At 38.0% G+C, this 69,491-nt stretch overlaps 1 protein-coding gene across 2 annotated transcripts; it reads right to left on the bottom strand.

The window, feature by feature from the left end:
- Window positions 1-30,752: 30,752 nt before the first annotated feature.
- On the bottom strand, window positions 30,753-60,585 carry mapk6 (mitogen-activated protein kinase 6). 2 transcript variants are annotated; one of them, XM_067389812.1, is made up of 6 exons: window positions 60,361-60,585; window positions 46,836-48,016; window positions 34,909-35,053; window positions 34,080-34,244; window positions 33,617-33,818; window positions 30,753-33,326 (listed from the first exon to the last, which is right to left on the bottom strand). In XM_067389812.1, the coding sequence occupies exons 2-6, from the start codon at window positions 47,388-47,390 to the stop codon at window positions 32,207-32,209; spliced, it is 2,187 nt and encodes a 728-aa protein (XP_067245913.1). In that variant the 5' UTR covers window positions 47,391-48,016; window positions 60,361-60,585; the 3' UTR covers window positions 30,753-32,206. The 2 variants fall into 2 exon arrangements, with proteins under 2 accessions (XP_067245913.1, XP_067245914.1); XM_067389813.1 differs by lacking the exon at window positions 60,361-60,585 and adding an exon at window positions 49,506-49,627.
- Between the last annotated feature and the right edge of the window lie 8,906 nt (window positions 60,586-69,491).

Below are 69,491 nucleotides of genomic sequence, written 5' to 3'. Positions count from 1 at the left end.
AACTATAGGGCTGGACCACGGACTTCGAGATTCCTCAGTTACCCCCAAAAGAAGCATCCGTTGCACCTCCTCCTCTATAGCCCGTCAGTGAGCTTCTTGTACCTGGTAGGACCACTGCCTAATGATGGTTCCAGGTGGAGTGCAAATCTCATGGCATAGAATGTGGGTCTGGCCCAGGGTCTCTGAAAACACGTCTTAATAGCATCACTTTGTCTATCCTCTCCTTCATCTCCTGTACATGCTCAATCAGAGTTCGATGTGGGGATGCTTAGACCATCTATGGCTTCTTACTGGCCAACCCAATGCATTACAAGTCTCTGAGAAAAGTGGTGGTAGTCAAGCTGCTTCGATCTCTTCCCCAAGTACACCGGAAGGCTGTGGGGATGCCAAATCAGTGAGTTGGTGCAAGCGGTAGAATTAGCGGAGGTGGCTCAAGCATGGGACATCAAAAAGAGAGCAAGAGGATTTCCCCAGAGGGTCCCGAGTGACCAACGACCGCTAGAGGGCACCTCTAGGCCAGTAGGCAAACCATTCATGACAGGGCAAACCTGGAGAGTTGGGCCGTCTGTAACCGGGGCACAAGGGTCATATGCCTACTCGAAGAAAGGTTGTCAAGCACACACAGGTGAAAGCAATAGTCACACTGCACTTCCCCAGTTAGAAAGGGCGCAATAATGCCAGCCCACTTCGTCTCGTCTCATCCCTCCTGCTCAGCCATGACTTCAAATGTGTGAAGGCCTTTACATCATCAAGATCTGTCAATCTGGTGAGCAGTTGGCTAGCTGTGGCTCGGGTACTGGGGAGTGGAGCTCGCATGGCGGCTTCTAGGCAGAGCTGTTCAAACGCATTCTCCGACCTTTCCTGACGTGCAGCTAACTCCTCTGAAAACCTCTGCTGGCGGAGTGAGACATTGACCAGTCGGCGCAAGCTGACCTCCATGTCAGAGAGAGAGCTGAATATGTAGGACGATGAGAGAGAGCAGAAAGAGAGAGAAAGATAAAAAAAGTTTGGGTCAGAATCTGTCCTCGATTGCCCGCATACTCCACCAGTTGTGGTGGGAGAAAAGAGAGCCAGATTCAATGTGTGGTGAAATTACCCTGGAGGGGCCTTTATTGAGTGATAAAGAGTGATAAAGTGCAGGTGTTTCCAGGTGCAGGAAAGCTGGTGCTTCAGGGGCGAAGTGAATGTGGGGCAACATACACTATTGCTATTGCTCATGCTTTAGTGTGACTTGTTGAGGAATGGTGTGCTATTACTTTTTAAAGTAATAAGATTTGCTATTTTCCCCTGGTGGATAAAATGAAACATAAAAATATCTCAGAGATTTACATTATAGAACCATCATAGGGGATCAGTTGCACAAGCAGGTACCAATCACATTTTTCCTCATTTAATGTACAATTGAAGACTTCAGATGCAAAAGCCTCTAAGTGTCATCTGAAATTTTCTTCTAAAATGAGCATTTTTATCAAGGTTTTATGTTTATGTTCAGTTATTTCACTTTAATGCCAATTAATAGGTCCTTTTCATTGCCATTAAAGTGAATTTACTGAACCTAAAAATACAAGCTTGATAAAAATGCTCATTTTTGAAGAAAATTTCAGATGGCACTTAGAGGCTTTTGCATCTGAAGTCTTCATTCTAGTCTGCCTTCTTGTAGTTCAACAGTAAACAAGAAATATACATGCAATAGTTGAAATACATCACATAATGTAAGACTGATTATGCTAGATTGAATAAAATTCAGCATAAATCTTGTGTAAGACTGCAGAGCTTACAGCTACAGAACATCTACTGAATGTTGTGTGATATGCGGAGAGCAAGAGCGCTTTTTCCTGTTACAATTCTAAGAATTTCTACCAATTAAAGTGCTGAGCTGTATCCTGTTCCTGTGCTGCTTCTGACATCACAGACATGTCCTGTCTCACCCTTTCCTCAAAGATAAGTACTAACACTTATAGACACTAACAAAAAGTATACACTGTCAGATCATGACCTTTGAAATGAGATGTTTTAAAACATAATTAATAATTGTTTTGTTAGCTTTTCCTATGTCATTTCCAGTTCGTTAGGTTACTAGTGGTAAGGCAGCATGTAGCAGCGTGTATATGTGGCTCTCCTCTATTTAAAGGGTGTTTAATTATAGGACTTCAGGAAAGAACCAGAAGGACTGAAAATGAGCTGGAACAATATGAACTCGGCCCGTCCCTGAGATCTTAGGACTTTATCATCCAGACAGGCTGGTGGTCTTATCAGCTCATTTTATGAAACGCTGGGTGGGCCCTTATCCTGACCGACATTCCTGTTGTATTTCTGCGAGAAGAACAATCTTAAAGATCTCCAGTTTGGACTTGTGGGGTCAAGAAGCTGGAGACTTAAGAGAGAACAGAAGTCATGTGGGCATAGAGGCAGCGTGGGAATATGTTCTTAGTGGTCAAACTGTAAAAGCTTGAGGACATAGTAGGACATTTTCTGAGTAGACTTTGCAGTATTCTTGTGAATGTGTAGTAAGACATCATTGGGTCATTCTACAAAAAGTGCAAACTAATTTTGAGCAATTCTGTATTTCTTAAAATAAAATGAGACAGGCAACCTACTGTATGCAGAAACTTATATGTGTATACATTTATTTGTCTCTTTTAGAAATGTATGAGGCTGTGCTATAGGTATAAATTATTATTAAAATATTGACATAGATGTATTTGATTATTTATTTAAGATTAAGCTGTTGGGAAAAAAATATTTTATAAAATATTTAAATAAATAACAGTTATATAAAACTGTTCTGAAGCCATAAAATCATTTAAATATCACCTTTTTCTGACCAAAACAAACAAATGAATACTGCAGGTATTCTCATTATCTTGAATAATTATAAATACTTTTAAATATCATCTGATGATTTAATGCCTGCTAATTGTATAAAGGTGGTGGTAACACTTTGTTTTAAAGTGTCCTTGTTAAATGTACTTACAGTAGTAATAACAGTAAAGTATTCACAATTACATGCAACTAACCCTAAACCAAACCCAATTCTTAAACCTATGGTAAATACATGTTGTTAATTAATATTACTCAGAACTTAAATGTATAATTAAAAAATAACAAGGACAAGGACCTATTATGCCCCTTTTCACAAGATGTAATATAGTCTCTGGTGTCCCCAGAATGTGTCTGTGAAGTTTCAGCTCAAAATAACCCACAGATCGTTTGTTATAGCGTGCCAAATTTGCACTATTTGGGTGTGAGCAAAAACACAGCATTTTTGTATCTGTCCCTTTAAATGCAAATGAGCTGCTGCTCCCGGCCCCCTTTTCCAGAAGAGGGCAGAGCTTTAACAGCTCCTGCTTCAGTTGCTCAATAACATCAAAGCTGGAGAATCTCACACAGCCAAAACAAAGATTGTCAGTAACAGTGTTCAACCTTGCATTGTTCAAACTGGAGTCGGACACTGATGGAGAGACTCAGGAAGTTTTGGAATGCAACTGGAAGTTTCTGAATGGTTAGTGGATAAATTGATATAGTTGCTGTGGAGTTGATTCATCTCATGAACTAGCATGTGTCAGCGTTAAATTGACCCTCGTTTGTGAAGCAGTCCGGTGTAAAATTACCACGTGGCAACAACACTAAACTACAACAACTCTTCATCTTCTCTAAAGCAGCCCAACATGGCCTCACCTCCTTTGTTGCGTGTTCCCGGGGGCAGAGTTTATGAAAAAACGTTTGGGTTTGTGATGTCACCAACCTGGGAAAAAGCTCGTTGTTGTCCCTACCAGCCATTTTTTGTAGTCCTTAAAAAGCAATTTCTGTAAAAGAAAATATCTCCCTTTGCGTTGAACTTTGAGCGTCATAACTTTGCAGATGTTTTTTATGCTCATCACACACTGACTAAAGTTAAAAAAGTGAAATCATAATCAAGGACCTCATTAATCAAGGTTTTTCAGATAATTTTTCAGGTGGTTTGTCAAAGTTTAAAATCATTCCATTATTGGGCGGAACGAGTGATTTTGGTGAACATTGTTCTTGCTCAAATTCATGATCTTCTCCAAGTAAATTGAGTTTTGGTTATAACTTTAACCATTCTTTTAACAATTTTAGATATCATGTTTTGATCAGAAACATCTTTGAATGACAGCTCATCTGGATGGCATCTGCTAGGTTATCACTAGTTCATCCACAGAACTGTGAAAAGCAGTGTCACTCCTAGCACGGCAAATTTCTGTCAACTGTTACTTAAAAATTAAACAGTATTAAGAGTGGCGATCTGTACATTGTACCTGTCTGGGACACTCTGTCCGTCTCATTAAAGGTGCTTCAAGCTACAGTGTCATGTTGCCTTTTCCTAGCCTCTATTGATCTCTGCGTCAATCATTTACTGTCCAAAGGCCGGAGGCTGTAACGATGATAGCGACACAGCATGTTCTATCCTCTGATCTTTATCACGCATTGAAATGATAGCCAGATATGAGGATCTGATAAGTATTTGCTTCTTGTACTCATTCTGCAGGAAAACTGTGTTGTGCAGGTGTTTAATCAGCCTAGGTGAGATGTCACATGCACACATGGCTTTTTGTGGCCCTTAGTTGAGCCTTTTGGCTACCAAAGTGCCCCTGTGTGATTAAGTGTTTTAGCGAACACACAACATGAATAAAAATAATAACAACAAAAAATTACTCATTAAAATTTGACATTAGCATGCTGTTAAGCTGTAATAAGCATAAATTACTTAGCACACAAAACATTTATCAACATTTCTTGTAATTCATCTAACATTTTAGATGGATGTTTTTCACCAAGCTTGTCACCAAGCATTCTGGGATCACTTTCTTCACAAAACAAACATGATGTCGCATTGAATGTGGCCAAAATAAGGAACCTTTGATAGCAAACTAATCTTTTGGTGTGAAAATGCTGTCTGTGATTTGGATTAGAGTCATTGCGTTTATTTCATAGTTGAGTGATTCATTGGGGGATGGTCAAACATTCATTGACCTCATTCACGTTATTAAAAACAACAGATGCTACATTATGAAAGAAGCGGGGGGATGCTGAACTTTCCTTGTTTTTGTAGGTTGAGCTATGAAGGATGCTGATCCTGAGCTTATCAGTGGTGTTGCTAAGGTTGCTAGAGTTATAAGCTGCTCAAATGACCAATACTCTTTTAACTCCAACATGTAATGTCATGTAGCTTCTTAAAATAAACAAGAAAACAGAAATATTACAAAACAAGACAAAAAAAAAAAGAAAAAAGTGTAATTTAACTATATCAAATAAAAATGTAAATATATTATCACCCAAAAATATGCCCACGTACATACAGTACACTCACGTAAAATAATACATACAAAAAAAAATACTGTCACTGTATAAGCTTCCCGTGGGCAGCGCAATACACTTGAATTTGTCGACTAAGCTGAAGGAACCAATGAATACAGAAGCTGCATTTGGAAACAATGTCCACCAGCCAGGTAAAATAGCCCGCGTTTCACTAGATCATAACGTGCTAGCTATCAAGACCGGCAACAATACCTTATCTCTCAGCTACCTTATGGTTATAAATTGTGAACCAGTAGTGCGCCAATGAACAACCTGAACACAGCCTAATAACAAATAAGCTAGTACAGGACAGTAAGAAAAAATTAACATATAAGCCATACAAATCCAGTAGCAGGAAGGCTAGGTCTCCATCCATTTTGCAACACTTTGCCTCTTTCAGCTCGCGTCACTGATTGTAAGCCCATCCGATATTGATTACTGTTCAGGCTCATGTCCGATTACTCTCTCTCTTCCTTTTTTTCGCTTCCTCTGACAAACCCGCTTTGGTTTCTTTGCTGGCTCTGCCATGGCGTTGGTTTTGAGACTTGCATATTAGGTTGTTTCGTCTTATAGTTAGCTTTTGGCTAACTCCACCCAGGCTACGAGTAAAATTTGTGACATATGCTGTAAAGCAGGTAGCATTTTTATGCCTGCAGGGGATGGGCAGGGCTGTGTACCGACCCGAACACGAAACTTGCAGAGTATGGTTGTAGCCGCTAAGAGGCTGCTCAGGTAGCAGCGGCAGTACAATTTGCCTGGTTAAGAGTTGTTCTACCACTAAAATAATTTTATTTCGAAAATCTATATAAGGTAGAAAATCTATATAGTGTTGCTTTAAACCAACCCGATCTTACGGCAATTTGTACGTATTTTCTGAGGTGGCTAATAGGGCTGGGCGATATATCGAATGCTTTTGTCACGCGCATTTCGTCAGTAAATCCGGTTCCCTGATTGCCGCTAAATCGCCATCACCTGCTTTCAAATGGAGCGGCATTTAATAGACAGAGCCGTAGTTCACTGATAAGCCACGCAATATCGCGTTCAATATCGATATGAATCGCCGTCGATATCGATTTAGCGGTAATCAGGGAACCGGCTTTACTGACGAAATTCGCGTGACAAAAGCATTCGATATATCGCCCAGCCCTAGTGGCTAATTCGTACCTAATTCGTAGATCGTAAATATGCACGATTTAGCAGTCATGAGTCATGAGTCATACAAATTAGTACATTTTTTGCTAAATCGTACATATTTTTTATATAAATTCGTATGAATTTGCGCAAATTAACTACCCCTAACACCTCCCTAAACCTACCCGTCACTGGGGTTTAGACAAATTGTATGAATTCATACAAGTGAGGTCGTACAAATTTGTACGAATTAGCCACCTCGTAAAATAAGTACGAATTGGTCATGAGATGGCATTGATTAAACTATATTATCACACAGCTCAATCTGTTAAATATGTAAGCTTGTTTCCACCACAGAATAAAAATCAAAAAAGTATATTGCAGTATTCTGACTAATTTTATCACAACTGCAAATTTATCTCACAATTCTGAGAAATATTTAAGACTTGTGAATTATAAATTCACAATTGTGAGAAATAAAGTCAGAATTGCAATATATAATATTGCAGTTGCAAGTTATAAAGTCCCAATTGTGAGATATAAACTCGCAATTGTGAAAAAAAGTCAGAAATGTGAGATAAAAAGTTACCTTTTTACCTATCTCACAATTTTGATGTATTCTTTCTTGCAATCCCAAGTTTATATTTCACAATTCTGAGAGAAAAAAAGTTACAATTGTGTTTTTATTTTTTTTATTCAGTGGCCGAAACAAGCTTGCGTAGCTAAATGTGACTGTTAGGCATAAATATATTAAGATAAAATAAAAATTAACATGATTTTCTGTAAAGCTACTTTGAAACAATGTGTGAAATGCATTATACATATTAAAGTTGACTTGATCTAGAATCAGCATTAAAGTCTTAAGTTTGACAGCTAAGGGCAAGACATATTAATTCCTAACATATTAAGTCATGTTGAGTTCCAGACCCAATAAGGAGAGGCGCACAATGTGTTTCTAACTCATTGTGTGTGTGAAGGGCTGTTCTAACAAAACAATTCTGAAACAAAGGCACTAAGTGTCGTTAATTCTACAAGAATCCATAAGGGACACCAGTGACCTCATTTCCTGTTGGAGTAATCATGAATAGAGTATTGTTGATAATGACATTGTTGACACTGAGTGTTGTGGCTAAGAAAATTAAGGACATCAGCCTTCGTTTAGCCCAATAACGTCACAATGTGTTCCTGTTTATGTCTATTTCATGAAGATATACATCTAAACATCTGGCCTTCATAATTTGTAGTCCTGTTTATGAAGTTGTTTGTGTTTGGGATTACAGAGATTATTAAAATGTGGAAATTCCCAAATTTCTGTAAAGCCTTGCTTCACAACATCAGTGCAAGGCTGGAGGTTAAAATCTAGACTATCAGCAATTCCACCAGTAGCGGAAAACCAAAAGCATGTTTTTAAGAGACATTTAGTCAGCTGTCTTACAGGTAAGTGGGGTTACTGGGAGGGAGTTGTTTTAGTGCTGGGAAAGGGAGGATCCATTCCAGTCAGACAACGAACCCTGATATTACAACAAGTCCTGGCAGGACGATCCTTTATGACATCACTCATGTTCCGCCCAATGAGCTCACTGGGCCAGCTGATCATGTTTTCCAGCTGTGAACAATATAAGAACCGCAGAAACTGCCTGACAACCTCAGTGACATAAAAAAGACTGATTCTCAGAAAGTGTTATTAATGAAACAACCCTCCCCCCACAATAATATGAAATGTGATGAAAGTCTGGTAATGTAAATAGCTCACCAAAAGCAAAAGCTCATTCTCTTTTTTTTTTTTTTTTTTTTTTTTTTTTTTTCAAACCTGTAACTTCTGTTGAAAACAAAAAGAGAAACTTTGAAAAATGTCCATGTTTCTCTTCTCTATTCAAAAAAAGCATGCAAACCACAAAAACAGACAAACACACAAACTGTCACAGATATTAGTTGTTTTTGTCTCAGTTTCATTGTCATGGACATTTGGTTTATTTCTATTCAGTATCCTTTTTCCGTTGTTCTAGTTCCGCCAGTCTTTAGTTAATATGGTTACTGAGTTGATTGTGTTCATTCTGTTAAGGTGTGCTCTGTTAACCTTATTTGCTCTCTGTATTTAAAGGTGCAATATGTAAGAATTTTGCAGTAAAATATCCAAACACCACTAGGCCAGTGTTATATATTTTGTTCACTTGAGTACTTACAATATCCCAAATGTTTGCAACTAGTAGTAAATCATTAGAAAACTGCAGTTTTAACCAAGGCTCCGGTACATGTGAGGAGTCGCCTGTCAATTACGTCATACCCACGTTACCCTCGGTTTCCGGTTTTATTTTGTAGAAACCATGGAAACACCAAAGACGCTTTAATATATTACATGTTTTAATAGACAAGGGAACAACTGTTTTGATATATTTATAGACAGAAAACTAATTATTGTTATATAGCTCAGCACGTTCAGTCTTATTGTTTAAATCTAGTTTTCTTGATTTTTTGCGAGTACCATGCTTTACCATGCCTCAGAGAAAAACACTATTTTGTCAAGTAGCTAACATAGCACAATCAGATGCAGCTTTATTTTTAGTAACAATAATACAGCATTTTCTCCATCATACAATACGTTTTAAAATTAATTGCATGCTATTTATTAACACAAGCCATCCAGCATTTATTAATATGATATTCTAATATCGATCTATCTTAAAACCGCAATGTACAACAGTGTCTCACAGCAGCCGCAGAGCGAATTCACAGAGTAACGTTATAACATCATTTTCAACACTCTCAAATGTATCTAATATGATAAACAGAGCTGCATTACCTCATTTGCTTGACCGGAAAAGCGGAAGTGGCGCTGGCGACTGTGGCATAATAAAAGTTCCGCTGCTTGTGAGGCGTGTGTTGCGCAATACAGCGGCCTTGTTCAGCTCCCACAACACTCGCTCCTGCTCTGCTTCATACTACAGTAACGTTAATAATCGCATCCATGAACATTATTTCTTCCCGAGTCCTATCTCAATTCTTTTCCACCAGCTGTTGAGGTGAAGACCACATGTTCCAAGATTCCATGCTCAAACTTGGCGTCATCAAGCTACGCCTTTGTTTTGCGACCTCTAGTGGACAGAAAATATTACATAGTGCACCTTTAAGGTTATGTCTATATTATTCTGGATACATTTGGAAATGGTGTTTCCGTTTCAAAACACTAGCGTTTTCCAAAAGTTTTTTTTTTTTTTTTTATCAACACTGAAACATCAGAAACGCTAGATTAACCATACTGCACATGCATAAAAACTCATAAAAGCCCACTGAGCTTCATTTTATTTAGCAAAATATCTCACCATTCACTGATGCGTCTAGGTCCCAATATATGTTTGGTCTAAATTGCAACTGCCCTCATATTTTGACACAGGACAGCAATTGCAAGTACATTTTCTTTGTAGGACTGCGATATGATAAGCGTACAAAGCAAGTGAATAGCACATAACAAGCACAATAGTGGTAGGATGGAAGGCCAAAATGGAGAGAAAAACTTATTTTTAAATGAAAACGTATTAATGTGGACAAGGCCTAAGTTCCCCTTGTTTCAGTTCAGTTTGTCTGGTCTCGTCAGTACATACTTGGATGTTACCCTCTTTAAAATACAGTATCCTAAAAAAGGTTTTCAAAGGCATGGAGATGATGAAGGTTCACAAGGCTTCACAATCCAAACAGCCTGATTTTTGTATTAAAGCCTTGTGAACCTTCATCATCTCCATGTCTTTGAGAACCTTTTTCAGCATACTGTATTTTAAAGATAATTTTGCAAAATCCAAATAAGCTTTACAGATATGTATTGGGTTTAAATAAAAAAGGGTTAAAACAATGTTTTTCATGCTTGTTCAATGAACCATACACAATTATTGCACATGTAGATCAGTTCTTAAGACACTAACAGTATTTAGTCGGTAGACAATTACAGGGTCAGTTCACCTGAAAATGAAAATTCTCTCATTAATTACTCACCCTCATGTCGTTTTATTCATCTTTGGGACACAAATGAAGATCTTTTTGATGAAATCTGACAGCATTCTGTCCCTCCATAGACAAATAGAACTTTGACTATTCAAAAAGTTCATAAAGAGATTGTAAAACTAATCCATATGAATTGAGTGGTTTAATCCAAATTTTCTGAAGAGACTCAATCACTTTATATGATGAACAGATTTAATTTAAGCTTTTATTCACATATAAACATTGATCAGCAAATATAAACAAAAGCTCAATCGAACCTGAATGACGCACAGGAACAAATCTCTTCCGGAAGCTCAAACCTGCTGTGTAACACACGAGAATGAACCTCATTGGATACACAGCACATTTGAGCCTCCAGAAGAGGTTTGTTCAATTCATATGGATTAGTTTTACGATCTCTTTATGAACTTTTTGAAGCGTCAAAAATCTAGTTGTGAAGACTGTCTATGGAGGGACAGAAGGCTGTCAGATTTCATCAAAAAGATCTTAATTTGTGTGTTCATGAAAGTCTTACAGGTTTGGAACAACATGAGAGTGAGTAATTAATGACAAAAATATAATTTTTGGGTGAACTATCTCTTTAAGGTCACAGTTCCAGGACACTAAAGAGACCTTTCTACTGACTTTGAAAAATACCAGGAAAAAGATGCCCAGAGTCCCTGATCACCTACGTGAACATGCCATAGTTCTGCAGCAGCGAGGCATGAGGACTGCAGATGTGGCCAGAGCGATAAACTGTGCTACAGGGAGACAGGGAGGACAGCTGATCGTCCTGCCTTGCCAAACCACGTGTAACCATGTATTCCCCTCAGACTTGCAAGTGCCTTGGTGGAAGAGTGGAGTATGAACTCACAGCAAGGACTGACAAATCTGTTGCAGGATGAACTGCACTACAAGCAGCCGCAGGCCACCGCAGATATGCTGCTTTTGATATTGACTACTCCACAGTAACAATGTGAACAGATCGGAATGTTCAAAGACACACCTAAAACATCCACACCCTTAGAAAACACAATGTTATGACCTTCATTATTTTTTTATTTAAAAAAAAAAAACGCCAATAGGTGTGTAATGCTACTAGAATCTGGAATGAGATTGTCAAGTTTGAGAGTGTTTGAAGACAGGTGTTTTCCTATCTGAGGGTTATTTCCATGACAGTCCATTATGTTAAGAGGCGAGCCGGTAGGAGGAGATGAAAGTCATTGGATGAACTTCTCTGTGACTGATGGGCGCTTCAGACAGAGAGATCTGATCTGTCTGATCCTCACAATACAGATGGTATGTAGGCCAACCACGCTTCAACACGCTCCATTTCCCTGTGATACCTTTGTTCCTTTTTGTCTTACTTTTTTCTTCTCCACTCTTTCTTGTTTTTCTTCTTCAAAATCATCACATTTGTCCCAGCTGAAAAATCCAGCATTGCTGGTTACCAGCATAAGTTATGTTTTGCATGCTGGGACTAGCATGTGATGCTGGTTGCTGATTTGCTGGTCCCCAGCATGGAAAATGAGAGTGCTGGTGGTCCAGCTACACCAGAACAACATGACCAGAGTTCATGTTGGTTTATGCTGGATCTTTTAGCAGGGTAGATACTATATATATGTATTACTATATATATGTATATACGTTCTACACTATGCCATAACGTGTTTGTCTGAAAGGAGATATATATACAGCTAGGATGGCTTGAGGGTGAGTACATTTTTGGTTGAACTATCCCTTTAATTAATATTACTCAGTACTTATTTGTATAATAGAGTACCTCAGAGATGACGTGGTTTTTGTAGGCCAACCCTGAAGTTAGCGGCGCACGGGTTCCCTCGATCGAAAGCCTATGCATTTTTCCCATAGACTTTTGGAAAATCACAAAAAAATAAGCTCTGTGTTTAACAAAGGGTTATGACACTTACACGTTTTGTTTACAAGTTAACACAACATGTATACATGTATTTTGAAGCCTAATGTCGTCAGATATAAAAAGCTAACAGCTATAAACGGACTACAGCACACCATGGTCGCGGTTCAACGTCACCACCACCAAGCTTCCTCAAAATTTATTTAAAAAACAACTTTATTTAAAAACATGCTCGCTGATTATGATCAATGCTGTGTGTGAATACTTATCCACTTGTTCATGAGAAATGCTGTCCAAATGTCCCGTTTTTAATGATGACGTCTAAAGTCCCCACCAAAGGAAGTAGTCTCTTTTAGCAACTTTAAGACACAATAATGGTTTAAAAAATCACAAGCGGGTTATAACTGGTGTGTTTTATGTCATAGATCAAAACATGGAAATATTTAGAGGCTTTGTTAACGACAGACCTTATTTCAGGCGATTTAGCAAAAACCCATTCAAAAAACTCGATGGAACTGGACGTCCTAAAATGCTAACTCACTTCTGGGTTTTGCATACAAAAACATGTCATATCTGAGGTACTCTGTTACGCTGTAACAAGGGCACCTTAAAGTGTAACCTTTCATTTAAAATGTAACAAACATCTTTTTAATTTAAAAAGTGTGCTTGTGCTATCTTATAAATAATTCAACTTTTAGGGGACACTAAATATTCAAAATTGCAAAAAAAAAAAAAAAAAAAAAAAAGGAAATTAGCAATTTAACTGAATCTTTTCAAATGTATGTAAATGCCCTTTTAATTTCTTTTATTTTTGTGTTTATGCCAATATTTAATCCTTCTTAACCTCTGTGTTAGGTGAATAGGAGATTTTAACAACAGTATAAAAGTATAATCATTTACATCCTGATGTGTTCATAATTTTTATTAAAGACACATTAGACTAGAGGAATGAAACTGGATTTCTAATGTTTGTTACATCCCAGGGCACTTTATACCAGGCAGTTCCTATTGGCTGAAAGAAGCTACAGTCATGCTCTGGGATTCTCACTAGAGGGCACAAAAGCTTAATTTATAACAAGACTACTACACCAATGTGAAACTTATTTTGGTTTCAGCTGTCTGTGTATGCAGTGATGAAATAATGTAGTCTTCTCAGTGTGTGAATGTGCTAAACGGCATGTGGTATTTAGCACATATAGAAACTGTGTGTGCGTGTGTGGTTAATTATACTCTATGTCAGGGGTGTCCAAACTCGGTCCTGGAGGGCCACTGTCCTGCAAAGTTTAGCCCCAACTTGCCTGACAGGGGTTCCCAAACACATTCCTGGAGCCTCTCCAGCACTGCACATTTTGCATGTCTCCTTTGTCTGACACACCCATTTCAGGTCTTGGAGTCTCAACCAATGAGCTGATGACCTGAATCAGGTGTGTTTGAAAAAGGAGACATGGAAAACATGCAGTGTTGGGGAGCCTCCAGGAATGTGTTTGGGAACCCCTAACCTAGTAGACCTTGATTAGCTTGTTCAGTGTTTAATTGGGATTGGAGCTAAACTCTGCAGGACAGTGACCCTCCCGGAGCAGGACTGGACACCCCTACTCTATGTTATATGGTTTTGGTCCCCATGAAAACACTTATGAATCATACTGAATGATGTTTTTTGAAAATGTAAAAATGCAGAAAATTTTCTGTGATTGGTATTTTTAGGAGTAGGGTTAGGGTTAAAGGACAGAATATGCAGTCTATACAGTGTAAATTCATTATGTCTATGGAATGTCCCCATAAAACATAAAAACGCGCGTGTGTGTGTGTGTGTGTGCGAGAGATGCGTGATGTGTGTGAGGGTCTCTGTCACAGCCTGTCTATTAATGAAAGCTGAGATGCTCTGTTTTAGACACGTTTAACACTCATTCACTCTGTGGAAGAGCTGTTCCCATGTGTTTGAAAATGCTGATGGACTAAAAATAGTCCCTGCCCTTACATGTTAAGGAAAGTGAGATGATTTACTCGTGCCGGTAACTGATAGTGAATGACTGAGAGCATGACACATGTCTATCTGCCAGCTCATGCTGATATTAATATCCACACATGGATTAGCACTGTGGGAGCTTTTTTTCTGATTAAAATTGAACAAAGAATAATCATGATTAATACCAGAAATTTGAAGTTGTTTACGCTTTTAAGGTATAATGCCCAAAAAAGATGTGATCAGGTGACAGACTGATTGTTCATTATTCTGCTTATTACATGACTAATCACCAAATAATAAATATATGGAGTAGAAATAGAAAGATATGAAGAAGAAGATGAAACTAGCTATGTAGAAAATCCATCAGCAGTCAATTACAGTTCGGTGGTCATTTATATCTGACTGCAGAATGCCACTATTTACCAAGTATTTCAGATATTTGTGTGATAATAGTATATGTAATATTTTAAAACCAAACGCTAATTGATCAAAGTTTAAACAAGGAAGGAACATGTCTAAAATATGACTTGGGTAAAGTTAGTATAATGTTAGCTGTGAGTAGGCCTGCACGATAAATCGTTATAAAATCGCGATCTCGATTCACCCTGTTCACGATTTAATTTTTAAATGACTTCGATTTAAAAAAAAAAAAAAAAAAAAAATCAGCCATCAGACGCGAATTCGCCTCATTCGCGCGTCAGCCAGAGATTTATGACACAAGTTCATACTTCAGACAGGAATAAAAAGGACCTCGCTTGGAAGAGTGTCGGTGAGGAGATTGGGCTACCTGGTAAGTTGTAAATACACATTTCACTTTCGAGTCACGTACACGTTTATCGACCCGCAGCCTTCCCGCGACGCTGACCCCTACGCCGCTGTTCTGCTCTCCAGAGCAAATACAAAGCGGTATCTCTCTCGATGAACGCACGATCAACATCAGCCATCTTGCAAACAGACAACCGCCTAGCACTTGCACCTCCCACAAGAAGCGGATTTCGCCTCGGACGCGTGTCAATTTCGCTTCAAACGCTTGTTTTTACGCGCGTCTATTTCGCTCTAGACGCGCGAATGCATTCAAAATGTTCAAGCGGCAAACTAGACGCGGTAGACGCGAATTTGACGCTCTATTCGCGTTTGGTGTGAACGCTAGTCTCGTGTTTCACTCGTCGAGCGAGCGCGGTAGTTCTATTCATTGAAGCCTCTATGTTTACAGGCTTGTGGTGATGTGCAATGTTCTATAGGTGCCAAAACAAATATTTTTGGTACTTCCAATTTGTTTTGTTTTGTCATGGTTCATGTGTGCAATAAAAATTACATTTCATGAGAAAAAAAAATCGTTGTAGAGAATCGTGATATCAATTCTAAGCTAAAAAATCGTGATTCATATTTTTCCCAGAATCGTGCAGGCCTAGCTGTGAGGTGACTTTTCACAGCAGCTGAGCTGGAAGGAATGTAAGTTTATCACCTCTCCATGTATTCATATTGACCACACACACATATTTCTTCTCTGGCTATGTTCAGAATAGCATGTTCCATACTAGTCTTACTATTCTACTATGTATATATACACTATGCACGTCCTGATTTTGCTGAGTTAGATGCATTCCATATTTTGTTGATCCTGGAACAACATTCCAGTCTGAAAATTTACTCTTAACCCTATTCCTACCCCTAAACCTAACCCTACCCATAAGTTATCCCAAAAATCAGATGGAAATGATAGATGAATAACACTGATGTAGAAGCACCAATTCATGATTTTAAGCCTTAACTTGACAATCTGTAAACATTTCCCTCAAATCTGATTGGTTGATTTGAATGTTGTTCCTGGATCAACAAAAATGTTGACCCAGGAACATGTTGAACTCAGCAAAATCAGGTTATGCTATACACTATATTGCCAAAAGTATTGGGACACCCCTCCAAATCATTGAATTCAGGTGTTCCAAACACTTCCATGGCCACAGGTGTGTAAAATCAAGCACCTATGCATGCAGACTGCATACAAACATTTTTGAAAGAATGGGTCGCTCTCAGGAGCTCAGTGAATTCAAGCATGGTACCACGATAGGTTGCCACCTGTGCAATAAGTCCATTCATGAAATATCCTCACTACTTAATATTCCACGGTCAACTGTTAGTGGTATCATAACAAACTGGAAGCAGTTGGGAACAACAGCAACTCAGCCTAGGACAACTAAGCCGCGTAAAATCACAGAGCGGGGTGAGTGCATGCAGCGCTGAAGTCGATAATTTTCTGCAGAGTCAATAGCTACAGACCTCCAAACTTTGTTTGGCCTTCAGATTAGCTCAAGAACAGTGCATAGAGAGCTTCATGGAATGGGTTTCCATGGCCGAGTAGCTGCATCCAAGCCTTACATCAAGTGCAATGCAAAGCGTTGGATGCTTTGGTGTAAAGCACAACGTCACTGGACTCTAGAGCAGTGGAGACGTGTTCTCTGGAGTGACGAATCACACTTCTCTGTCTGGCAATCCGATGGATGAGTCTGGGTTTGGCGGTTGCCAGGAGAACGGTACTTGTCTGACTGCATTGTGCCAAGTGTAAAGTTTGGTGGAGGGGGATTATGGTGTGGGGTTGTTTTCAGGGGTTGGGCTTTGACCCTTAGTTCCAGTGAAAGGAACTCTTAATGCTTCAGCATACCAAGACATTTTGGACAATTTCATGCTCCCAACTTTGTGGGAACAGTTTGGGGATGGCCCCTTCCTGTTCCAACACGACTGTGCACCAGTGCACAAAGAAAGGTCCATAAAGACATGGATGAGCAAGTTTGGTGTGGAGGAACTTGACTGGCCTGCACAGAGTCTTGATCTCAACCCGACAGAACACCTTTGGGATGAATTCGAGTCAGGCCTTCTTGCTAACATCAGTGCCTGACCTCACAAATGCGCTTCTAGAAGAATGGTCAAAAATTCCTAAACCTTGTGGAAAGCCTTCCTAGAAGAGTTGAGGCTGTTATTGCTGCAAAGGGTTGGCAAACTCCATATTATATTCTATGAATTAAGAATGAGATGTCATTAAATATAGTATATATATATATATATATATATATATATATACACACATACACACACACACACACACACACACACACCTTCAGTGTGTTATGTTTGGAATGGTTAGTACTGTACTATATAAACTGTGCACTGCCTACTTAAAAACAGTGACATGGGAGGCATTATTCCATAATAAATGTTTCAAACAGTGGAATGCTGCATTGTGTCCCATGTTCTCATTATGTATATTGTAACACAATGTATTTAAGGTAATATATGTTATTTTGTGCTTTTTATTACACAATAAACTTGATTCATCGTGGAGTAACACTTTATTTTACAGTGTCCTTTTTACTTACTATAGTGATAACAGTAAATTATGCATAATTACAAGCAACTAACCCTAACCCAAAACCAAACACTATAAGTACATGTTGTTAATTACTGTTTCCCAGTAGCCAACTTAATTGTATAATTACACTGTAACAAGGACAACTTAAAGTTGGCATGAACTGGAAGTTGTGATCATATTTTCTTTCTTATTGTGACGTATATCTGAGTGAAACATCTTCTCGAACAAGAAAATTTGGTATTGATGGATCATTGTCATTTGCTATTGCTATGATCCTCATGTGAGTGACAGTTTGCCCTGCCACTCACACCATCAGAGAAGAGAAAAGAAGTCTCTGCAAGAGTTTGGGGTTAGAAATGTTCCTTTATTCCAAATAGATCCACAAATAAATGTAAAGAGATTCACTAAATATGTTTTTATGCACAAACGCCTGGCATTTATTTGTGAATCACTTCCTGTACATTTGAGCAGTGAGCTCTGTTGTTGTTGCACATTGAAGACCCAATTAATACCATGACAAATTAATATTATAAATGTGTAAAATATTTAGTTTTAGTTCTGAGATTTTAAATGATGGAGGTCATTTGCTCAGTAAAATTATTTATTTTTAAATTAATGTTTAGTGTCTGTGTAGAAGTCTAGTATTCATCTCATAGATTAATAATAACATTAATAGATTTAATGTTTAGGCTTTTTCATTGCTGAGTGCATATTAAATACTCTCATGCTATGTCAAAGTGAGAAGTGAGTTGTGTAGTGGAATATTCTTGCCTGGGTCACGTGGCTGATGTCAACTACCTCTATAATATCTACAGTTGCACTGTCTCACCAACAGAGGGCACCGTTACCAGAATTCTGTGGAGAAGCTTTATTTTTATCTGGTATCTGTTGAATTTCTTGTTGAATTCTCACTAATCTAATGCTCTTCCTGAAGTACTGCTAGCACCTACTGCTGAATCTCTGAATGTTTAATCTGTTGTCGTCTTTACTGGGCTTGGTTTGTATTATTTATTATGTTTGGTTTCATATATGATTTTCATTCTCTACAAACTTTATATTATGTCTCCTAATCCTTAAAAGTAATTTACAGAAAATATTCATATGAATTATATTTTGAGCCAGATTTTATTTGAGTATGTAGTCATTGACATAGTCATTTAGCATTCTTGCCTTCTAAAACTTCCTCTGAGGATTTCCTGTGCTGAAGAAAAGTCTCACAGCATGATATCACAACCAATTACTTTTGAATTCTGGCTAAACAGCGCAATCCTCAGACCACAAACTTGTCCCACATTTTAAGTGGGTCACTACTGTGCTTTTAGGCAAACTCCATGTTTGGGATCAGATGGTTCTGTTTAGGAGTTCCATACAGGCACTTCATTGGGGTTGGATGGTGCTTACACACTGCTGAAAGATGAACTGCTCGACTGGTGCAACTTTACTCTTTTCCGTGATACTGATATCTGCTCGTCTCTCTTTGACCATGCACACTTGCTTCTGGTCTGCAAGAGTTTAATGCATTAAAAAAAAACTTTTCTGAATCATTTGTTGCTTCTACTTTCTGATAATGAAGCAGTGACTGCAGCAGCCAAATAACATTTCAATATGCTTTGTACCTTTAAATAATTTATCAATTTGATTTAATTGATTTTTATTAAAGGAATAATTCACCCCAAAATGATAATTCCAACATAATTTACTCACCCTCATGTTGTTCCAAACTTGCAAGACTTTATTCCATGGAACACAAAAGGAGGCAGGTAAATGTATGCCTTTTTTTCCTCCAGATCTTTTAATCTAATGGACAAAATTATGGGGTTAGATTCCCGCCTAAAGTATTGCGGTCACAGATTAAAAAATAATAAGCGTGAATCAAAAAATTTAAAAACACATAAAAATATATAACACAAACTTAAAAAAAAGAATACAAAATGATCAGAATGGCATAGAACGTGTTCACAGATCGAAATATAATAAATGTGAATCGGAAAAATAAAAGCGCATTTAAAGCATGAATTAAAACTTTAAACACATTAAAAATTATATTGAACAAATCTTAAACTTGTGTTTTTGTTCTTAAAAGTTGTTTTCCTTGCTTTTATTACTCTGTACTTTGTCAAGTTGTAGGCACACATACAGTATAATGTGTCCTGCAACAGAAAGATTTTACCCCAGCTCAGAAATTGCCAGCTGTGATGATTATCTTCCCCTGTATGACCCTGCGTTCCATTCGGAAGGGCTCATCCCTATGCCCTAATCCCTTCAGAGGGTTTACCCTCCGGAGTGAGAGCTTCGAAGGGAAGGAGGGTGTAAAAAAACCTGTTCTTTTGGAACGCACTTCAGCGTCATCTTAACGAGACAATCAAGGATGATAAATTGTGCAAGCTGCACCTTTTGTTTAACGTTATTATTTATTTATTTATTTATTTTAGGTTTACCGCATGTAGGCTATGTATTTGAAACATTTGAATGGACTGATAAATGAGCTGTAAAGTATTTTTTTTTTTTTGAAGTACAATGTCGTTTTGACCATAATAATGTACCAAATCTAACTCGTATAAATATTACAGTAGTACAGAAAAATATTATACATACCTTTATAGTTAAAATCGAACTCCTAACTTCCTGTACCCATTCTGTGACGTCAAACAACTTCCCTGTGCAAAGGATCATGGGGGCCCGAAGTGTCCATCAGTTGTTCCCTTCGAAATCCTTCATTCCGAAGGGCCCTTTGAAGTGGCCAGTTTTGAGCACTTTGGTTTGGAACGACCCTTCAATATGGCGGCCATGATTATTTTCACTCCGAAGTGCCCTTCGGAGGGCGATATATCCCATTTGGAATGCACCGTGAGTGTGAGCATCAGTAGCCATGAGTCCCATTGAAGTGATGTCATCTTCCTCTCTTCGATTGATTGGCTAGAGGAGGAGCTGTCAATCTAGAACTAGTGGACCAATGGTGACACTTAAGCCCAGCCTAATTTACATGAAACTCAAACTGCAACATTTGGAAAAGCAAGAGCAGAACATGGAAAGAAGAGCAAAGAGAAAAACAGTACAAGTGTACAAAAGAGTAAAATATGAGAAGAAAATGCACAAAGAGAGCACAAAGTACAAAGTAAGAAAAGCAAGGAAAACAACTTTTAAGAACACAAGAAGCGTGAATCCAAAAATGAAAAGCGCATTTAAAAAAATAACAAGCTTGAATCAAAACTTTAAACACATCAAAATTGATATTGCACAAATCTTAAACTTTTGTTTATATTTCGATCCGTGACCACATTCTTTGCCATTCTGATCATTATTTTTTTTAAGTTTGTGTTATATATTTTTACATGTTTTTACATTTTTGATTCACGCTTATTATTTTTTGATCCGTGACCGCAATACTTTAGGCGGGAATCTAACCCCATACAAAATAAACTCAAGCAATTTACACATGAACACGCCCAGAGACGACGAAAAAACACGGAGAGCATTTATCAGCCACAACAGCGAACGCGGTGAGTGCATGTTAGAAATCAAGAATGGTGAGAGAACATTGTGCTTGGTACATTTTGTGTCTTCAGTCGACAAAGTTTAAATCCCATCTGGCTAGCACACGTTTCATAATGTATTGCTCGAACGCATTCAACCATATGAGTGTTTTCATTACGTAGCTAATCTGGTCAAATGCGTTTTTGACTACCTCTGGAAGGCCCTGTTTACAACTAGTATTAAGATGCATTTTGATCGATTGAATCACAAGTGGACGATGCTAAATATATGTGTAAATGGGGTCTAAAACTTTTTGAGCTTGTCCACTTTCGACCACTTCCAGAGGTAGTCGAAAACACATTCGACCAGATTGCTTTCGTAGACACTAATGTGTTCAAATGTGTTCGAACAACCACGAAACACCGCCTACTGACCTAATGTGTAAACACTGTGGGAAGCGCCATAGCCAGATGGGATTTAAACTTTGCCAGCTGAAGACCCAAGTTTGTTTTGAAGATGAAAAACATACCAAACGCAGTGTTCTTGCACCATTCCTGATTTTTAATGCGCTCACCGCGTTCGTTGTGGTCTTTGCGGATATTAGAGCAGATGAACGAGCGCTGATCCTCTCTGTATGTTTTTTCCATTGCCTTTCGATCACGTTCATATGTAAATTACATGAGCTTATTTCGTCCATTAGATCAAAAGATCTGAAAAAGTCCATACATTTACCCGCCCATAGACCCTCCCCTTGAAGAAATCAGGACAGAAGTGGTCAAAAGTGGACAAAAGAGTCGTAATAAAACACCAGGTGTAAACAGGAATGTATCCTCGTCTACTTGTGAATCTATCGACCAAAACGCATCTTAATATCAGATGTAAAAAGGGCTGAAGTGGTCAAAAGTGGACAGCTCAAAATGTTTTACACCTGTATTTAGCATCATCCACTTATATCTGATCAACCAAAACGTATCTTAATACCCAGGTGTAAACAGGTAATTCGCTCATAAATTAGACATTGCTAATTCTCTCTTGAATAAGAGTTAGGGTGGATGTTATCAACATTCTCATTCACCATCTGAGTAATGATTTTTACTCATACATTGTGGTAGTTATTGTAATGATTCACATAGTGTTCCTCATTTAGAGAGTCACATGTAAGGTGTATGTGAGGGAGAGTCTCTGTATGGATAAGGCTTTGGTGGGTCTGGGCGTTCTTTGATTTCTGGGAATGTTTTGTGAGTCATCTTGGTGAATTCACAATTAACAGGTGCTCCAAATGCTGAACTACCTGTTTAACAAGCCATGTCAACCTCCTGAGACTGTTTCATATGCCATATAAAGTCTTTCCTCATTATGTTCCTACAACTGAATGGAAACTGCAGACCTCTTGAGTCCGTCCAAGAGTTTATAGAGCCTTCTGGAAAATGTGTTTATTTAGGACAACAGGGCCACACCAAATTCAGAGTTAATTTTACTTTCAAATGCTTTGTTAACACTACAAAGTATATGAAGGTTCAATAGTGCATCCTGTCTATTAACTGAAGACAAAGACAAGTAGAAAAGGACTGTGCTCTTATGCATCACATTAATAGTTTTCACTGTGATGTGAAGTACTAGGCCTATTATATAACAATGATCGTCTGAGACCAGGGCTTTGGCCTGCATCTGATCTCCTTCATTTGATACCTTTTCCATGACATTCAGTGTTTGTCTGTTTCATGTCATTGCTGAGTGCTTCAACAAGAGCAAACAAAAGATCTTATTGCATCAATAGGGCCACTCACCATGGTGCTTCAGTTTTAATATGTTAAAACTGAACAATGACACTTTACAGAGGTTATGCACACACAGAGGACAGAGAAAATATTATGTAAAGCCTGTATAAAGCAGAGATATTTGTTTATTTACTCAGAATATTTTTAGTCTAAAACTTTGAAATTGTGCCTCAAACATCTCTGATATGTCAGCAGTCATTACCTGTGTTAAATGTATAAGTTTAATTAGATGCAGATAACAGTAAAGTTCACAAATATTTCATTCATAACACTCATTCACTGTGAATGTGGTATGTGATAAATATAAAAGTAAATGAAAAATATGCTTATATGCTGTTCATGTAGGCCTACATATGTAAACAAATGTGTGATACTGCTTTTACACAACAGTTCACAAATAAGATTAAAATGTTAAAGGTGCCCTAGAATGGAAAATTGAATTTATCTTGGCATAGTTAAATAACAAGAGTTTAGTACATGGAAATGACATACAGTGAGTCTCAAACTCCATTGTTTCCTCCTTCATATATAAATCTCATGTTTAAAAGACCTCCGAAGAACAGGCGAATCTCAACATAACACCGACTGTTACGTAACAGTCTGGGAGTTGTCCCAATATTTGCATATGCCAGCTCATGATCGAGGCATTACACAAGGGCAGAATGTCTGGATGTGCACAGCTGAATCATCAGACTAGGTAAGCAAGCAAGGAAAACAGTGAAAAATGGCAGATGGAGCAATGATAACTAACATAATCCATGATATTTTTAGTGATATTTGTAAACTGTCTTTCTAAATGTTTCGTTAGCATGTTGCTAATGTACTGTTAAATGTGGTTAAAGTTACCATCGTTTCTTACTGTATTCACGGAGACAAGAGCCGTCGCTATTTTCATTTTTAAACACTTGCAGTCTGTATAATGCATAAACACAACTTCATTCTTTATAAATCTCTCCAACAGTGTAGCATTAGCCGTTAGCCACAGATCACAGCCTCAAATTCATTCAGAATCAAATGTAAACAATATAACAGTATACAATACTCACATAATCCGACACATACATGCAGTATGCATGACGAACACTTTGTAAGGATCCATTTTGAGGGTTATATTAGCTGTGTAAACTTTGTTTATGCACTGTTTAAGGCAAGCGCAAGCTCCGGGGGTGGAGAGCGCGTGATTTAAAGGGACCGCAACCTGAATCGGCGCATTTCTAATTATGCCCCAAAATAGGCAGTTAAAAAAATTGGGTATTTTGAGTATTTTAAAAAAAAACATTCGATGGAACCTTTTAAATTGGGTGACACAATGGTGAGTTCATTGATGATGGAAATATTCTACAGTAATAATGAGATTTCGATGGCTGCTTTCAAAACACTGCTTCATGAAGCTTCCAAACCTTTACTAATATATATATATATATATAGGAATGAATGGTTCTGTGGTTGTTTTAAACTCCCCAGGTCACACGATTTTAGAAAACAAGACTTAAGTTCATCATATTATTTCAAACTCTTTCAAAATTTTGATGGTTCGGTGCCAGAGAATGATGATCTGGTCATGAACGAGTTTCTAGTGGTTTCAACTGATCTCAGGTCAGTTTTAGAATGTAGGTTCAGTTTTAACAAATTTAATACATTTTAATAGACATGCATGTATAATACAAGGAGAATAATATTTAATTGTTTCTACTTTGAATAGTTTGCCAAACCCTGACAAAGAAAAGACAAGCACTCACATCCATAATACAACACATAAGAACACAAATTACACACACTTGATATTTAATGGTATTTCATTATTTGCACATTACATTCAATAGATTATAGTTTCATAAAAACATTTGTAATTGGTTTAGGAAAGGTGTCATTATACATATTGAACTGTATTCTCTTCGCTGTGTTCTCGCTTTTTCAGCATCTTGATTCTTTTGGTCAGGCAATTAATACAATTGACTCAAATTTGAAAAAAGCTTTGTTTCCACCATCATGAGCTCATTTTTACTCCAACAATGATAATTGTTCCAAACTAAGTTGAAGCAGAATTAAACCTTGTCTCGACACAGCAGTGGTGTATCATTACTAAACAAATCAATATTGTTGAATGAACTGGTTGAGTGAATGATTCAATGATTCACTCACAAAGAATAGCTGTTGACTGCATAGTTGCTATATGAATCAGAATTGAATCAAAATCCAGAATCTGTTGTTGCACTAATCGGTGAAGTGCATGATTCTCTCAAAATTGATATCGGAGAGGCTTCTGAGGCTTCTGTCAAAAAAGTTGTTCCGGAACATACATGTAAACAAACTGAAAAGAAAAATCTAAAACTTTTAGATGCCATTTTATTTTTTAACTCAACCGTCACGGAATCGAATGTACAGGATGTGATATCATAGGCAATAAAGGATACATCTATGCTGGTTTCAAGAATCGATCAGATGAAGCAATCTCAGTAAACAGGATATGACACGATCATTATAATTGAATGTACCTGGTTGTAAGAAATATTTTTCAGCTTTCGAATGCAGCCAGTGATTCATTCTTAAAGTTGCCTCCCCTGGTGTAAAGTTGCCCCTTGCAGAAACAAGGGGCTGTTTACACAACACCGTTTTCAACATAAAACGTTTTCAACATGACAATGACATTTTGGGGGCCTGAAAATGCAAACTTTCTGTTTTTGAAAATGATACCATTATCATCTGCGTGTAAAGTAAAAACAATCTGAATTTGTGAAAATGGTGACGTCATGCGCATTTGTATTACATGTTCAGTTTATAGGTGCATAGTTTTTCTTTACAAAGTGACATCGCCAACTACTGGCCTGGCATGCATAATACAGTGTTTTTAATAGTTTTCATGGATCCATATGAATGGGGATCAATTTGACAGCGTTGAAAAAAAAATGCAAAGAAAACTTTTCTGTTTGTAGGATATTGTTTTTTTGTAAACGTACCCTGAAAAATCTTCAGTTAAAAGAAATATTCAGTGAAAGATCATTGAAAACTTGCTACCACTAATGCATAGACCAGGTGTTCCCAATTCTGCTCCAGGAGGATCACTATCCTGCAGAGTTTAGCTTCAAACCTAATTAAACACAACTGATCTAATCAAGATCTTCAGGATTACTAAACATCCAGGCAAGTGTGTTGAAGCCAAATTCTGCAGGATGTTGGTCCTGCAAGAGCAGGATTGGACACTGTCTAAAATGTACAAACATGGACAAGTGGAGTGATAAAAGACCCAGTAGTATTGGACTGTTATATTAGCACTCTTGAAATGTTGCTCAAGCGAGAAAAAAAAAAGAAGAAGAAAAAAACAATAACTGTTATATAGGACTATACTGTATATAAGTTGTCATTTTGTATGGACCCTCATGTGTATTGTCATTTGCTGATTTTTGTAATCAAATCAGACTAGAAAGCAACACAATAAAGTAAGGCAGGAAATATAAACCAGGAACACTTTGTTTTATAGCAGCATTAATCAAAACATCTCCTTAAGTAAACAGTCCAACAAGTGTTCACATCCTTTCAAAAAGCAAGTTTATTAATAGAACATTTGAGTGTGTTTTAAAGTAAAGGGTCTTAAAGTAAAGTATTTTGAGATCCTTGGAGGCAGCTGAGGATCTCAAAATACTTAATATGACACCATCCAGATGCTACTTTAGGGCTATGCTAGCAGTTAAAAGTTCTTGTGTTTGCAGGGTTCTGAGAGTATTTTGGGGTGTGTAATGGCTTCCTCCCGCACACACTGCTGTAATTGGCACGCTGTGAAAATGAACGTCTGTGACCTTGAGTTAAGCAAGTGCTCTGTTAATCTGCTGTCAGCTGACTACCTTCAAAAGCAGCTTATCCTTTTGTTCCCTTGGCTCGACAGCCATTATTTTTATCCTAACGCCATCTGACAGTTTGACTGCGATTGTCAGTGAGGGTCACTCTGCTTGTGTGTGAATGACATAAACCTGGTTTGGATCAGACAGGCATACTGAAAAACAAAGCATACTCTCACATGGACTAAAACAGTTTAACAGAGGTTGCAGCCGAGAGGAGCAGAGATCTGTTGGTTTGTTGTAATGGATCATTTTCAGTCATGGGAAACAGAAGCAAGTACGCTTCTGTCACCGTTTACAACCTGTTGTTGTTGATGCCTGTATAGGCCAGAACACACCAAGCCGTCGCCGACAAACTAGTGGCGACGAAAACAGACTGCGGGGTTGGCTCACGTCAGCAGCGTCTGTGTCCAAAGTTGGCCTGACACATCAAACCGACGCTAAACAGCCGACGGCCAAGTAGCACGTCAGTTCTGCGCCTGCGTGAGATGAAATGCCTTTCCGAACCAGCAGGCGGCAGTAGCTGAACAGCCAATCAGAATGATCAGATGGCCCGACGAGCTCCAACGGCAATTCAACATTTCGAATCGGCCGAAAAAAGCCGACGAGGACCAACTTCAGCCAACAGTTCGGAACACACTGAGAAAACTTAGTCGGCCGACGCAGAAAAACTGCCCGACGGCCGGCCGTCGGCTTGGTGTGCTCCTGCCTTATAGCGAAGCAGGGGAAATGCTAATGGAAAGAGAGAGTCTTGAAGAATGTGTGAAATTCAGCTAGCCAATTAACTATAAATATTAAACTTTTGTACACAACTTATCCAGCACAGTGTGTATTATGCACATGAATGATATCATATGGCTTGGCTTGTTGAGGAAGGTTGTGATATTTCTTTTCTAAGTATGTTTTCTGCCGATAAATCTATAGCAACCATCCAGAAAATGTTAGCTACATGCTAAAAACCACTCAAAACCCATTAGCAACTATATATCAACACCTTCAAAATCATGTAGGCACATTTTGCAGTCAAGTACCACTTACTATGGCGGCGTTTTAGTGCAATGCAATGTTGCACTAATGTTGTCCTGGACTTGAACTAGCTGATAAATAGGCCTTTCACAAGAATAAAGTGAAAGTTTTGAGAGTAAAGTCATATTGCAAAATTAATAATGTTATAAACATGTAATCCAAGAGGAAAAACAATATGTAAAACTTTACATTGCATTTATATTCTGGGCTCATCAGCTTGACTGTTGATAGTGTTTATTATCAATTATGTGTATTTAGTCTTCCATTTATCACTGCACAACGCCAGGTTCAGCATTTTAGAAGCATGTCCTTTGAGGTAACTTTTAAAACTTTATTTTCCTATTATTACAACTTTAATCTCACAAAGTAACAACTTTATTCTTTAGACCAACCCTGTGCCTTGAGGGCTACAGTTCCAACCCAAGACCTGGAGTGACCATTGGTTGAATCAGGGGAATTCCTGGAGGGCTTCTCTTAAAGTGTGCCACCCCAACCCTAAACCTACCCTAAAACAATGATGGTTGGTAGCACAATCTGATAGGTAGCATTATTCGTCAAAACACCGGCACAGTACCACTTTGACATAAAGGCAGTTTCACATGGGACATGGAAAGCGCAAGACTCTTGTTAATTTTCAATGAGAGACAAACAGAATCGGCAAATTGCAGGCGGTTTTAGTGGTGAGGATGGTGTGCAAGCTGTGCTTGTTCACCCGAAATCCCATCGCTTGTGCATGCTCTTCGTAGCAGTTATAGCCTAAATATTATTAGCCTATATGGCGTATATAGACACATAGTGTTTCTTTACAAATTGACATCGCCAACTACTGGCCTGGTAGCATAATACAGCGTTTTTACTAGTTTTTGTGGATCCTTGTGAACAGTGATCGCTTTGACAATGATGTTGTCTGTACGGTAACTGGAAATCTGGTAACACTTTATTTTGATGGTCCCTTTTGAACATTCTGTTGACTATAAGTTACTTTGCAACTACAAGTCAACTAACTCTCATTAGAGGATTAGTAGACTTGCTTAATATCTGCTAACTCTATTGTGATGGTCCCCCAACAGACATTCTAAACCAGCTGATTATTGTGTCTCTGGAAGAACATAACTCCCTCTAGGTTGTGTGGACATGGTAACCACAAGCATGTTGTGGTTGATGTTCCTAAGGAACCGGTGTAAGGATGCACGTCAGCCTATTATCCTGAAACTCACAGCTGGGCTGCTTTTCAGCTGAGCTCCGGGGTCTGATGGGAATCGTCTCCATTTAGATCTTATAAGCAGCTCAGATTTAATTGGTGAATACTGATTTCATTTGATATTACAAAAAGCTTCATATTCACAACTTTTCATGAAGAATGTTGCTGTGTGGTTGTTAAGATGGCCATTGCCATGTAGTTGCCAGGTTTCTTACTGACCAGTCGACAGTCCCAAGACTCTATGATATTCTGACCTCTTTAAAGTAAACCTATGGCATATTACCGCCATGCAAAAATTGCAATTCAAGTTACTTAGAAAAGCTAATTACAGGCTTTTCAGAGAGGTTTTCAACCCCTGCCCAAGGATGACCCCATCAGTGAAGGGAGTTTCTCTGCCCCAGGGTCACGAGATCTCAGCCTGGCATCACGGGAGACTCTACAAACATCCGTTGCTATGTATAATCAACAAACACTACAGAAAAAAAACTCCCGAAAACCTAAAATGATTGTCTGTCATATTGCTCTTCATTAATGGAACAGTAAATGTCATCTTGTGATACTGTCTGTGAAATATATGTGGAAATTTAAGTTGTCTTTTAATCTAACTAAGAAGAAATCCATTTAGCTACAGGAAAGCAATAGTCTTTCACTATTTGAATACATTTTTTGTTTCCAATTGGTTCATTGTAAATGGTCTTCGCCCACCATCAACAATTTATTTGAGTTTATAATTGTATAAAGCCACGCATCCACCGCAGGAACATTGCCCAAGAACTAGGGACTTTGAGGTGGTACTCTGTGTGTTTCAGCTGCAGGGACCAGGGTTTAAATGTAGTTCTGGGTAAAAATTCCCCCTCAGAAACTCCCTGCTCACGAGGTAGTACTTTTTTAAAGTTCAGGGACTTTCAGAGGTGGGACTTGGGCGCTTAACATGTTGATTGGTTGACTCCATGCAACATTTTATTTCAACCACAGTAAGTGTGCAGTAAGAATTGTTTGCTATTCGAATCAACCATAGAGTTTAAAAAAAAAAAAAAAATATATATATATATATATATATATATATATATATATATAATATACAGCTATGGAAAAAATTAAGAGACCACTTAACATTGATTTCTGAACTTGGAGTGGTCTCTTAATTTTTTTTCCATAGCTGTATGTATGTATGTATGTATATGTATATGTATATATATATATATATATATATATATATATATATTTTTTTTTTTTTTTTTTTTTTTTAAATATATTATTCAACCAATGCTGAGGTTCAGGCTTTATTAAACTTATACGCAGAGGATGAAATCCAGTGGAAACTGGAAATTTGCAAGCAGTCCTACATCACCGCCTAATCTTTACAATACTTCAGACCACAATGGAAACTCAAACAGCAACAGGTCTGGGGGGGAAAAAAAGTTCCTGGTAATTTTAGTGGAAAAGTGGCTTAAGACAACACTGATGTTATTTGTATTGCTTGGAAGTCTTATGTAGTAACCTAATGTGTTCAGTTTTACAGCATCTACAACAACATAGTTTTCATTTTCCTCATGAACCTAGAGCATAATATTATATGCACATATATAATTAATGAGCATGAGTTATAGAGCTGTTGGTACTAGATCAGTGACTATAGGAAATTTTCCACAAACCTGCAGCTAGCCATGACTGGTTAGCTGCACAGGTGTGAACTAAAAGAGGGAAACCCCTCTTCTGAAGCAAAGAATGTTTACATATTTTTGCCCATGTATATACAGAAATATACATTAAATACATTGAAAAAAAAAAAAAAAGACGACAAGATGACAGTCATACACTTGCTGGCCATTTTATTGATGTTATTTTACAGTGGAACCAATGATAACAGAATGGAAACCAGCACTTAAAGGCAAAATTAACAAAACAAACAAAAAAAAAATAAATAAAAAAAATAAATTGTTTTCTACATGCTATATCTGAACCTAATTCAATCATGCTCGCTTGGAAAAAAGTTACTTTAATAAAAACATACAATTAAAATAAAATTAATGACTTACAATATACTTCACCATTAACTTCATTTTAAATGTACCTTCCATTGGTTTTCTTCCATGCACATTTCTAACAATATGTATATATTTATATATATAAAAAAGAAAACAAAATTAAGACTTTTAGGCGCATAAAATTCCATAAAGCAGTATTTCACTCGTACAAAGCACCTACAAGTTTAAAAAAACAAAAAAACAAAAAAAAAACCTTACAGTGAATCCTTGTGAAAACAAATGCTGGAACTTGGGAGAGCATCATGAATTTCTGTACAACTCAAATGGATGAGTGATCATCCATGGCTAAACAAACACAGAGCGCCAAAACAGACCAGAATGGAAGTCCAATGCCTCACATTGAAAAATTACAATGTTTTTAAAATAAATATCTCACATCTGCTAAAAATAAATAATGATCTTAACACTTCACTATGGCAAATGCAAAATGAAAAATAGAAATCGATGTGCACTACATTGTTGAGAGGGCAAGTGTTTCTTTAAAGCACTACAGTTGGGAGACTGAACCTTCTGCTGTTACCTTGAGGTAGATAACGCCTTTACAAACTTAGTTAACGTATCGCAAGCCTACGGTTAACGCTTGCTGTGCTGGCATCACGTTTGAGGAAGTTTACAGTATGAACAAAATGACAAAAGGCTTCGCTTTAAATGGAAATGAGGTGGAAAAAGTCAAATAAATACATTAGCCTTAGTTAGTTTCAAAAAAAAAAAAAAAAAAAAAACAGGAAGAGAAAGGCCAAGACGCAACTGCTTATGTCTGTCCTATTGGCTGTCAGTCAGAAGGTCACATTTTGATGTCAGTGGCAGCATCTCCCACACGGTTAGTGCATTATTCCACCCTTTTTTCTTTATTCCTTTGCTTGCAATGAATAAACCATCCATTTCTCTACTTAACAGTCGTTCCTAAGTCTTTCCCTAACCTGTTTCTGAATCTACAGTACACTGTGTGCAAATGTCATGCCGTTAGTTTCTTTTAATATATATCATCAGAGTTGGAACTGAAAATTAGAGGGGAAAAACATGTTTCATGTGTAGGAACTCAGTCCAGCACTTTGGATGAACTTACGAACTTAATTCATTAACATTTAATCCACAAATTTTAAAAAAGAAAAAGTTTCCTTAAAAAGTAACCATATGTAAAAAGATAAATGATTCAAGTACAGAAATACATAACTCTATAAAAAATAAGCTGGACTCTGCTAGAACGGGGTGGATTTTTTAATTTAAATGCTTGAAAATGCTGCTGTAGGTTTTATGGGCAATTTGTGGGGAGCGTTTAACAGCAGAGGGCGTTAGCGTGGCCTGGATGGACTTCAGAGGAATGTCACCCGCTCCTTCGAACCCCGGAATGGCCAGAGACTCCAGCTGCATGTTAAAGACTATCTCGCCGCCACAGGATATGAAGTCACCCTCCGGAGCGGAGACCTCGACGGGCTCGGGGATCTCTGACTCAACCTCCTCACGCTTGCTGAAGAGGCGGTCTAGGTAACTGCTCTGGCAGCTGCTGTTCTCCTTCTGGAGCTGCTCGTCTTTGCGGACATCCCAGCAAGCCTCGTCGATCAGGCTGCTCTCGGCAACGTCGGCGTCCGTGAAACTTTCCCAAGGACAGGGTGCCCGGACGCCGAGCTGTGCCAGGTTGACTAGACACTTCTCTTCTTTTTCCTGACTGATGGACTTGGACATGGAGCCGCAAGGAGCACGAGTGTCCAGTTGGGAAACTGAGGTGTTCAACTCGTTTAGGAGGTCAACGTCACCGGATTCCGGCTGGAGGCTCAGTTTGATGGTGCTGGCGATAAATGAGTCAAAGTCGAAGCCCTGGTTGTGGTTCTGGTGTTTTTCTTGTTCACGATCCTTCTCGGCCACACTGTGGTTTTGAGACGCTTCCTGCAGGGCGATCTGGGCCTTGACCAGTCCGTTCTTCTCACACTTGCTCTTGCCCTTTTTGTCGATCTTCTCTTTGCTCTGCTGTTCTTTCCAGTTAGAGAGGTCGATGATGAGTTTGGGCTCGTAGTAGTGGTTCACCTCACTGTCCCTCCAGATCAAATTATCCAGATAGGATGGGGACACAGCTTTGTAGTTGCAAGTGTAGCTGCACTCCTGGTCGCAGTACTTGTTCTCATGGTGATCTTCCTGTTGCCACGAGTGCTCTGGGGGGAGGTCGAACGATGGATCCTCTAGGAACTTTTCGCACTCTCCATCCATATATTTCCGTGGGTCGATCTGGACCTCCTCCTCGTCTGTGACGTCTGACATAGCTCGAGGATCACGCTGCACATCATCTACTTCATGGGTGCTGTGCAGGTGCCAGTCTTGATCAGAGAACTGACTTTCATGGTACCTACAGTGAGGAAAAAGAGAAACAAATGTCAATTCATTGGGCCTGAAATGTTATAAGTTTGTAAGCTTGACAAACAGTTTTGTAGACTTCTGCTTTTAACCAATTAATTCTGTAGGAACTGTACTTAAATACTGCTTACAAACAAACTAGCTTTGTATTAGCAAGATGGCAGCCAAGAGAACTGACTTTCCTTAAATGAGCTTTGCTTATGCTTACTCTACTCTTACGAAAGTCAAGTCTCACAGAATGATGAACCGACGCTGGTCTTTCTCTATTAAGTGTGAGCTCACCTGTCCCAGTTGTAGATGTGACTGTGGCTCTCATCCATGAGCAAGATGTCATCCACCTCATCCTCAATGTGGAAGGGGTGCGAGGACACTGGTTCATCTAGTGGGAATGAGTAATCGCTCATGTATGGGTGCGCAAGAGCCTCTTCCGCAGTGAGCCGGTCCATGGGGTTAAAGGTCAAGATCTTCTCCAGGAAATCCAAGGCTGCAGTGGACAAATGAATAATAATACATCAGATTTAGGCAGCCATTTATGTTTACTTAAAACAATATAGTTTAGCATCAAGAGTAGCAGAGCTGAGATAATTTTCTAAAACCATGGAGAATCCTATGGATTGCTGCAAAATTGGGTCATAGGAAGGGAGAGTGCAAGAGAGAGTGGTATTCAAGTTTCCAGGAATAAAGAGATGCTTTCCATGAATTGCATGCATTGCATGCATTCTACAAATATGCTTGAGCAACTTACCCTCAGGGCTGACACCAGGCAGTAACTTGGCAAGCGGCGTGTGTGGTTCTGACATGTCGTTCCTGATAAAGACAGGTATTACACTTTGAAGCTCAAGTCTGTCTTCCTCGTGGACTACCGGAATGGATTCCAGAATCAGCTGCATCTGTTCCAGCTCGTGAGCTCCTGCACACACACAAATGATTAATTCAGAAAAACTGTGTCAAAGCAAATTCACTGCCAATATTTGGCACAAAAGATACTTGTATATTAAAAAAACAATTATCTAGTTTAGTGTGCGTGTTTGTCAAGACTGACGGCTAATTTCAACTTCAGGGTTCCCACATTATTTGACCAATGAATTTCCATGACTTTTCCAGTTGTTAAGGATTATTGGATATGGACTTGTAAAAATAAATTTATAGAGACTGAGCTCACAGTAGTTTATAGGCAATGAAATAAACTGGAGCTGGTGTAACTAAAAACATTTATACTCAATAGGGACATTTCCATGACCTTTTACAATTTTATTAATTTCAGTAAATTTTTGGGGCCTCCATATCACAATTTTAAAATGGCCAGATATTTCCTAAGCCTGCATCGAAACTAAAATGCATCGAAACCAACAGTTCTGCCCCAGTTTCCTGTAAGTTTGAAAGAGCTTTTTTCTTTACTACTACGCAAGAAATAAAACCTTGTCCTAGATTATTATAATACACTTCCACCACAGGAAGTAACCTTCAACTACCTGATCATTGTGTGCGCAAGGTAATAGAAGATAATGTCACAAAGATATGAACACCTAAAAAAGGTGGCAGAATAAACACACAAACACACAACGTTTTAATACCTGCAAAGAGTGTTTTTCCAGTCAGCATCTCAGCAAAGATGCACCCAGCGGCCCACATGTCAATGGCTTTGGTGTAGTTATTTGGGGAAAGGAGCAGACGAGGAGAACGATACCATTTCGTGACCAGTCCCTCAGACAGATGCCCCTATGGAACAGAGATGTCACAGTGTCAAAACACAGATCCTTGGAAATAACACTGCAGTTACAAAAATCCTCCAAAAGGATGGCAGAAACTATAACTCACACATGCATTTATGAAATAAGACCCCATACTACATGAGCAGTTAATTCATGTTTCTCATGTCTCATCTTGTTCATTGACGAGGTCATGCACCACATGGCCACATGCACAAAACACTCGGGACAGCTGTACCAGACATTTACTGAGTTAAGCAGGGCTGCCTGCGCATGGCCCAGTTTCACATCTACCCTTCACATGAAAAGGCTTATAATAACTATATGAACATTTAATATTCAGTCAACAGTTTCTAGCTATGCTAGTCAGGTCCATTGTTATTTTCCAAAACATTTTGATGCACTTCATAATTCAAGTATGCATTATGGGTCACTATAGTGTATACTAGTGTACATTGTAGTCTTTGGTCAGTTTTTTTTATTATCGTTTTATTTTTTTCTCTTTCAGGCCAGCTACCATTATGACAGAATCACAAACACATACTCTCATTCTCTCAAAACCCATCTATTTGAATAACACTTAGGGTTTAATGGCACAGACATTTGAAAGTAACTACTGCCCTCCTAGAGTACTATTGTTTGTTACTGCCACAGTAACCCAAGAATTCTCTGTTATGCACAACAGGACCAAGGTTTTGCCAAACCAACCATTGTAGGCTTCTGGCCTATAGATCTAAAGGACACACAGAAAGATAATGACTCAAGGAGGACACAAATGTACAGACAGACAGACAGATCAAGACAGATAAGCAGTCCCTCTTGACAAAGAATCAGGATAATCCGTCTCATGCCTGACACAATGGCAGACAGACAGACAGACAGACAGACAGACAGACAAGTCACTGACATTAGCCAGCACCTCTGGGTCACTTCATTAGAGCTGCATGATTCTGAAACTGAAAAATCACATTTTTTTGTTTCAAAGAGAGACAATTCTCCCACGATTCTGAACAGACAACTAAACAAAATAACTTGTAATTTTCTAGAGGTTTTGACAAAATGTTAATTGCTGCAATCTATTCAAAATGTTTAACTGGAATGAATTATAATAAATAAATAGTTTAAATGAATCATTCAATGACTCACTCAAAAAAACTTCACTTGTTCCATTACTGATTCAAATGTTGACATGATTCAGCATTTCTGAACAAATCTCTTGAATTAATGATTCATGACATTTAACAGTCCCTTATCGATACAATCATTATTTGAAGTGCCAAGTTACTTTCATAAGGTGATTTGCTCTATTGCATTGCTTTCATAGACATCAGTGTTTATATCCAAACTATAAACTTTTATTCAATTTTATTTTACTTCTGTGATCATTTGAATATTTGTATCATGGAAATGTAATACTGTGTGGTTGAAAAGACTGTCTGTGAAGCCGTTTCATACCTAGATAGCCTTTTTCTGGGACAGTGGTCAAACACTTTTTTTTTTTTTTTTTTTTAAAGAATAATCGTGCAGCTCTACTGTTCACAGTGTCAAACACCCTCAAAACACTCAGTGTGTTCAGCCAGTGGCCCAAAACAAAAAAAGTTCTAGTGATTCTTGAGGCAAGATATAACTCCACAGTTCACTGTAAGGGCTATTTCTGTCTCCATGGTCATGTTCTTTTTGCAGGGTATCTGTCAAGCTGTTAAAACCAGATTACAGCAGACCGTATGTTCACAATTGGCCATTTAAAAACCTTCTCTGGACCAACAAATACCAACAGAGCCCGACAGACTAGGGAATCATTTTACATCACAACCAGACCTCAGTGACCTTTCACTCCCTCTTAAAACAGCACAGATGCTTGGAAGAACACCAACTTAAAAGGATTACTAAACAATCGTCATAGTCATAGTTTCTGCGTCAAAGGTCTTGCACAGGGTTACATAATGCAATGAGAGCAGATTACCTGGAAGTAGATTACTAACATTCAGATCACATTCTACTCAAAGACTGTGTGAAAGAAAGACCCTGCTAAAGGATTAAACTTAAAACTCTCCTTAACCGAAGGAGAAATCCATTGCCTGTAATGGCAAGGTTAGATTTTAAAGTTATCCGATCAAAATGTAAGCTGTGCTTCCAGGAAAGTGGATCCTTGCTAGCCCAGGTCAAAGATGCCCATCCGCAAGTCTGTTTGGGGTCATTACATCTATGCAGGTTTAGTCTCAGATGAATAGCACAACTCTCCTCAACTTGCTGCAGGATATCATAAATCATAAGGCTGCACAATAAATCGATAAAACCAAATCGTCATAAGGCTTAAAGGCAGCGATTTATGCACTGCATGTTTCAGAGTGAAGCGTGAGACACTGAATCTGGCTAAAGTATTTATATACTGCACAATTAAATGTTAAGTCATTCATATTAATACAGAAGAACTGGGATAAAAGTTTAAAGTTTGGATATAAACACTGATGTCTATGGAAGTGATCAAAACAGAACAAATCACCTTTTGAAAGCAGCTTGGCGCTTCAAATAATGATTGTATCGATTACCTCATTACGCCACCAGGTGACGACAAGTGACAATGTATTTGCAATTTAATCATTAATTCAAGAGATTCAAAAACGCTGATTAAAAAAAAACAACGATTCATCCAGTAATGAAACGAGTTAAGTATTTATGAGTGAGTCATTGATTCATTCAAACCATTTTTAATAAGGATTCATTCAGATTAAACATTTTAAATAGATGTCATCAATTGATATTGTATCACAACCTCTAGTAATTTACACGTTATTTTGGGCAATTCCACGCAAAGGTCATCTTTACCATGAAAAAAAAAAGTTTTAACCAAAAGAACAAAACCCTTTTTAAATTGTCCATTTAGGTCTGTAATATACTGTATTAATGTGCTCTAACAGAAATTTTAAGAAAATTGCCTTGTTTATCCACAATATATGTGGTAAGCAACAATGCTTAAATTAAATTTTCAACCAACCATATTTCATGCTTTCAAAAAAGGGATCAAAGACCCCATTTTTTAAACTTTATTTTAGCAGTAAGCATTGTGTAGAAAGATGGAGGCATGCCTGAGAAATAAATACACTCATTTAGTCATAACAGCACTGCCTGATGAATTTATAAGAGCTAGAATAAAGAGGTCAGGACGCTTCAGAACTCTGTCACGTCCGTAACGTTTTAAAGATTAAGTTTATGTCATATAACAATTATAAATGCAAATAACTTGAAACTTTATATGCAAAGCTAAATTATGTTTATGCTTATTAGGATCAACAATTCATTTCACTACGTTGCTCTGAACAACCATAATAAGCGTTACGGACGTGACCGTTACGGACGCTTCATATTAAATCCTATGAGTTTGCTTCTTTATATTGCTATCATCTGTTTCAGGCTTACCATATCAGAACATATCCAATAATCGCAATACTCTTTGTGCTTTGTTAGTTTTAATATGAAAAAGGTTTAACTTTCAAATTCAGTCGATTTTATAACAAAATTTAAACAATAGATGTCGCTCTTTAATAGCCTACGGCGCGTGACAGATTAGCTACTGCAGCGCCTGTAAGCGGCGGATCAGGTGCACATGAACCGATCTTCTCTTCCTCTTGCCAGAGAACGAAATATGAACATCAAAAGGTAGGCCTATATGATACAGTACAACTTATAGAAGAGCATTGTGTCTCATAGGACACTTCCCTCGAGAATTGGGATGTCGCGTTACCGGTTGGTTAAAAATGAATAGCCTAGCCTATATTGATCACAATCCGCGCGATCAAGCTGACAAAATGAAAATAATAAGATTGCAATAATTTTGACTTGAAATAAAGTTTGATCATTTTGACTCAAGACTCCGCTTTAAACTCTGAAAACTAGACGAAAAACCGTGTGGTCATTTAGACACAAAACATAAAACTGACATGATTGCGATTGGCAATAGTGTCAATCGGTTCACCTGACTGTGGGGAAAACATGCGATTTTAAACTGCTTTATGATAAACATAAATATTTGTCAATGTATTTTAGCAAGCAGTTCTGTAAGAAGGAAAATCATGGTCTCTAAATTGATTCTTGAACAACGCACATGCTGGTCAACATGAGAAATAGGTCTAATCCATAACCTTTTGCACTACAGAGTATAACGTTACATTTGTATAAAGTTTAGTAAAAACTTGATAAATTGTGGAGTCTTACCATACTGGTATCCCAGATTTCAGTATTTGGTGGTTTAAATGCTTGCTTGAGGTCTCTGTGAAAGTTTTAAAGCAGTTTTAAACCAAGTCTTTTGTGCCGCTTTCAGACCGGTCACATCCGTAACGGAAAACTGTCACATCCGTAACATTGTTTTTTCCTCATTAATGCGAACATGAAAAATTAAATAAAATTATTATTTTATGCTCTGTGGAGAGCCAACCCTTCTTCATTCAGTGGGCAGTATTACTTTTGGTTTGCTCAATGTAATTCACAGAATTCTTAAAAAATATGTTGTCACCCAAATCTTAGTGACTTTTTTTGTCACGTCCGTAACGCTGTATATTTCCCTCATCTAAAATATAAAACAGTTGAATAGACTGACATTTTTCTAATGTCTGGACTCCTTTAGTAAGGGATTATGAATATATAAATAGACGGTTCAATATGTTACTATTAAATGCATTCTTTGAGCGTTTATATTTCAAGTTTTGACTCCAAATGTCACGTCCATAACGCTGGAATTGCCCTTTTGTTAAGTTGTCCGTTTACAATCGTGGGAGACTGCGATCTTTTAAAAAAAAAAAAAAAAGTTTGATTCTTAATTTATCCAGAATTGTGCAGCTCTTACATATTAAATAATTTATTTTACAGTAAAATATAAATATTTTGTATAATAATAATAATAATAATAATAATAATGAACAAATTATGACATATTACACACAATTTAATAGAAAAAGCATGTGCAATAGCAAGAGAGATGCCAAGCACAAAAAGGAAAATATTCAAAAATATTTAAAATTAGGTTTATTTCCAGATAGTTCTGTCTGCCGTTTTTAATTGCCATTCCTAACAAATTAGAGAACATGTGCTTATTAAGGAATTGACAAGAGCAGAGTCTCATAGGGTCAATGCAATACAAATGTCTGTGTAAATGCTTCTTGAGAAAGTCAAACCAAGCCAGTCATGACACATTTTAGGCAACTCATTTGAATGTTAAATAAATCCACCCTCGCTGGTGGTGTGAGGTGGCAGATGACTCATACAGACCGTGAGCTGGGCTCCAAACCAAACAGCAAGAGGTTTAAATGTCAGACAGAATTGACAGACTCCAATCACACCTCATATTTATTGCCATTGCTAAGGCAAGCATTACTATTGCTCAAAATTAGGGGGCTGTTTGCAATATGGACATGAATTACACTTCAAATCACACAGCATTATGGAAAAACTTTTTATCTTATTCAACAAAAAAAGAAAAAAGATTTCACACCTCACTTTGATCTTTTATATGAGAAAGCAGGGTGTACATTTAAAAAAAAAAAAAAACTCTTTCATTTCAGTTCTCAGATCATCGGAGGCCACAAAAGTAGGTCAAATCCAAAGTCTGGTGCAGGACTGGTTCCAGAGCTCCCCTGTAAAATGAGTCAATGTCAGAAAGCGCTGAGAGAAGTGAAAAACACTCTGGGCCCAATTTATGCCTCTAAAAGTCCCCCGTGTACAAGAAAGTCTCTTGACACCACATTTAACGTATGCACATGCGCACAATGAACGGAGCGGAGCCCCTCTACAGCTCAATGGGGGGGGAAAAAAAAACAGCCTTTGGTAATCTGACAAAAACTCCAAAACCTCAAACGGCTGCAGAGACAAGGTAAAACATGTCTGAACCCAATGACACAAGCAAACATCAAAAGCAGGACTTGGAGGAAGACCAGAATCCAGAGTGCTCAGCCCAAAAAAGACAAATAGAAGAGAGGAGAGGGAGAAGGGAAGTAGGGGGTTGATCCCAGTGCACGTGAATTCCAAACATTCCTCAGACTGGGTCGGATTTCTAGAGCAGAGCATAAAAAGACCCTCGAAAAACAAGCAGCTGCCCTTTAATACAGGACTCTTACAATACTGAAGGGCTCACATTCTACACTTAATACCAGTTTTTTCCTCTGAGGTCTACTTCATTTTAATTACGCTTTTTGCATCAACAACATAGTTATAGTTTTACATTTTTCCAGCTTCTTTTACCTTTACTAAACAGGCCATTTGCTACTGTACCTTTAAGACTTGTATAAAAGACTGCAGTTGCTGAATACTCAGTATGTAATACATGACTTTTTTTTTTTTTACTAGGAGCGCTGTAGCCCCATACTGAAAATTGTAGGACATCCATGGTATCCATTCAATACCAAAATGTACTAATAAAATTAGCCAGTTATGAATGGACCTAATGTGTGCTTGGTGTTCTTATTGTTTGTAGATTAACAGCATGCTCAAGAAAAACGATTTAAATTAATTGAGTAGCCCTTCGCACCTCACATGATGATATGTATGACATAGAATTGCTGCCCATGTATAGCACTACAAATCAGTCATCTATGATGTTCCATTATAGTTAAGATGTATCCTTTAAAAGGTAGTAGTAGCTACTGACTAGGGTTTAGAATAGTGGTCAACCAATATATTGGTTGATATCTGGCATTATTTGATTATCGGCATCAGTCAATACGTTTTTCTGTTTGGTGTAAGAAGCAGACTTTTGAAAGTCCATATTGTTGATCACTAGTTATCACAAAGCTCATGTTAACGTAACAAAGAACTAGGGCTGGACGATTATGGCCTAAAATCAAAACCTCGATTAATTGAACATTTTACCTCGATTACGATTAATGGACGATTATTTTTGTTTCTGTTTTTATTTTTTTTATTTTTTTTGCCCTCATAGTTTAAGGTTTGTACTGAAAATATGACCATTAAAGGTTTTTTCCTATTGAAAGAGCGATCTGACACAGCTCACTTTCAGCAATTATTTTATCTATGGTTTGTAACATTTCTTACAGATTTCTGCTCGTTGTAAATAGTTCCTTCAAAAGTAGAAAAACATATGCTATAATAACTTTTGAGTTTCTAAGCTACTGTTGTCAAATCACTGGACAGTGCTGACAACTAGTTTCTGTGTTCCTCTCAGTGCGCGCGATCTTCACGCATTGCGCAGCTACTGTTTGTATGAGTGTCGTGTCACAAAGCAGCTGTGCGAGCGCGTTAGCTCAATATAATACACATCCGATCGTCTAATCGCTTGAATGTCCAAAGCATAAAACATACAACTGACAAAGTTTAGTGAATACGCAAGTCTCACCGCTTGCGCGCCATCACTGTGTTGAACCGGCCGGTTAAACCTCCGTGTTTTGCTTTTTTGCCACTGACTGGACGGGACGGAGTCATGTGGCTACATACGCTGTACTATGTTTTTAAGTCGGAAGTATTAACAGTATTAAAAAAACGAAATAACCGACATGGGAAAATTACGTCGGTTAGAGGTTCTGAATTTCAGTTTCGATTACTTTTCGATTAATCGTCCAGCCCTACAAAACTATTAAAAGAATAAGAAAATGTGTCCAAATTAACAGATCATTTGCCTCTGATGCAGCAAATAAAAATCCACCAAATACATATCAAATTACTTTCTTCCATACACAAAGCATATTCTTCTAGTCACGGATGAATCATTACCTCTCCAGGTCTGAGAAAGATCATTCAAACATTTCTTAATTACACTTTCACCAACTCTGACTAGTACTGCCATGCTCCAAACAATTATTTTTTTTTTTTTTAGGCTGAGAGCTTTGCTTATGTTTAGCACTTAAACAGACTCTTTGAATTACAGCTTGCAGCTAGATCATATTTAGCTCTTAAAAACTGACCCCATTTGCATGGACAGAAGCCCTGTCCTACTGGATGCTGGCAATTTTAAAGACTGTCTTCATTGGATTGACTTTTTAAGCAATAGAGTACTTTAGTTGCAGAAAGAGGAAAAACTTAATTCACTAAAAATCCCCCCTATGCTAGAGCTGCATGATTCTGGATAAACTGAGAATCAATTTCTTTAAATTAGAAATCACGATTCTCCCACATAAACTGATTCCAAATTCTATTTCTGACGTACACCAAGAACTTGTGCTACTTCTGACAAGGGCATATGAATTTGGAATGGTTGCCTTATGTCATGTCCAGTGTAGACTCAGTCTGTTATGGTGAAAAGCATCTTGACAACAGTCACATCCGGTGTAGACGCACTGTAAGGGTTGCTTCCCACAAACCTCCATACGCCACCACTAAAGTGCTGACTGCAGGAAAGGGTCGTTTCACAGAGGAATCATACACACACACGCTCTTCTCTTTCTCCATCTATCAATGCACAAAACTGCTTGAACAGGTCAGCAAAAGTGAGCACACAGCAGTTTGACAATACTCGATGCAGCAAAGAGAGAAAAATCGAGAGAGAGAGAGAGAGAGAGAGAGAGACAAAGGGAGGAATGGATAGAAGTAAAAGTGTGAGAAAGTTTGCTTCTCAACATCTCTTTCAGCCTCTTCTTAAAAAATAAAAAAAATAAAAAAATACTGACAATCAGCAAGCATGCTTACATGAAAGAACATCCAAATTAATAATTCGGTTATACTTAGTGTACGTGTCATGTAAATGTGTTACATGCACCTCTTTTAATCTGAATTCTGTCATTTCAAAATTTGCCATTTCCTTATACCTGTGTGTGTCTGAACAAAAGAATTTGAGCACTATCCAGTTGTTAAGTCTGACGTCACGCTGCAGCGATTCCGGGTCCTAACGCTCCATCTCATACCACAAGAAAACAACAAATGGTGCTACATACACGTTGTGGTGTAATACTACAAAAAAGTATATAATTATAACCTTTATCTCCATACCAAAATGCCAGATGGCCAGACAATGATTCATCTCTTATAAATCGTTAAAATATTAATATCTGTGACGCTGTGAGTATGGAGACTGTTGTGTACACTGTAAGTATTTAAAATGTTTAACTTTTTAAAATGATTGATGTTTAAAATGAATAAATAGCGCTCATAAACGGCTGTCGATGGCATTCTCAAGTGAAACGAGTCGAGGCTTGGACCCGGAAACGGCGTTCCTTACGTCACGACTTAACAAGCGGATAAGAAACAAGTAGTTAAAGATAACTCAGCTAATCAAAGAAAACATCTGTGGTGAAGAGGAAAGCAATTCCTTACAAGATTACTAAATAAGGGACATAAACCAACACTGAAATTAAAGTTTTCATTTAGCCGCAAACTGAAAATGTATTTAATAATGAATAATCAACAGTTGTATATAGTGTTGCAAAATTCCGGGAATTTTCAAAGCTGGAAACTTTCCATGGGAATTAACGGGAATATATGTGAATTAACGGGAATTTGCAAAATTGCAGGTTAGCCTATAACAGGGTACTTAAATGTAGTTGAAAAAAACATCTTGCAGCATAATTTGGGTTAAAACAACCAGATTTAATCCAATTTCAGTTGAATTTTTACCCTGACATTCACACAGCACACTACTTACTGCAGAGCTATTGAGGCCACACCCCCTGCACGCACTGTGCATTCCCCCAGTCCATATCATGCACATTTGATCAAAAATACAGAAAAAACAGTAATATTGTGAAATATAACTACAATTCAAAATAATGGTTTTCTATTTTAATAGACATTATTTTAATACACATTCTGTGATGCAAAGATGAATTTTCAGCATCATTACTCCAGTCTTCAGTGTCACATGATCCTTCAGAAATCGTTCTAATATGCTGATTAGATACTCAATTATCAATGTTGGAAACAGTTGTGCTGCTTAATATTTTTTATAACCTGTGATTCAGGATTCGGGATTGTTTGAGAATAAAAATGTAAAGATCAGCACTTATTTAAAAATAGAAATATTTTGTAACAATAATATACACTACCAGTCAAAATTTTGGGGTCAGTAATTTTTTTCCTTTTTTTTTTTGAAAGAAATTAATACTTTTATTCAGCAAGGATGTGTGAAATTGATTTAAAAAAAAAAAGTGATATTAAAGTGATATTGTTAGAAAAGATTTCTGTTTTGAATAAATGCTATTCTTTTTAACTTTTTATTCATCGGTGAATCCTAAAAAATAAAAAGTATTACAAAAAAATATTAAGCAGCGCAACCGTTTCAAACATTAACAGTAACTGAGTATCAAATCAGCATATTAGAGTGATTTCTGAAGGATCATGTGACACTGAAATAAATCACATAACAACTGCTGCAATAAAAATATTTATTTTACTAAATTAGAATTAATTGAATGCGAAAAAGAAATTTCATGTTATGACCAAACAAAATGTTTATTATTTATGTTTGTATATGATACATTTTATATAAATATTATAAATTCCCATAAATTCCTGTACATTCTTGTTAAGTTTCCAAATTGGAATATTTCCAAAATTCCCCCAGTTAAGTTCCCGTGGAAAGTTTCTGGAAATTTACTTGTTTTCATGACAGATGTGATACATTCTCAAATCTTATTCAGAATAATTTATGCTTTTTCTATGCATGATAAACACCAAAGTATACCTCACTTTGTATGCGCACCACCCGATTATTATTTTTTTTTATTACTTTGTACGCGAAGGTCGCACATGCGCATTTAATTTTTTTGCAGTAATTAGTTTATCCACAAGGTGGCAACTGTGCCCTGGGGTAGTTGAAGAAAAACTGCATAAACAGAACAGACCGGAACACATGCAAGCTACAGCGACAATGAAGGCCTACACAGATGAGAGATTGTGCGAAGAGGTTAAAAAAAAAAAAAAAAAAAAAAGTACCCTCATTTGTACAACTCTAGCATGAAAGAATACAAAGTTATTTACATGGTTTGTAACTGGTGGCGAGAGATTGCTCAAATCTGCGCATGTGTCAAACGTCTGTGTATGCGTACGAGTCAAATGAAGTACAAATTAAGTATACTTCGAGCTTGACATGGTCATTGATTTCTCAAACTTTCAAGTTGTCAAGCCAGTAGAGCAGCTGAATCAGTAATTACAGGACCAGAGCCTGATATTGTCTCTCAATTTTCTTGTTCCCTGTAGAACAAACCCAGTCCAGAGTATGTGTGGGGGAGTGACAGCAGCTATTCATAGACCTGAAGCAGGAACAGCTCTCTCTCTAAAAGGCTCTGGAGGAGGCGTCTGAGTACATGTGTGAGATCTGGCTGGCATATGGATCATGTGAGTCAAAAGAGGAGAAATGATTACAAATTTGAGACACGTGTATGCTTGGATCCAGCCACAACCCCTAACATCAGTGAAATTACCCCTCTACAACTTCTCTTTCACACTCTCTCACGCACACACACACACTTCAAGTGAAAGAAATGCATTCAGGATGTGGAGAAATACTGGACATTTAACTCTGATTCCACAAAGGAACAGCTGTTTCATTCGTTCATAATATTTCTGAAGTGTTCCTGTCTGCTTCCTTTCAATACACACACGACACAAACAACCGGGTATGAGGAAACTGCACTGGAAGTTAACGTACGGGAAAGAGCGTCAGAGAAACAGGAAGCTGGAGGTGTCATTTCAAGGACTGTGGCACTACTATTTACTTCCTGTTAAACAATGAATCAGTGGATGGAATAAAAGCTCATTCATAGCTCAGTCATACAAGACACCATCTGGATGGTTGTCAATGAGATGGAACAGACTTCAAACACTGAAAGGGATAAATATGAGAAAAAAATAAATACCTTATGGGAATAGTGAGGGTCCATGATGCGGGCGAGTCCAAAGTCCCCAATTTTCAGTACCAAGTCCTCTGTGTTGACGAAGAGGTTGGCGGGCTTCAGGTCACGATGAAGCACGTTTGCCGAGTGGATGTATTTGAGTCCTCGCAGCAGTTGGTACATGAACAGCCGTGCATGATCCTCGGACAACAAGCCCTGTTCCAGTACTTTACAGAGGTCGGTTTCCATGTACTCTTGTACGATGTACACAGAGTTGACTTCCGTCAGAGAGCTCACGTCCTCCGTAAGCCTCCGGCCACTGGGCCCCAGGGTTTCGAACACCTTCACGATGTTGTCGTGATCGAGTCTGCGTATGATTTTGATTTCGCGTAGTGCATGTTTGACGCTCTGAGGGTCGGTCAAGACAATCTTTTTCACAGCGACCCTCTTATCACAATCGGTGTCGACAGCGGAAAAGACCAGTCCGTTGCCCCCGTAGCCCAGCGGCTTCAGGTCCATGTAGCGAGGGCCCAGATCGAAGCCGTGAATGTTCATAAGGCTTTCAAATTTCTCTGCCATTTTGCGTCCTAGAAGAGCAGCTCTGTGCAGATATTATAACAGGAAGGATTTTTGATTTATATGATATGCAGCTGATCTTGAGTCGCAACTACTAGAGCTAGTGGAGAAAGACAAACCTAAAAACACGAGAGGGGCACTCAAGCCTAAAAAGACTTGAGCGTTTTCCCCAACTAACTGTTACAGCGTATTCTGAGAGATGCTGGGAACTGATTCGGATATGTTGCCAAGATATGTTGACATATCTCTTTAGCAGCTTTTTGCGTAGTTTGTGGGAGATGTGTCTTTATTTCAATGTTTAATAGGGCACAATGGAATGAATTTGGAGGCCAATGAAATATCTTTGAAAGCAACTGAAATAATTAAAGTCACTAACTATAAAACCATCGTCACAGTGCAGAAAGTTTCAGTGTATGACTGGCCCTGAGCAGCAGCATTATTAGCGGTCCAAGTAAATGGTGATAAATCTACTTTTTTTTTTTTTTTTCCTTTTTCCTGTTTTAAGCACCTGATGTGTGGAAACCAAAAGGGTTGATGATCTCAGTGAGACGATTCCTTCTCAATGATCAGGCGGCTCCAGCTCACCGCAGTCGCAATCAAAACTATCCTCCATTTTACACTGGGATACCCTGCAAACAGAGCAAAAAAAAACAACCGATTAGTAACATATCATATGTCAAGCCCAAAACTCAAAGTTCCCATCCTTATGAGCACTTTGCAAATATGCTTTTCCTTTTCTATGGAGGAGACGGTGGAAATTGAATGAATTTGGTCTGTGTTCTGAGACCGTATAAAGGATTTTGAAGAGAATTTAACAAACCTTTCTAAACATATTGATTTAAAAAAGGCAAGACCACAAGTACACAAAGAAATACAGAGCACCCCTTATTCAGTTCTGAACTTTCTGAATGAAATCGCTGCGGTAAAACGCTTGCAAAGTTATGACAGCCCTCTTGGGTAATGTTTCCTGTTTGTGTGATTGAACCCCATCTCTGACGTCTCGACACTATCTGATGTCATGGGTTCCTATGTCTCCTCCCCATACTGTAAAAGACACCACAGTGATGGCAACACACATGTAATGGATTAACACGGCCCCGGCCTGTGTCTGAAGACACAAAGGTTGGGGGTGATTCAGCCACGTTGCAGTAGTGTGTGAGGGAAATTATGGCCGACCGGCTGCCAACCATTTTGTTAACTGAAGAAGGGAGCCAACAAACACTGAATAAGTCCTCTATACTAACATTAAACCAACACCTATAAGTTATATTTACACAGTGACAAAGTGAAAGTGTGTTTTAAATAATTAACATAATCCCAATAAAATGTTTCTGTTATGGACCCACCACAAACTACATTAAAGACATTCCATGACAGTGTTTACTGCTACATTTAACACTCCAAAAGTAAATGTTAGGATTTTCCAGCAGTAACTACAGAGATTAATTAATAATTCAATAATAAAGTGGATATTGTTGAGGTGTGATGATTTTACGAACAAAATACAATAACGAGGAAAACTAATAAAGTACCGTTTTATACAGACGTGTTTTGTTTTTATTGCGGTTCTGTAAAGTTTAGCTAAACAGGATGTGTTTTTATTGGTCATTTTCGGTCCTCCATTTTACTGTCAAGCTACATGCTAAAGCTAAAACTGAACACCGGCTCAGAGTCGAAACACTGTTTCAATCCAAAAACTGTAAAGCAGAATCAATAACCTAATAAAAACAGGAGAATTCCCATATATAAAAAAAGCATAAAACTGAAGCTAAAATAAAACAATTTATAAATAGCGGCAGGATTCACGTAAACAACAATTCTCCTTAAAACCAAATTTTAAAAACATCAATAAACCAGCAAATGGTGAAATCTAAACGTTAACATTGCATATTAATATCTTACGTTGGAGTAAACAGTGTACTCTGAAGATTTACGTGTAAAATCGTGATGTTTTTAAGGCGCTTCATCGTGTTACCTGAACAAAGAAGGTTATTGTGCCGCGGCTGATCATCTCGCCGCCCTTTGCCGTTAAAATTAACCTTTTAACATACTAAAGCAGACATATTTACATCCCAGACAAGCTCATATATAAAACAAAGACATAAACCATGTACTTACTCTTCTCACGGGTGTCATGTATATTTTATTCCTAACCGTTCTTGGTCAGGTTTGTATGCGCTACCAGCGCGCTCTCCTCACAGACTGCTGTATGAAGCGTTTGTGTTGAAGCACTGTGAATAAGAGCTGCTACGCATGCGCAGTATGCGCTTCTATTTCTATCCGTATGGCGTGAAGCCCTGTGCCCGGTTGCATAAAGCACCTTAAGTTTTTCCCTTAAGTATGACACTTAAGGCGTGATTTCCCCTTAACTAAGGGAATGACTTAAGGGTGTTGCATATAATCTCTTAAACTGTTCTCTTAGGTAAGGGAAACCGTTAAGTGTTTAACGACAGCATCCCAGGTTTTGCCGTTAAAAAATTCTACTGTTGCCATAGACACGTTATTTGTTAATACGTATCGTGGTAAGTTTTCACAGAAAACAACATAATATGGATAAGGAAAACAAAAAAGAAAACCAAATATGAAAGAGACGAGAAACTCAAATTGATTGTTTACTCAAAATTGAGATTTCTGCCGTCATTCACTCACCCTGACGCCCTCATGTCGTTCCAAACCCATAAGACTTTCATTCATCTTTGGACAACAAATAAAGATATTTTTAATATTCTCTCATCATTTATGTCCATTTATTGAAAGACATCCATATGATTACGGCTGTGTCGGAAGCTCAAATGTGCGCGCAAGAACCAATGAGGGTTGTTTTTGCGTGTGATGCACGCACGTTTGCGCTTCCGTTTACCATATAAGATATGTTATAAGATGTTATATTTCATCAATGTTTATGTGAATAAACCGCTAAAGTACAATTTGTCTATCATATAAAGCGGCCGATCGTGGCACGTTATACGACTTGGATTGAACCTGCTCACTCTGTGTAACACTTAAGGTGAAGTTTTACGAACCTTACGATATACTTAGGGAAATGAAGGTTAAGGGGCTTTATGCAACACTTACGCATTACTTAAGTGAAAAATATATACTTAAGGGAAATTCTTAAGGGTTTATGACGTTTCGCCTAAAGAAACCCTTAAGTAACACTTAACGGTTATTTTCTGCAACACCCTTAAGTTTAAGGGAAACATAAGGGCGATCTTAAGGGAAAATTACACTTAAGGTGCTTTATGCAACCGGGCACTGCTCTATGAAGCGTTACTACGCATGGGCTTTGAATGATCTTTGCACTCCTCCCGCTTATTTTATTGCTATGGGAACGGCGCAGTATTTAAACTTGATTCAGACTCATTCAGTTGAAACTCACTGCAATAACCTTAACATCTATAAACTAGCTAGGCCTACCTGAAATTGTTAAACATGAAATTATGGGATCAACAATAAATTGATCACTTAATATTGTAATAGATCATACGAATATATACATTTTAAACATTTAGCAAAATTCCTCATCACAAAATATTTTAAACAAAGTCAATATTTTTTAAGCATTTTATGTTTATTTTTTCTTAATAATATACTTGGATTATATTTGTGTAGGCTATACCACAATTTTATATTTTTGGAAAACATTTTCAAAATCAACAAACAAAATTCATTGTCATATCATTTAAAGGGTTAGTTCACCCAAAAATGAAAATTCTGTCATTTATTACTCACCCTCATGCCGTTCCAGACCCCTAAGACCTTCGTTAATCTTCGGAAGACAAATTAAGATATTTTTGTTGAAATCCGATGGCTCAGTGAGGCCTTCATATATAGGGAGCAGTGACATTTCCTCTCTCAAGATCCATAAAGGTACTAAAAACATATCTAAATCAGTTCATGTGAGTACAGTGGTTCAAAATTAATAATATGAAGTGCCGAGAATATTTTTTTTATATTTTAAAACAAAATAACGACTTATATAGTGATGGCCGATTTCAAAATACTGCTTCAGGAAACTTTGGAGTATTATGAATCAGCGTGTCGAATCAGCGGATCGGAGGACCAAAGTCACATGATTTCAGTAGTTTGGCGGTTTGACACGCAATCCGAAACATGATTTGATACGCTGATTCATTATGCTCCGAAGCTTCCTGAAGCAGTGTTTTGAAATCAGCCATCACTAAATAAGTCATTATTTTGTTTTTTTGGCACACCAAAAATATTCTCGTTGCTTTATAATATTAATATTGAACCACTGAACTCACATGAACTGATTTATATGTTTTTAGTACATTAATGGATCTTGAGAGAGGAAATGTCATTGCTGGCTATGCAGGCCTCACTGAGCCATCGGATTTCAACAAAAATATCTTAATTTGTGTTCCAAAGATTAACGAAGGTCTTACGGGTGTGGAACGACATGAGGGTGAATAATAAATGACAGAATTTTCATTTTTGGGTGAACAAACCCTTTAAGCTTACACACTGTAAATTAACGAAGTTAAGCTCTGCTGCAGGTTGTCATATCTTACTTCCCTGCTGAAAAACAAACAAACAAAACAATAAAAACCATCACAGAAGTTCTAATGGTTTCCATTACAAAAGTACTAATAATACCATTACAAACATTACAAATCATCAAATGTTAACCATTATCAAATGGTTTCCAGTAGCATTGCTGCCAAGTTCGCAGTTTTCCCGCAGAACTGTGCTAAACATGTAAACTGTTGCTGTGGGGTTGATTTTTGGTTTAAATTTGGTTTAAAGGTTTGACATATTGCATGAACTGTAATTGAATGTAATGCATGTATTGAAATGTTTTACATTCTACCAACGATAAAACTGCTAAGTTCTGTGAGAGAGTGGCCTTTTGAGCTCCTTTAAGAAAACAGTCAGATTATTTATGATTAGGCCTATAAGTTAAAATCGTGTATAACACATAACAGTGACTGTAAAATATGTATTTTAGGTATGGGTGTGGCATATGTTGAGATATGATATTTGGATAAGGAAATTAGCTTTTGGGATATTTTTTGATTGGCCTTTGCTAGTTTTACCTGGCAACCCTGTCCATTAGTGTGTTTTGGGCAATAATCCTATTCCATTATAGTGGTTTTAACATTAGACCAATAAGCCAACAAATTACCAGTAGAGATCCACAACAGTTTCCTCTAAAAACAATAAAATGTGGTAATTAAACTTATTTGGCTTAGCTGCTCTTTCAAGACAGTTTGATTCCAGATGCTGACTTTTACACTGCTCATCTGTGATAAAGCAGGGTCGTTCTGTTCTTTCCTGAGGTCGGTTTAGTCTTTTAACTTCTTGTAATCTTTAATGAATACGTCGCTGCTGACACCGGATCTGCCAGTAGAGGCAGACTGCTTCAGATCTCAATGTTCCCATCATTCAAGATTTATTGCCATTAAGCTGCTGCCCAAATAGTTCTGGGTCTGTGGTGATGTAATTATTTTGGAATACATCTTGAACTTTCAGGGTAACTTACTTATTTATTTAGCCAAGTTAGTTGTATTCTTCTTTTCACATGTTCACCTAAACTGCCCATTAAAATCTTACGAGTAATAACAACAACAACAACAACAACTATAAAACATAACCTTTCAGGTTCTTATCTGATGTAGCCTACAGACAGCATGTTCTGATCCAGCCGACCATCTCTACTCACTGCAGTTGGGTCGATTAGTCGCTCCTTCCCTGTTTCGTTACGCTTATTTCCAGAATGCACGTTATAATTATATTATCCCAATGCCTTCATATGGCTATAAGAAGAGGTCTGACCGCACGACGCATGATGATGATCTCCGCACACGAGCTGTCCAAAAGCCATCTGATGCCCACAAGCCTTCAGACTGATACGATAACGAACACAGTGTAAACACATTACATGCAGCAAAGTTGAGCTGCATGGGCCCGAGCAGAATGATCAGGACTGAATGTCCTGCGCCAGTGCTGAATGAATGGATGGATGCGGCGCAGCATCAGCAGCAGAGACGCGCGCATGTGAATCCCCATGTGCTCGCGTCTATGCCGCACTACGACTGCGCACCATAGCACAGTGTGTGCCCTACTCATCATATATCACACAGTGTATCATTAGGCTATACTAAGTGCCAGCAGAAAAACATAATTTTAGATTACTGTCATACTATAAATACAAATTATGCGTAAAATATTTTTTAATGCTTATTTAGCCCATTTATTTATTAAGGATGGCTGCTGTAAAATACACTATAGTATAGTTAACCCAAAAATACAAAAATGAAAATGGTCATTTATTCATCCTGCTGTTCCTTGAAACAAGTATGTTGAACATTAAAGGGAGTTAGATATACATATGTGCATGCTGCTCCTTTCCACAAAATGAATAGATGGTGACTGTAGATTTCATCAACTAGCAAAAAGGACAAAAGTTACCCATACAACTTTTGCAGTATATTCTAAATCATGTGATCAGACTGAAATTAAATGATGTTTTATTAACAAAATTCTAGAGGAACATCGTTCAAATAATCTGACTAATCCTCACATCATTTCTGCCAGCTGTCAACAATCCATAACATATCTACCCAAACAGCATTAGTGAAGGCCTCTATATAAACACAGTCGACTCACCCATATTCCTTGAGTTTTTTCAGCATCCCTCCACCACCCCGTCTCCTCACACTCGCCTGGTTACTTTCCTAACCAGAAATACGGGGGGTGGGAGTACTCTGGGTTCAGGCCAAATATCGAGCTCTGAGCCCTCTCCTCGGACAGCACGCCAAATTACGCATACTATTTACTATCTGATTATTTGTAAGTGTGAACTCGTGAAAGTTATTATTCAGTGAAATTGTTCATTTTTGGAGCTTGAGAGCTCCAGTTTCTATCCACTTTCATTGTATGGAAAAGAGCATCATGGACATTCTGCAAGATGACAATTTTAATTGGGTGTAATATCCCTCAGTTTTTGTAAACCTCACTCCCCTGATCTCAAGAGGCGCTCTAGAGATTGCGACCTTTAGCCTCCTTGTTAGAGCACCCGACTCCCATGCCAGCAACCCGGGTTCGAGTCCTACTTAGAGCAAGTGGTTTGAACAGGAAGGGTTACATTATGGTCCAAGAAATATTAACAAAAATATGTCTGAGAGCCCCCCAAATAACACATGCCCTCTATGTTTGGTCCAATATGAAAACATCTTTTGTTGGTCTGTTTGTACCATGCATTCTAACCCCATTACTGTCTGCTTTTATGATGGTTTAATATGTACCACATCATAGGCCAAATTATGTACCTTCAAGATTGTAGCTTAAGTCTAAAATAAGATACAAACTATATGTGGAAATATTAAGAGGTTACACATCTCTGTGGCAATGTTGTGTAACTCTGAGATGTATAGTGTTACCCTTATTAAAAGTTTATGATGGAAGAGTTTCACGTAGTCCAGTTTCACACCAAATGTCTTACAAGTCAGCCATTCTAGAAGCCCAAATCTACCAACGCAACACATGCATGACCTATGCAAACCTTGGTGGTTGTAGAGGGATTCATTTGAATAAAAATAAACAAGCTAGTGGTGTGACTTTGTGGACTTTGTGTCTGCCTGCAGCATGTGGAAGGAGAACAGTAGGTGTTGGGTAACAGCTGAGGTGTGTCATTCACTCACACACATCAAACATTGAGGTTTATGACCCTCTATGTCACCAGACTGTCTTAAACAAATAGATGCTCATAACCTACTTTCACAACCAAACAATAATCATTTATAAAGTGACGGCATTTCACAGAAATTACAAATGAGGTTTTTTTCTTTTTCACCTTTGGATACTACCAGACAAAATGTGAACTTATCCTTATATTAAGCTTTTATTTCATAGCTATTTTATTGTATTAGAAATCACCCCAATTACTTTTGGTAATACCTCGGATGAGTTAAAAATAACCCAAAGTATTAAACACCATTTGTGCCATGGACATTAATAATATCTCAAATCTTTCAGCTTTTTAAAGAGACCTATTAATTAATTTTGTAAGTGGTTTGACCTGGCTTTTTATAATTTTGTCTGATATTCTGGACTTGTACTGAAAAATCCAACCATGTTAAGGACTCTCTGCCTAGCAGCACACTCAAAACTATTCAAAAAAACATATAATTTTTTAGCCACATCTGTAACATCTCATCATGGTAGTGAGTTTCTAAGCACCTTTTGTGATACATTTTATGATGTTTATGTACTGTATGCAATATTTATACCCCAATTATCTCAAGCCAAATTTATTTGTAAGCAGCTTTACAGAAAATCATAATATTAATATTTATAATATCTTAATATCGTCATGCCTTATAGTCCCATTTAACAGATTAGAGCTGGGTAATTTTACATTTTGTGACAATACAAGCAGTCAAGCAAATACGATATGTTAAATAGTATATATTGCCCTACACAAGTATACTGTATGTGTGTGTATCTAGACAAAAAGGAAAATACTTATATATACAACTTTATATAAAGAGCTAGGTATAGTTACATTTTGCGACAAAATTAAAAAAAAAAAAAAAAATCAGCCAGGTGAGATTATCTTTGATTTCGCTTTACATGAGTATGGTGGTGTCTATCAGGAGTTAGTAAGCAGCAATGAAGCACATGAGACAGGAGCAGCAAACTTGTTTTCCATCTTGTTTTACTCCTTCACTTCCGTTCTCACACATTACATCATACACAACAGTTCAGACGTCCCTTTTCAAAATAGTAGTACACAATATAATTTACTTAACATCATGTTTAGGTCTAGTGGTATGAGTGTGTGTGTAGTGAGCATTATTCTCAGCTGGAGTTGATGGTGTGCACAGAAATGCAGTAAGATGGGAAGCATTCCGTGTCTTTCCATCACTAAGAACGTATGTACCCCAAGTCTTTTGGCAACCATGAGAGGTTCAGTAAACTTTCTGTGTCCCATAGGGCATAACCTCACTTTATCCCCCTTATAGAAACTCCCTCCTGGAGTCCGAGCACGCTGCTTAGCATCAGTGTACTTTTCCATTTTGTGTTGCAGCCGCGTAACCCTTCGGCGAACAGTCTTGTCAATTGGTGGGTGCACAGATGGCAAATTTGCCTGCCTTAAAAGGTGCTAAAAGAGTGAAGTGATAGTTAAAGCATGTGAAGTGGCATGGTACACCTGGTTTCCATGGGTTATATTGCCGGATGGCCATTTGGACAGTGTGTTTGAGCACACGGTTGAACCTCTTTACAACACCATTAGCTGCCGGGTAGTAGAGATAGGACCGATGGTGACGAATATTCCTTCCTTCCAGAAAAGCAGATGGAAGCAGCAGATGTAAACTGAACACCGTTATCAGTAACAATACTCCATGGATTTCCAAGGCGGCTGAAGACTGATGACAGAAACGGAACCACAGAATCCGTAAAGACAGTGTGAGTAAAGGACACCTCAGGCCATTTGCTGTAATAGTCAGATATAGCAAACCTACAGTCAAATGCAGCAGTGTCAAATTGCCCGACTATATCCACAGCAGCTTTCTGCCATGGTTTATCTGGCAGCGACACTGTTTGGAGAGGAGCAGGGTGTGACAGGTTTGTCAGTGAGCTGACACACGTGGCAGGAACGTACAGCATCATAAACCTGAGCATCCATCCCTGGCCACCAATAGAGATCGTGAAGGAGTTGTTTGGTCCTCACCTCTATCTGATGTCCTTTATGTGCTATGGAGACCAGCACAGATCAAAGAGCAGCAGTTGCAATCGGATGTGGAAGTTGTCCTTAACAGACAGTTCCAGACGCATAATATGGCAACAACTCACCGTCCAGTCCCTTGGGTAAAGGTGTCCAACCATTGGAAATCTGTGTACGAAGTTTGATTAGAACAAGCGCATGCAACATCAGCATTAGAAGCAGACGGAAAAGCAACAAACTCCTCCTCAACATCATTAACAGGAGCAACAGCATTATCTGCAGAAGAAGCAGGTAAGGGCAAACGTGACAGAAACGCCTGTACACGTGTTTAATCAGGAACAAGAGCCTCTGCTGAAACAATATGACCTGAGAACAGCAGGCTGGTTTGGCGGAAATGGCACTTGTCTTTATTGAGCTGCTATCCAGCAGCTTCTAGTCATTGTAAGACCGTTTGAAATCCAGTCAAGATGATGGTCTTCATCTTCTGAAATGCCGCGGGTGCTGAAGCCAATCCGTAAGGAAAGCAACAAAAACTGAACAGTCTTTTGTGAGTAATAAAGGCTGTGAGATCACAACTGTCCTCATGCAGCGGCACTTGGTAGTAAGCATTAGTCAGGTCGATGGTAGAGAAAACAGTAGAACCTTTTAGTGCAGAGAGTAGTTCATCCATGTGTGGTAATGGAAAATAATCCACAATCATGGCTTTATTTGGCTCTCTGTGGTCAACGCACATCGTATTTTGACCTGACTTTTTGCGTAACAATAATTGGTGACACCCATGCAGAGGCATCGATACATTCTATCACCCCAAAGTGATTTAATTCCTCTGACACAGCACTATGAACAGATGGTGAAGTTTTTGACGCACAAGTGTGATGGTTTCATCCAGCTTTACGTGGTGTATAAAGTTTTTAGTATATCCAATATCATTTGACTCATCAAAAGTGTAATGAAAGACTGGCACAGGAGAAGCAGGCACAGGAAGGGCAGTAGGAGGCAGGACTTGATTGTTTTCAGTCCTCTCATGCAGTGCAGACATTAGGTCCCTCCCTATGAGTGGTGTCCCTTTGTCCACAATGAAGAACGTAGCAGGGACTGAGTGGTCATGTAGGGTAACGCTCGCTAGGGAAACATCCAACCACCGGAATTTGGGCTATTGTATATGTCACTAGTCTGGCTTTGGGTTGCAATAGCACATTGTTACTGAAATAGCATGCATAAGTGATGTAGGGCAGGACAAATATGGAAGACCCCGTGTCAACCACCAAATCCATCACACAAGTCTGTGAGTCAGAAGAAGATACAGTCACTGTATAATGCTGTAAGTACGAGCTGAATATTCTGTGTACAGTACAGTGTGGTAAGTAAATTTCAGTTTGGCGTAATATCGATCTTTTTACGTTTCCAGCATGTTGCAGTTGCAGCCGTCCAGTTTACTGTGTTAGCTGCGTCTCTCCGATCCACAGCGAAAGCATGACTTCCTCTTCCCCACCTGAGCAGAATTAAGAAGTGCATGTGACGGTTTCCCCGTTGTTCTTCGTTTTACTGTTTGCTGCACCGTTTGTAGGGGACTGTAACTTGGCGGGAATTTGAAATGGATTTAGCCAGATCGGCAGCAGATTCAATCTGGCATGCTATTGTTACAACTCTGTCCAGTGTGAGATCAGTTTTTAGTAAAAGTCTCCTAAGTATTTGTGGGCTAAGCACATTCTCTACTAACTGAAGACGTGACGTTCAACTACTTTTGGCACGAAGTAGGCTTTCAGTGCATCCTCTGCTTCCTTATACGTCGTACCTGTGTTAGGCAAGGAGTATAAAATCCGTTGTCCCTCTGTGCCAAGGCAGTGAAGCAGTACAGCTCTCCATCTTTCATCTGGCCAAGCATCCCTGTGGCATCAATAACCTGAAGATCATTTTCAAAAATCTGCAACCATCTGTTGAACGTCATAGCAGGTTCACCAAGGCGAGGCAGTAAAAACCTCGGGAAAAGCACGTTAGCAACAGCCATTTTCAAAGAAATAAAGGCCCAATACTCGTCGCCAATTTGTGTCAGGAGTTAGTAAGCACACGAGACAGGAGTAGCGAACTTCATCCATCTTGTTTTACTCCTTCACTTCCATTTGCACATATTATGTCATACACAACATTTCAGACTTCCCTTTTCAAAATAGTAGCCCATAATATAATTTACTTATGAACACAAAATATACTGTGTGTATGTGGATACAGTTGGATATAATATACATCCAACTTTGTATAAAGAGCTGGGCGATAATATAGTTTACATTGTAATGATATAAACAATCACACAGCTGAGATTACCAGAAATCTGAACACAAAATAAAAATAAATATGTAATGTTTTAAACATTTTCACACCATTTAACATGCTTTTTTTATGCAAAACAACTTCCAGTACAGTAGTTCCCTTCAGGGCCATCTGGAGCCACTGATCAAGGGCACAATGGCTTTCTATAGCTCCCGGGTCACCGCTACTTGGCATCAGCCTGCAACAATTGTGTAAGCAGCCCAGATCACTACCACACTGACACATCACAGTTAATTACATAACCTTTGGGTGATTGACACCTCCATCCTGCAGTTTGGAGAGAAATATTGATCTTAGTTGTCTCATACGGAACTGAGAAACTACTGATCAAAACAATAAAACTGTAGAGGAATGTTCCATGATCTATAGTTTACATAATCCAGTGAGCCAGTTATTACGGTCCACTGAGCCTCCTACACCCTCTCACGACTCTCCTTGATGAGCGCCTGCACCACACTTTGTTTACTGTTTGTGTGCACATGCTTTCTAGAGTTTTATTGGGGAAAATCACTTTTCAATTCAAATAGTTGATTTTTGTGCCCTATAATTACATTACAATGTACCCAGGGCCAAATCTATCCACTTAATGATGTTCAGATGAAGCTGTGCTATAAATTGTAACTGTGCAGGTTTAGGGGTCACTGATGCACTTCTGGTAATGAGAGTTTTGAAGCTTCACTATGCATAAGTGAACCATGCCAGGACCTTCTTGTCACTCCTAAATCCTGGAGCTGTCCGTGTGCACCCTGTTTCTGGGACTCTTCCCAACCTGTCATCATAAATCGGTCCCAAACATTCAGTGTCTATATTACATGTCCTCAAAAAGAGAAGGACGCCAGAAGAAAGGTCTCTGAAAGTTAGTCAATAGTCTTATAAGAGTCACTGTGTTAGTAATAATCATAAATTAAGCAGCAAAGTTCAGCAAGTGAAGTCCGGTAAGAACAGGTAACTTACCATGGCTGAATTCATCCAACAACTGTTGGGAGCACATTTTTTTAAATCAGCAATCCATGCAAAAGTTTCAAATAAGTAAAAGTATCCAAAAAGACAGTATCCACCAGGGAGAGGTTAAAAGCAGGACGACAGAGACAGCCAGAGGGTGTCCAGAGTGGCTGTGGTGTGGAGGAACACTCGTCTGTTTCTGGACTCCGGCTCCATAGTGGGCTGTTATAGGCTAGGAGAGAAGGGGGCGGAGTTTCTTCTGTGTATGGTTCTGTTAGTCAGCACCAGCTCTAGTCCTTTTACAGGTCACTCTACATGCTCTCTTTTAAACTATCTCTCTTGTTCATTCAGTCCCTCCTTATTTCTATGGCTTTCTACCCATTTATCTTTCTGTCATTCAAACTGCCTGTGTGTTCAGTGCACATGCGCAAACTAAGAGCATTATATTTTCCTTTTTTTTGTAGACAGCAGCAGTTTGATGGCTGTTTGAGTTAGAGGTGCATCAGATAAATGAGGAATTACATATATGCTTGAATAGTTTTAGTACAACATGACTGTTCAACACTGGCAAAATATTATTTCAGCTACTTGTTCTGTTCTGAAGTAGCAAGGTCCGGACTAATTATTCATTTAACAGACACACCTTTTATGTTTATTGCATGACTTACGATTAGAGCAAACAATTAATTAGTCTAACAAGGTGCTTGTAGACAACACAAGAATCAAAATTAAATCAAAACAGACCCTATTTACTTTCTTAATACATGTCCAAGGTCTTATTGTGATCTATGGATTATTCCAATTGTGGGGAAAAAAACAGCTTGCTCTATGTTTTCCTTTTTCCTTTATGTCTTTCCTTTTTGGCTGAAGTTACATAGTGCTCTTATGCTTTAACCTCTCAATTCCATGATTTAAAAATCAATTATTTCCATGATTTCCAAATCAATTCAGGATTTAATCAGTTCCTGAGGTTTCCCATTCTAGTTGGTTATACTGTACTTTATGTTTGGGACATGCATGTGATGCAATCAATCTATCTATTAAAAAATTAAAAAATTACATGACAAAAATTGTAGTTAGTAATGTAATCCATTACATTACACATTTATGGTAATGTAATCTGACTACTTTTTGATTACTTTTGACCAAACTCATTTATCACATTGATTTGAATAATCCTGTACCATATTGATATAAAAATACAAAGAAAAGGAAAATATATTCCATTCTTTGTCAAAAACATGCAGTGTATTAAATATTACAATAAGTTAAGGTTTCCCAGACTGGGGTTCGTGAGTTTAATGAAAAGCTATTACATAATAAAATCATATAAATTTTACATTTTAAATAAATAATTGTGTCATATAATTTGGAATCTGTAACTGATTTTTTATTTTATTTTTTTGAACGAAAACTACTGTATGATGTTTTTTGAAGGAATATGTTTAAAAAGAAACTTTTTTTTTAAAAAAATCATTATATTTGCAATTTCATTTGCTAATGCAAGTGGTTTAGAAATTAGCACAATGTTAGCCAAATGCTAAAGCTTATATTTCCATATGGGCCTACCAAAAACATAATGACAACCTTACACAATTTTGTCACCTGACAAAATACCACAAGGTGATGAAATAGAATGTCTTATCAAGTAATCATGAACAACTAGTAAGGTCATGAAAAAGTCCACTGGTCAGAGTGGGAACACATTTCAAAGAAACTCATGATAAATCCATGGTAATTCATTGAAATACATTGGAGTAGAAATTCATGATAACTGCTTGGAGTACCACATAAACACAATTGTTATTCATGTAACAACTATTCAGTACCATAAAAACACCCGATACAATCAATGGTACCACCACAATATGATTTTGTAGGTTCCAACTCTGTGATTGGTGCTGTTATTTTGTTGATCACAGGGGCTGTATGTACACAGAGGGGCCTCTGAACGTCTGCCACGTTTGGATGTTTACAGGAGAGAAATACTTGGGTGTGATAAAGTTACAGGTTATATGTGGGGGTCATTGTGTGTCATGTTGCAGAAATCTATCTCTTTTCCTCTCCCTATCCCTCGCTAATCATCTGTCTATTTTTCTCTCCATTCCTGTCATGCTATGAGCTCTGCATGCATGTGTTTTGTATGTCCATGAGGTCAACATTTCCACTAACAGATGCTTGCATCAAGGGTGTGATGTTATCAAAATAAAAGGCTTTAAATAGTTGGCAGTGGGCCTGTGACATGTGTCTATTAGGTTTATTACCATTTGGATTTGTGTTTCTAGGGTCACTGAGATCCAGTCACTGTCAACCTGTTTATGTGCCCATGATGAATAAAATCTGGTAATCTTGGTTCCTGAGGTAGTTATCACACACATTTTGGTGTTTGGCAAGCTACTAGTTTGCCAAGCTACAAGCTATTTGATAATTAAAAGTGGTTAAACTACACTAAAGTTACTCTTTTCAAATATACATAGGCCTATAGCTACAAGCTAATAACAAAAAGTAGCAACATTGAAGTTATATAGTAATAGTGATACATATTTTTTTTTAATTTAAACAAACTATGAGGATTTTTGAATGAATGTGTTTAAAAGACACCTGTTTGGAAAAAAAAATCATACATTTGCAATTCCATTTGCTAATGTGAGTGGTTTAGAAATAAGCACAATGTTAGCCAAATGCTAATGCTTATATTTCTATATAGGCCTGCTAAAAACATAATGACAACCTTAAAAGTTTATCATCTCTGACAAAATACCACAGCTGCAATATTCTATGAATAAACCTGTGGTAAATTAGTATTAGTATATTAGTAAAAGTGAGGAATTACTATACTATAAACTATACATTTTAGGGGCAGGGTCTGTCAAGTCCCAGAACAAAAGTGTTCTTCAGCATTTTTCCTTTTGTAAAGAAAGAAATTCCAACTGGTTCAGAACGACATGAGAATGAGTAAGCACTTCATGTGGTCGCGTTATGCACTGACATCAGAAATAGGTTGCCCTTTCAGGACCCTGATGACATCTGTGAATCTTTCATTAGCAGAGGCTGCATCAGTTTGGACAGTACCGGCCTGCACCAGCCCCTCATTACAATTCAAACTGCTGTCAGTGATTCAAAATCTTGTTTGAGATAATTAGGGGCAGAGAACACAAAGCTTTCAGCAGTGAATGAATCTTTAACTGGAAAGATGTGAAATAAGTGCACATATGTGTGTTCCTCTCCTTCTCAGACAAAAATTCATAATCACATCCCGTATCCGAATATGCTGATAGCCTTGAGGCCATAAGGATTTGAGTCAGTGTTTCAATCTTAAAGTGTCTAAAGTGTCTATCTTTCAAAGCATGCCGCTACTGATAATGAATGACATATTACAGGTTCAGACGAACACAGACTTTGACTGATTGATAGGTCTCCAAGAATAAGAGAGAACTTCCTTGAATGTAAGTGTTTTGGCATACTTTTTAAGGAGGTCAAAGGATGAGTGAAGAACCACCAACTCTAATGTTTTTTTCTTCCCATCAAGTGGAGCAGAGTTCAATAACACAGAGTTCAATTCATTTATCCTATCAATGTGCTCAGATCTGCATGATGTATGTTGCAGGCATGATGTATTTAATCGACAGCATTTGTCCAACGACAGAATATTTTTTCTTCTTTGGTGAAAATTTTGCCATGATACTTTACTAACCAATAAGATATTACTTTTGGGTCATATGTCTGGAACTACTAGAACTACACATATCAGAGCTTTTGAATGGGATACCACACCAAAATCTATTTCTCCAACCGACATTAACATTGTAGTTTGACATATGTATTATAGTCTCAAAAATCACATTTTTGAAAAGGAACAGTTAACTGAACTTTTAGAGAATTTTTTTTGTCATTTGAAAAGAGTGCAAGACCTTTCTCAAAACAGCAAGCTCCAATCTGATTGGCTGGGAGTTTAAATCAGTCCACTGGGCCGTTTTAAGGTATAAGTCTGCTAGATAGATTTAGCCAGGCCTGTAGTCACTGGGCCGCTCATAAATTGGGTCGGCAATACCACTTTGACAAATTTTCACACGGGATGAAAAATGAGCAAGTCTTTAGTTAATTTTCAGTGACAGAGAAACAGAATTGGCAAAGAGGTTCTAGTGATGAAGATGGTGTGCAAGTGGTGCTCATGCACCCGAAATCCCATCACTTGCATGTGCACAGCTCTTCGTAGCGGTTATAGCCAAAATATTATTAAATGGTGTATATTAAGCACACTGTAAGGTGAGCCACAAGACTCAAAAAATGGGGATAATGGACCCCACTCCGGCCCTGGATTTAGCCATTGAATCTGACAACATAAGCAAGGTTTGAGGCACTTAGGGCATTTTGCCATTTTCACACCTGGCTCATTTTCAGCATTTGTTTTGGAACCTGGCACACTCCTTTAGTTTGGTTCATTTAGGCATATGAACACAGCAAAAGTGGTCCAAGATCACCTGAACAACATGGTCTCAGCCCACTTGAAAATGGACTATGGAACAATTTGCTTGTCGTCAGAAAGCAATCCAACCCAACAGACCAATGAACCAGGATGTATAAAAATGAAATAAAAACTGCAGTGTTTGTCTTGCTAATGCTTCTTTAAATGAATCATGGGTTAACCTGGAGCAAAGATGAAGTGAAATGCCTAATTGAAATACGGTCAGACTAACATATTTCAGAACAAAACATATAAAAATACAGATGAAGCCTAGATTCCTGCTCAAAACGATAAAGAAATATAATGACAGCTACAAAGAAAGCCACAATAATCCTGCAGAACTCTTCCATCCCGATGACTGACTGCTATGAGCAGAATCCCGGAACATAAACGGGTGTACTTTGACCATTGTGAGGAGAGTTTACTTGCACGTGACTTGTATTAACAAATTTTGGTCTTTTTAGGCATGTTGCCTTGTTAAAGCTGAACCGAACCAAGAAGAAATTGCAACATTGTAACAATAATTTTAATCCCGGGTTCGGAACAAAACAAACAATCTGGTATGAAAACGCCCTTTGTATAAATAAATAAGATATAATTGTGGTATGTCCGATTTCATGTGTTATTGCCCCTAAATTGAACATAAATTGTTTTTTTTATGTCAGTCAGACAGTCTTTACCTGTCTAAATGGATGGTTCTTTACCAGAATGAGCTGCAAAGTGGACCAGATCCTATGGTGACAATCTAAATTCTGGCTTTTTGGGAATAGAGGATGATTGTGTAAGGGCAGGTTTGGGTCAGGGATTAGCTGTCTGAGCCTATAATATTGATGGTGAGACTTTAGTAAGGACAGATCTGGGGTCAGAGGTAGATGTCTCTTTCAGTTTGGACAGAAACTGTGGCCAGTGAATTGTGTGAAAGTGTTGTTGGCTGTATACTGGGTTATGTGATGTAATACTGTTGTCTGCCTGGGGACAGACACTGCTATCACAACATGTCCTTCCATCGAGTGCAGTTTGGGATACAGCAGAATCTGGGTTTTCTGTGATGTAACCAGATTTGCACTCGCTACCATGCAATTTATAAACAGGAATTAGAGGTAGCCAGTCCAGCGCCTTTAACCTTTGGACAATCCCCTTTTAGAGTTTGAGAGAGCGAACCATGCTGTAAAATTCAGCATAAACCAGCATGAATTCCATTAGTCTGGATGGTTTATGTTGGTTAGAGCTGGTGGACCAGCATAGTCATGCTGTTCTCAAACAAAACTAAGCACTATGGTCCACCAGCATATCCGCTCCCCATGCTGGGGACCAGCCAACCAGCATTCCATGCTGGTCTTAGCATACAAAACATACCTTATGCTGGTGCCCGGCAATGCTGGATTTTTGAGCAGGGAACGCTTGGCAGGGAGGCTTTATATTCTTCTGTTCCCTTCAGACTCTCTATTTGGTTGTTTGTTGTGAGCGTTTACCCTTTCAAACAGCACGTGATGTGATGCATGTGATGCTGACAAAACATAAGCTAGCTTAGCCTATGCAGCTAAATCACAAGCATGTGTTACAACTGCTTTATTTCTGAAATGATTTTATTTTAACCTCAATATGTTTTCAATATGTCAAATATGAGAAAATCAATCAATAAAGAATATTACATGATTTTTCAAAGAGGCTTACCAGCACATATTCATTCTAGTTGGCTAGCTCTTCATTATTAGTTCCAAGACGTGATTTGATGTTCTATATTTGTATTCGGATGCAGGACATTCTACTAGTTATCTCTGATTTGTTATCTCTGTCAACAAAGAAATCTCCTGGCATATACAACCAAAATATGAAGGATAAAAGATGCTGTGCTATTGTGTATTTTGCAGATGTCCAGAGATGATAATTTACCATGTTTTACAAACTGGTAAAACAAATCTGCAAACACTGGATCTTTTTCAAGGCTGTTGTAGGCTACAGTAAAAGCTTAATTTGGGAAGAATTTTAAGTATTTTTTAGTATAAGTGGTATGACCAGTGATGGGAATAATGGCGTTATAAATAAACGGCCCGAGGAGGCTCTCTCTCAGCCAGGGCCTGCAAAGTTTTTTCTCTGGTGTGTGTGTTGGACTAGTAGCTGGTCATTTAAGCCATTAGTTGACTAATCACATGTATATTAATTTGATTTCTTAAATATTGGAGAGAATAAACCATAATGAGCGTTTACGTAATATAGGCTGTAGGCTATATAGCACTCAAGCGCATGCATAAAGCTTGCCATAAAGATCCGGCAAAAGTAATGATTATGAATGTGACAAAAACAGTAAGGAGACATTTTAATTGTTTATTAAAAAACAAATGTTTTCTGAATCTGTGTCAGCTGCAAAGATGAAATTGACGTTGCTGACTCTCATCATCTCTGTGGAAGCGCTTTGAGAGAAAAATGCACATTTTATTCGGATTACATAATCAGAGAGTAGCCTATTTCTTTTCTTTTTGCATTATTTTGTTTAAAAGTAGACATTTCAAGCTTTCTATAGATATATTTTTCATGTCTGTGAGGCAAGCAGCTGCTGGGTTTCGGTTAATTTAGCCTATAAGAAGCGTTCCAGTTCATGTGCAAGTGATCGCGCCGGCGCCAAGATTAAATTGTCATGATTACATTTTCTGCTATATTTGCTTCTTATTTATTAAATCCAGGCAATTGGTTGATGAAACACTGATTAAAATTAAGATATTTTTTTTTACAAAATGAAATTCACTTTAAAGAAAGGCTTTCTACAAAACAAAACTTAAGTGGTCAAAATCATGTCTGACCCACTCCATGTCTTCTGATATATTGCGCATCTTTTGATATATCCTATCTTACTCATGCTGTTCACGTTTCATAATAAAATAGATGCATTTAAAACATAACATTAAACAAATAATAATTTATTTGCATCCAAGTTAATTGACATATTTGATTTTTTTTTTTTTTTTCTAAAGTAACGCAATAGTTACTTTCCCTGGTGTACTGATGTAACTCAGTTACTAACTCAGTTACTATTTGTGAGAATTAATTGGTAACTATAACTAATTACATTTTTAAAGTAACATGCCCAGCACTGGGTATGACAGAAGCTTCCTCACAGGATGAGGACTTATAAACTTCTCCATTGGCAGAGAAAGGACACACGATACTCTAAGAAGAGAGAAAGACCTCTGAACATGGGTCTATAGACTTTTGTCAGCACTCACTTCTAGATAATCATTAGTTCCTCATAAACCGGCTTTACCCGACCGCAGAGGGATCGAAATAAGCTTGTACACTAGTACACCCAAATGTGTTTATGGTACGAGACGAATCACATGATTAATCTTTATGTATTTTGTCTTAAAGCCTATAAGAGAGATATAAATAGAAGGTTGCGTATGTTGTTTTATATAGAATTATGTGAGATTTAGGATCAACCTCTCTATTTGAGCTTGAAACCTCTACATAATTGTGGGTGATGCTTGCAGCATTGCCGTGGTAACTGCACCAAAGCGCCCGTTGGTGTGGGCCGGTTACATAATTCTCTCTCTTTATCACTGTCAGGACAGCATTGCTCTTTTACCCAGCTTCCATAGTCTGTCCTTCATCTTTTAGACCCATTTTATTGCTAATACAATCAGCTATACACGGTAGGGAAACAAACTCAAGTACAGCTGATTACCCAGAGTGGTTTGCTGGCTGAGGACTTTAATGAATATTGCTCATACTAAAGTCTCCCAACAAAAGTCAGAGATCTCAATATGAATTCAAACATTTCTCATCAAATTCGTCCAAGATCAAATGACCTGAGCTGTAATATCCACATGTATTTTATAGCTGTTTTTTTTTTTTTTTTTTTTTTACATATAATCAAGCATAACTTCATTCAAGTCTCAGGAGCTATGAGAATGAACAACTTCTGAATAAGAAAAATGTCCTCTGGGAAGTCTTAATTGGTAATCTATTTTAGTTTATCCTAGTCTACTCTTAACATGTCCATTAGTTGTCCATGAACAAAACTTTTAATTTAGCTAATGCGTAACATTGCCTTAGGTGCTCTTAGAACAGTGCAGACTGGAATGAACCCAGTGGGCTGTGCAGTAAACATTGGTGTCACGTCTGTCCACCATCCAATAAAGGAATGTTTCACTGCCCTGAACAATATGTGACTGGGTCATAGCCTGGTATTTAGAACTGTCAGTGGAGTGCCTGGTGTGTATCAATACATTGTATGGATTTGGATACTTTACGCCACATTAACCAGAACAGATGGGAACAAGTGTGATAGTAATAGATAAAACCAATAAGTGACATGACGAAATGGTTCTAGAACAGTGTGTTCTGTTCTGTCATGCTTTCGTGATGGTCTTGCATGCCTGTGTGTTTAGAGTCACAGTGGTTGGGACAAGCAGTGTAAATCTAGTGAATTTGGTAGCTATTTAAAGTTTTAGTGCTTATGGAAAGTTTAAGGCATTAAGGTTTGAGAGGGCTAGGCTAAAGGGTTAATTCACCCAAAAATGAAAATTCTGTCATTAATTACTCATCCTCATGTCGTTCCACACCTGTAAGACCTTCATTCATCTTCTTCGGAACACAAATTGACAAGATAACTTTCAATGACCAGAAAGGTACTAAAGACATATTTAAAAAAGTTCATGTGACTACAGTGGTTCAATCTTAA

Source organism: Chanodichthys erythropterus, chromosome 7 (assembly GCF_024489055.1).
Source record: "Chanodichthys erythropterus isolate Z2021 chromosome 7, ASM2448905v1, whole genome shotgun sequence".
In the NCBI taxonomy this organism is placed as follows: Eukaryota; Metazoa; Chordata; class Actinopteri; order Cypriniformes; family Xenocyprididae; genus Chanodichthys; species Chanodichthys erythropterus.
This window is presented reverse-complemented; position numbering and strand designations above follow the sequence as displayed.

Bases quoted from the DNA above. Each gene is read 5' to 3' on its own strand.
- mapk6 (XM_067389812.1), bottom strand. From the start codon at position 47,390: ATGGCAGAGAAATTTGAAAGCCTTATGAACATTCACGGCTTCGATCTG. The intron at 35,054-46,835 runs GTATTTATTTTT...TCTGTTCCATAG, and splicing joins ACCCTCACTATTCCCATAAG to GGGCATCTGTCTGAGGGACT. The intron at 33,819-34,079 runs GTAAGTTGCTCA...TGTCCACTGCAG, and splicing joins GCCTGGTGTCAGCCCTGAGG to CCTTGGATTTCCTGGAGAAG.